This window comes from Haliotis asinina, chromosome 4 (assembly GCF_037392515.1).
Source record: "Haliotis asinina isolate JCU_RB_2024 chromosome 4, JCU_Hal_asi_v2, whole genome shotgun sequence".
In the NCBI taxonomy this organism is placed as follows: Eukaryota; Metazoa; Mollusca; class Gastropoda; order Lepetellida; family Haliotidae; genus Haliotis; species Haliotis asinina.
Window position 1 is genome coordinate 65,508,369 of NC_090283.1, and position 72,089 is coordinate 65,580,457.

The 72,089-nt window shown below is 39.2% G+C and overlaps 1 protein-coding gene across 1 annotated transcript; it reads right to left on the reverse strand.

Annotated features, from left to right (window-relative positions):
* Positions 1-34,768: 34,768 nt before the first annotated feature.
* LOC137281786 (transcription factor Sox-14-like) lies at positions 34,769-37,398 on the reverse strand. Its single transcript, XM_067813400.1, has one exon. It carries the CDS (start codon positions 37,263-37,265, stop codon positions 36,456-36,458), a length of 810 nt encoding a protein of 269 aa, XP_067669501.1. The 5' UTR covers positions 37,266-37,398; the 3' UTR covers positions 34,769-36,455.
* Positions 37,399-72,089: the final 34,691 nt, after the last annotated feature.

A 72,089-nucleotide genomic window follows, 5' to 3' on the forward strand; every position in this document is an offset into this window, starting at 1 on the left:
ACAAACGCAGGCGTTTTGTGGTGCTAACACAAGCGGTTTATATGGTGCTAGTAAAGGTGTTTCGTATGGTGCTAACACAGGCGTTTTGAATGGTGCTAACACAGTTAGTGTTGGCATATGTGTTTTGTGTGGTGTTAACTAAAGAAGATTTCATTTGGTAATTCCGTATAGTGCGCCAGGTGCGTCCTGATGTCACCAAGTTTATGTCATCTGATATCACAGGTTGTCTTATCTTGTCTGTTATAGAGTGCTTTGCCTGGTGTCACAAAAAGTACTTTATTCCCTGTAGTTATCTCGGGGAATTTTGTGTTGTGACAGCAAAGAGAGCTTTGCTTGTGTCACTTTAGGCAGCTAGTATTATTTGAAGCTACCACAGGCAGGTTTTTTCTGGAGCTACCACAGGCAGGTTTTTTCTGGAGCTACCACAGGCAGGTTTTTTCTGGAGCTACCACAGGCAGGTTTATCTGTCACAGTTAGTTCAGTCCGGTTCCACCTACTTTAGGTTCGTCTAAAGCTACAACAGACAGTATGTCTGGTGTTACCACAATGAGGTTCCTTTAGTGCCACAACAGGCAGTTGTGGTCTCGTGTCACCACAGGTGATTTTGTCTCCTCTCCTCACAGATAGTTTTAGCTGTCACAGGTATTGTTATGTGATGTCTCAATAGATAGTTTTATCGTTTGCTATCAAAGATAGTTTCAGTGTATTTTATCTTTCGCCATCAATGAAAGCTTCATAGTATGCAATCACATGTAGTTTTATCTTTCGTTATCATATATAGTTACATCTCATTCCTGAAAGATATCTCATCTCATATCATAGCAAACTATCAAATATAGTTTTCTTATGTCATCAAAGATAGTTTCATCTTATGTTAGTAGAGAGAGTAGTCACTTTTACTGCCACAAGATTTGTTCTTGTTTCGTCTTACCACAGAGAGCTTTGTTTTATCTTGTGCCATTTAAGATACGACCAGATAAGAGCGGTTATCAAGTCCAGACCTTTGTGAAAAAAACAACACTTTTTAAATTAAAATAGACATAAAAGCGTTTACATGGCGCTTCATGAATTTCGATACTAAACTACAAATTAAAATGGCGAACAGCTCGTTATAGCCAATGAATTAATAATCAGCAAGATATAATTACTGGTAGAACAATTTGATGAAATGATAAAATATTTTATTTGGCATTGTAGTATTTGAAGTTGAGCGTGATGTTCTATTATGCATGCAGAGCAAATTAGCGTCACACATCCATGGACAAGGTTTCATGTAATACATCATAGGTTTTCAGACGTAGAGACTGCAGCACTGTAGAGACCGTGAGGACCAAACTTCTAGTAACAGTTGGAAGTAAATCTGCCGTCCATATCTATGTTTGCCAGGACAGATGTTGCCGGTATTTACATTTAATAAGCGTGGAACTCCACGAGCAGGCGACCTAATGGTGTATTGTGTATATACAGGGGGTATTCAACGTCGTTAGTTGTCAATATAGCGGACGAACCAGAGCCTGGGAACAGCATTTAGTCATTAAAATGATTATTGTCAAACGACAATACAAGAAATATCGGTGTTGAATGCTACGAGTAACCAAGGCATATCATCTACTTGCACTGTTTTCTAAACAATGCATCGATAATGGCCTTCAGTTTAACTCAAAGTGGTGCATTGTCCCAAACAATATGTACCATAGTGCTTCTAGGATATTATGTCGATATATATTGTAAATAATGTTTAATTCATGATGAGAAGGCAGAGCGACAAAACCTGACTATGAAAGATTTCTATAGCTCCTTTTGCAACTTTTAACATAGTATTTGATCACAGATCGACTTTCTATTCGATATGAATGGCCCCACAATTAGGTTCACCCGGTGTATTCTTTATCCAGAGGAGCTTTGTAAGTCTCGTAAATAAAACAAAACTTGTCGGATTGAATTGCCCGTGGGAGATGCTCAACCTTATCTATAATCAATCGAGGCACAAGAAAGATTATTCTTGTTCTTTTAGATACTTAAGACTTTATGTAGTAAAGCCACTTAGCGCCATTTGCATAGCGTTCAAACGGCGGCATTGACAGGTTACGGAGTTGCGTCCCTTAGACAACCACGGATCTAAGGATAAGTGGTGCAAAATTCAAGATTCGTAAGCTTGGTTTACTGACAACATATCAATGTTAGAAACTTTCTCCAAAGTGGTAAATATACACACACTATCATCAAGTGCATTCCTCGATCAGTCACGACGTAAAATCCATTCACACTTTAAATAAACGAAGGCGGTGGAGTGGTTTAATTGTTAAAGTGATCGCTCGTAACGCCTGAAATCAGTGTTCGATTGCCTCTATGGGTACATCTGTGAATTCCATTTTCGGGGTCTCCAGTCGTGATATTGCTAGTAACTTGCTAAAAGCGGCGTGAAACTCATTCACTCACTAAACAAACATTAACGCTGTTACATCATGTTTTTGTTCAAATATAAAATATTACATATATTTTTATACGTTTTTGTTAAATATTTTTGTTGCAAAACACTTGCTAAAGAATAGGCAGTATATTCATTCTTGTTGACTTGACTTATTGTATGTTTAAAAACCTGTTGGGTCGTTACTCTCAATATCAACCACTAGTTGTTTTTCTCGTGGTCGCGATATAGCAGAAATATTGCTGTCAGCCTGCTTCAATCCATTGAATAAACACAAACACATAAATTGTATCAAGGATTGCACGTACCCTATTGATAAAATCCACAATTAGTTTCTATAGATATGTTTGTCACGTCTTAAATTCAGACTTCCCCATGAATGTAAAAACTTTCATTTGAAATGGTTCGCATCATCCCCCGAAACCTTTAACCCTTGCTGGCATTAACACATTGGTCAAAACAAAATTCACAATTGTATGTCGCCCAGGGGCGGAAACCTGATATTTAATTGTTGTTCAATACGGGAAAGGAACCGTGTCTTAAGAGCCAAAAAGCCCCCACTTTTGTCAGTTCAGATCATGTGTGGAATCTACATATGCACAAAAGACGTTAATAAAATACGAGAGAAGTGAAGATCCGGGTTCAAATTCATCTTCAGTGACCCGTAAGATGCGACTAACGGGATAAGGTGGTCAGACTCTGTGACTTGGTTGATATATATCATTGTACTCAGTTGCGTAGGTCGATGCTCATGCTAACTAACTGTCCACCATCATTCTATTCTCTTATCCTTCTAACTGCCCTTCATCTTTCTGTCTGTCTTCATCCTTCTTTTCTATCATCCTTCTGACTGTTCACATCCTTCATTTCTATTTTGCTTCTCCTTCTACCTCTATCATCCTGACTGTACACCATCCATCTACTCTAGCATCCTTCTGACTGTCATTGATACTTTTATTCTATCATCATTCGGACTATCCACCATCCTTCTATCCTACCATCCTTCTGACTGACCATCATTCTTCTACACTATCATCCTTCTGATTGTCCGCCGTCTTTCTATTCTATCGTCCTTCTGACTATCTATCAGCATTCTACTCTATCATCCTACTGACTGCCCACATCCTTCTTTTCTCTTCTGCCTCTCACTAGGTCTATCCTTAAATCACTCATCTGTGTCTGATTATAACCACTCCATCTCCCTCTATCTATAACCCGGTCATCTTTGTCTATCTCTACACCTCCATCTGTGTCTGCATGTAAAACATGCATCTTCCTTTATTTATAAGTCAGTCATCTGTGCCTACCCATATATCTCCATCTGAGTCTATATGTTAACTGTCCGCCTCACTCTATCTATAACCCGACCATCTTTGTCGTTGACTATCCACATACGACCTATCTTTCTATTTGTAGTCATCTGTATCGTCTCTCTCTACATATACCACCCTTCTGTGTCTGACTGTAAATCAACCCTCTCTGTCCTTTCTCTGTCATTCAACTTTGTCTTTGTATGAACCATGTATATTTGTCTATAAACCATCCCTCTTGTTCTAACCCTAAAGCTCTTTTTATCAATATACTATTGCTGTCCCCCTTTCAGCACCTGTCATTGCCCCTGCATCAATCATGTCTCTCTGTGAAACAACCCGCCTCTGCTCGTCCATTAACCACTGATCTAGGTCCTTCCCTATTGACTTTTTTGTTTCTTTCTATAGGCCATTAATCTCAGTTTGTCCAGAAACAGAGTATTTCTGTCTGCTAAAACAACATACATATCTTCATGCCAATAACTCACCCATCTCTGCCTATCATACTCAACCCATCTGTGTCTCCCCAAAAACCACACACATCTGTCTATCTATAAACCATCCATCTGTGTCTCCCCAGAAACCACACACATCTGTCTATGTATAAACCATCCATCTGTGTCTATTCAGAAACCACACACATCTGTCTGTCTATAAACCATCCATCTGTGTCTATCCAGAAACCACACACGTCTGTCTATCTATAAACCATCCATCTGTGACTATCCAGAAATCACACACGTCTGTCTGTCTATAAACCATCTATCTGTGTCTATCCAGAAACCACACACGTCTGTCTATCTATAAACCATCCATCTGTGTCTATCCAGAAACCACACACGTCTGTCCATCTATAAACCATCCATCTGTGTCCATCCATATCCTTCCATCTCTGCATCCATCAATCATTCACCTCTGTCTGTCCATAAACCACCCATCTCTGTCTATTCGCAAGCCACCAATCTCTGCCTGTCAATGAACCACCCACCTCTGTCTATCCACAACTCACCCAGATATCCATCCATAAACCATCCTTCTCTGTCTATTCGTTAACCACCCAAATATCTATCCACAAACTACCCTTCTTTGTCTATTCCCAAACCACACGTCTCTCTATATCCTTCCATTTATTTCTCTCTCTGTCCATTATTCACAATCCCACTCGCTGCACCGGAGTATGTCAGAGAGTACGACATTTGTATAGGCAAACAGAAGGCGTGTTCGCCTAATGCAATATATTCACGATAGCATAGTGCAGGAGATGATATAATCTTCTTTGTGATTAGAACTACACATTTGCATCAAGAGAAACAGTCACACATAGGACGCTCTATAATCCCATAAAAAATCTCTTCAATCATTGAAATGCTAGTTTCGACACAATTGCTGTTGCCGACACGAACTTGAAAGGGGCATTGATGGCGCGACTTTGAAGCTGACATCAATATTGTCGTGTATATAAAGGTACTTATTTGATATTTATGTCTCCAATCTATACACACATAATAGACAGACTAACCCCGAACTGCTGTGACGCATATTCTCAATAAATAATAATTTGTGCATCAGTGTAAAATATACAATGCCCGCCTTTATTTGCGGCAGAATAAAATTGAATGCACTCAACTTGAAGTCATAATCTTTACAATGTGTTTAATACACCAATCATTTTCCACGCGTATGAATACATCTTTCTGTCGTATCGGCTCTTCGAACAATGGAAAACTGGTCGATGTGACGTTTTCAAAATCAAGTCAAATATTTGTACAATACGGAGACAGAACGTCAATCAACTTGAACTGGGATGACATTGAGGATGAAATGAGTGGTGATAGGCGATTGTAGTCACTTCTTTAATTAATCTTTTGAGTCTATGTATCAATAATCCATGTTAAGTGCTTCATGGACGCGAAAAAACCCTCATCAATTCTTAGCTCAATGTCTTTGGAATAAAAGCGGCTTCATTCAATTTCCATCCTCATGCATAAAAGACAGTTTTCTTTCTTTTGAACACAATTACTATTCTTGAAATAATGCTCTCTATTGTGACGTACGCTCAGTCTAGCACCAAAGCATCTCCCACATTCTATCCGAAATCGTTCATTCGAAGAAAGGCGGAAAGCTACATGACGCAGCTGCTAAGAAACGGTGTCGATTTTGTTTAACAACATCATTTGTTAAACGCTGGTAGCGATTCGCCCACCTAGGACTTTTACAAGAACCATTAATTTTTATAGGGTCAACGGGTCTCCAAGTTTGTATACAAGGAGTTGAAGTTTTCGCCTTCTATTGGCGCGTATTATTTCTAAACAACGCGCAAAAGCGCAAATACACATTGTTGCCTTTTTGGGATGAAATGAATTTCGAAATGCTGCTGAATAGCGCTAATTCAGCATCTGGACGGAGATTCCGGTTCCATAATTCGCCCGGACAAGCGCCTCATAATACGGGGATAATAGGGCGCTGGCGGAGGGAAGCATCAATTCAACGTCTACAAAAGGGGCAAGTGTGGCTTGTCAATGGGGGAGAATGGAGGCTGAATGCCATTGCTTTGTTCATGACATAATGAAAGAAGCGGGACAAATACACGCCATTCAAGCGAAATCGACAGACATTCAACGGATATTGTTGAGAGAAGTAATGAAATCAACACAGGGCCTATTCATCCTGATTTCACAATTGTCCGCGAGAAAATTGAAAATCATTCAGCGGTATTCATACACAGCGGGGCTTTCAGGCTATTTCTAAAGCTTTGCACTAGGGTTTGGAAGCAAGCTTTTCATACATGAATGCCTTTAAAAGGACCATTGACTGACTGTACATATTTTCCTTGCGCTGAAGCCAGAACCGCTTTAACCCTGGCATTGTCCCACGAATATAAAATCATACTCAGTAGTCTTTGTGTCAGAGCTGTCGTTTAAAAATGTTCTAAACAGATAAATAGGGTACTTTTACTCATTATTGTGGGAACAAAAATGTTTTTACCAGTAATGGATATGTCGGATTACTGGTTGAGATTCAAAGCCAACTAAGAGGGTAGGGGTCGCTCACCCTCTCTCACCCCAGTCGGCAATCGAAGAGCTCGCAAGCACGGGCAGCTGCGGGGAGCTTTCATTAAGCGGAGAAACGGAGATTTGAACAGGGCGAAGAGGGATTTGAGATTAAATTAACAAAAGTATATTTCGTCACTTTTAGACAGGTCCATGCTGAGATATAAGAAATACTGCGTTCTCCGAGCTCGTTAAATGGGAGACTGATCAGCCACTATTGTACGCTTATTGAAACGTGAAACAGCTAACTTGGGAAATTTAGGACAAGTTTAGTTCCCCGAACAAACAGACACGTGCGAAAAACGTAGAATATCCCGCTACGATTTCTCTCCAAAATTACCCCTATAGACATTTTTTGAAAGCTAATCTATCGCCAATTGATCGGAAAAACGCCATGACATAAAGTGTTCTTTATAAACGCGCCTGGTATGGGGTTTAGGTTGGCGGTGCCAGAGTCTGGGGGAAAATGGTAAAGTCATTACCGTCTTCACAGCTCTATACGTTAGGCGGCCCTTCGTAATATTAGACTGCCCACTGTTGGTAAAGTCCTTTAAGCTGCGGTTTGAGACAGCGGCACTGGAACGAATATAAATCACAGCCCAAGCAGAGGTGATGAGAGAAGACTGGATTGGCACTCATCTATCAGCTCATTGTCAAATTATCCTATCCCAGGGTTCCGCGGTGACATGCCCACTCACCTCTCCAATCTATAACGTTAAACGCTCACCCGTCACCACTAAGATATACGTCTTCATTAAAAGGATGCCTAGTCGCTGCCATTAAACCATTTTATTCAATCACCACTTGGAGGTACAAAACAGTTGGAAAAAATGCCAAGCTACAACGATGTCTGCGTAGTAACATATCTATCATTACATAAGAAAGTGCAGTATTTGAACAGATAACCATAGTTCTTTATTCAGTGTTCAAAGGAACGTTTTGAGATGTAACTTGGACCTTTTATCCGCGACCAAAAGCTTAAGAATTTTCAGAATAGCGTTACTTTATGATGCTTTTATTTCCAGGAATGTGATCACTTATTCGCTGAATACTCTTAGGAAGTGCGAGCTGGATGGCAAAAGAGGTTGTTTATGAAGCACAAAAGGGGTTGTATAAAATGATTGTAAATTATGTGTTATTATCTATTCCATCACGGTTGTTGGAGGGTAGGATATTGAGATTTATGGTTATATGTACGACACAATGTTTTGACACTCTTGGACTCTGTCTGGCTTCCTCTGATCAAAAGTTCTGTTTTTTCTTTGTGACATCATTTCTGACGTCACCTCCTGAAACATCAGACCCGGGAGATGGTAAAACACATTTATTGGTGTTTTGGAGAAGGAAAGGAAGTGTTTGTGGGGTTTTACGTCGTGTGTCAGATTGATTTTGTGTGTGCGTGTGCGTGTGCGAGTGCGTGTGCGTGCCACTGACTATCACGTCGATCACGATAGCCCACACGACACCCATAACACTGCTATGACCAGACCTTTGATTTTCACATGAGTACAGAGCGCCAGCCAGGGTAACAACAAGTCCAATCAAAGTTTCGTGTGTGAGCGTGCGTGCGTGTGTTCGTGTGTGCGTGTGCGTGTGCGTGTGCGTGTGCGTGTGCCTGTGTGTGTGCGTGCGCGCGCGCGTGCTTACGCTCAACCGGTAACAACATATCCCATCTTTAATGTAGTCCTTGTATTCCTGCATTGAGAGGAAACACGACCTCCGCTCTTAGGGAAACTACCAATTAATAAGACCAAAGAGCATGAATGTCCCGATGATATTCCAATCTTTATTGACGATATAGCCAAAACGGATGCGATGAACCCTATCATAAGCGTCTGCTTTATCAAAATATAAAAACTAAATAATAAATAGAAACTAATATCTCTCTGACAATGTCTCTCCAATGTTTACTGCTATTTGTATTTTCAAGCTTAGTTTTAATGGTTTGGGGGTATACTCAGAGTGTATATGCGTTATGATGAGCAAATGAGCAATGAGTGAGTGAGTGAGTTTAGTTTTACGCCGCACCTAGCAATATTCCAGCTATATGGCGGCGGTCTGGTAATAATCGAGTCTGGACCAGACAATCCAGTGACCAACAACATGAGCATCGATCTGCGCAATTGGGAACCGATGACGTGTCAACAAAGTCAGCGAACCTGACCACCCGATCCCGTTAGTCGCCTTTTAAAATGAGCAATGAATAGTGCATAAAATATTACCTGTTCTTTGAACGTATTACTGTTCCACAGCAGGTCTTTACAATGCCTCACGCGGTGATAAAATGTCAAGTAGCATTAAGAAATAGTTGTTTTGTTGAAACATACAATGAATGTATGTTTGATCGCAGGTGTTGTCTAGCCAATGCCTCAGGATACGTGAAACAATATTTAAAGAGCTGTTAACTAAAGTTCAAGGAATAAGTCTCATGGATATTTTACAGCATGGCTCTGTCTGCTCACTTCTTCGCACGTTCTCTTCATCACGACCTCTCTCTTTATCACTTTCACTTCATCTCTCCGCATCTGTGAAGTAAGATACCAGTACAGAAAATATTAAGGCGAGTACAGCTGAATAATTTAGCATGCATTACAAGTGCTCTCTTATGTGAATGAATCACCACTCATAAGTACAGACTATTCATCCCACAGTAATGCACTAAATACATGTTCTTCCTATAAAATAATAAAATGTGAAAAACAGATAACATGTATTAATGGTAAACATAACTCGAGGAGTAAAAGATACTATATTTCGGAATACACTCCATTCCATAACTGTTTCCTCCATAGGGCGACGACAGAAACGTCCGTCTGTCCGTCACATACAGGAGCGGCCAGCATGTCAAAACACTCACAAGAACACGACACGTTTGTGAAACAGTTTAGCTAATAATGAGAAATAAAGACCACCAGTTGACCGAAATCACTTGTTAGATGGGGTGTTCTCCCACATGAGAATCTGGCATTGCCACATGTTGTCTGTGATTGTTTCGCCAGAGATTTTGCGTTACATTTGAATGGGAAGTATGTCAACAGAGACATTCCATTATATGTTTTGTGAAAAGCTATATTAATATTCTAGGTTCTTGACAACCCGGTTGTGATTAATCCCTATGTATAGTAACAGAAATATGCATTACAACAATTGTTTGTTTTGATAATTTTTTAGTGATATACTCAATTTATTTTCAAACCCTGGAAACGTGTGTCCTTACGTATTTCAAAACATTTCAACGGCGTTAATCTAGAATCCTGCGTTTTGATCTACAGCACTGACATGTTGTCACAGATTAACTATGTAGAGACTACAATAGTATGGTGCCAGAAATTGACTGCATAGAGACTGAAGTAGTGTGTAGTCACGGATTGACTGTATAGAGAATGCAATAGTATGGTGTCACAGATTGACTGTATAGAGAATACAATAGTGTGGTATCACAGATTAACTGTATAGAGACTAAAGCAGTGTGTTGTCACGGATTGACTGTATCGAGAATACAATAGTATGGTGTCATGGATTGACTGTATAGAGAACACGATAGTATGGTGTCAAAGATTGACTGTATAGAGAATACAAAAGTATGGTGTCACAAATTGACTGTATAGAGAATACAATAGTATGGTGTCAGAGATTGACTGTATAGAGACTAAAGTCGTGTGTTTTCACAGATTGACTGTATAGAGAATACAATAGTATGGTGTCAGAGATTTACTGTATAGAGACTGAAGTAGTGTGTTGTCACGGATTGACTGTATAGAGAATACAATAGTATGGTGTCAGTGACTGACTGTATAGAGAATACAATAGCATGGTGTCAGAGATTGACTGTACAGAGACTAAAGTAGTGTGTTTTCACAGATTGACTGTATAGAGAATAGAATTGTATGGTGTCACAGATTGACTGTATAGAGACTGAAGTAGTGTGTTGTCACGGATTGACCGTATAGAGAATACAATAGTATGGTGTCAGTGATTGACTGTATACAGAATACAATAGTATGGTGTCACAGATTGACTGTATAGAGACTAAAGTAGTGTGTTGTCAGTGATTGACTGTATAGAGAAAACAATAGTGTAGCGTCACAGATTGGCTGTATAGAGAATACAATATTATGGTGTCACAGATTGACTGTATAGAGAATACAATAGTATGGTGTCACGGATTCACTGTATAGAGAATACAATAGTATGGTGTCAGAGATTGACTGCGTAGAGAATACAATAGTGTGGTGTCACAAATTGACTGTATAGAGAATACAATAGTATGGTGTCACAGATTGACTGTATAGAGACTGAAGCAGTGTGTAGTCACGGATTGACTGTATAGAGAACACAATAGTATGGTGTCATGGATTGACTGTATAGAGAATACAATAGTATGGTGTCAGAGATTGACTGTATAGAGAATACAAAAGTATGGTGTCACAAATTGACTGTATAGAGAATACAATAGTATGGTGTCAGAGATTGACTGTATAGAGACTAAAGTCGTGTGTTTTCACAGATTGACTGTACAGAGAATACAATAGTATGGTGTCAGAGATTTACTGTATAGAGACTGAAGTAGTGTGTTGTCACGGATTGACTGTATAGAGAATACAATAGTATGGTGTCAGTGACTGACTGTATAGAGAATACAATAGTATGGTGTCAGAGATTGACTGTATAGAGACTAAAGTAGTGTGTTGTCAGTGATTGACTGTATAGAGAATACAATAGTATGGTGTCAGAGATTGACTGTATAGAGAACACAATAGTATGGTGTCACAGATTGACTGTATACAGGCTAAAGTAGTGTGTTGTCAGTGATTGACTGTATAGAGAAAACAATAGTGTGGCGTCACAGATTGGCTGTATAGAGAATACAATCGTATGGTGTCACGGATTGACTGTATAGAGAATACAATAGTATGGTGTCACGGATTGACTGTATAGAGAATACAATAGTATGGTGTCAGAGATTGACTGTGTAGAGAATACAATAGTGTGGTGTCACGGATTGACTGTATAGAAACTGAAGTAGTGTGCTGTCACGGATGGATTGTAAAGAGAATACAATAGTATGGTGTCAGAGATTGACTGTATAGAGAAAACAATAGCATGGTGTCACAGATTGACTGTAGAGAGTGAAGTAGTGTGTTGTCACAGATTGACTGTATCGAGAATACAATAGTATGGTGTCACAGATTGACTGTACAGAGAATACAATAGTATGGTGTCAGAGATTGACTGTATCGAGAATACAATAGTCTGGTGTCAGAGATTGACTGTATAGAGAATACAATAGTATGGTGTCAGAGATTGACTGTATTGAGAATGCAATAGTATGGTGTCAGAGATTGACTGTACAGAGAATACAATAGTATGGTGTCAAAGATTGACTGTACAGAGAATACAATAGTATGGTGTCAGAGATTTACTGTATAGAGACTGAAGTAGTGTGTTGTCACGGATTGACTGTATAGAGAATACAATAGTGTGGTGTCAGTGACTGACTGTGTAGAAAATACAATAGTATGGTGTCAGAGATTGACTGTACAGAGACTAAAGTAGTGTGTTGTCAGTGATTGACTGTATAGAGAATACAATAGTATGGTGTCACGGATTGACTGTATAGAGAATACAATAGTATGGTGTCACAAATTGACTGTATAGAGACTAAAGTAGTGTGTTTTCACAGATTGACTGTATAGAGAATACAATATTATGGTGTCAGAGATTGACTGTATAGAGACTAAAGTCGTGTGTTTTCACAGATTGACTGTATAGAGAATACAATAGTATGGTGTCAGAGATTTACTGTATAGAGACTGAAGTAGTGTGTTGTCACGGATTGACTGTATAGAGAATACAATAGTATGGTGTCAGTGATTGACTGTATAGAGAATACAATAGTATGGTGTCAGAGATTGACTGTATAGAGACTAAAGTAGTGTGTTGTCAGTGATTGACTGTATAGAGAAAACAATAGTGTAGTGTCACAGATTGGCTGTATAGAGAATACAATAGTATGGTGTCACGGATTGACTGTATAGAGAATACAACAGTATGGTGTCACAGATTGGCTGTATAGAGAATACAATAGTATGGTGTCAGAGATTGACTGTGTAGAGAATACAATAGTGTGGTGTCACGGATTGACTGTATAGAAACTAAAGTAGTGTGCTGTCACGGATGGATTGTATAGAGAATACAATAGTATGGTGTCAGAGATTGACTGTATAGAGAAAACAATAGTATGGTGTCACAGATTGATTGTAGAGAGTGAAGTAGTGTGTTGTCACAGATTGACTGTATCGAGAATACAATAGTATGGTGTCAGAGATTGACTGTACAGAGAATACAATAGTATGGTGTCAGAGATTGACTGTATCGAGAATACAATAGTATGGTGTCATGGATTGACTGTATAGAGAATACAATAGTATGGTGTCACGGATTGACTGTATCGAGAATACAATAGTATGGTGTCAGAGATTGACTGTACAGAGAATGCAATAGTATGGTGTCAGAGATTGACTGTACAGAGAATACAATAGTATGGTGTCACAGATTGACTGTATCGAGAATACAATAGTCTGGTGTCACAGATTGTCTGTACAGAGAATACAATAGTATGGTATCAGAGATTGACTGTATCGAGAATACAATAGTCTGGTGTCACAGATTGACTGTATAGAGAATACAATAGTATGGTGTCAGAGATTGACTGTGTAGAGAATACAATAGTATGGTGTCAGAGATTGACTGTATCGAGAATACAATAGTATGGTGTCAGAGATTGACTGTATAGAGATGACACTAGTATTTTGGCCACAGTTTGATTATACAGAGACTGTATACACTTGCGGTAAGTGACTCACATTATTGTATACCTATCGGTCATTTACTACCGTACAATAATGGCCTGAGAGGCCAAGAAAGCCATTTTCAGTAAATGCAATTTAATACTAAAGTACTTTTTGATACCAGCGGCTACAATCAATAGTCTCATACAACTTATCTTAAATTATGTAAATATAACCGTTTGGTTGGTTTGGTAGAACCGCACAAAGTTAGGCTAGCAATGCGTTGACTGATGAAATTCGGGGAGCAGTTAAGTACTCAAGACTGCCGTACACAGTTTGAAAGCATTATTAATACGCTCACGATCCATTCCAGAGGATTCAATTTACTTAGCTAATGTATTTTATAATACCGTGCATGTTTTTGCAAGTGGGGCAAATGTTTGGTGTTATTTTGACTTCAGTGATGATTGAATTCAACTGTAATCTCCAAATTGTTCCATTGTATTTGAATAAAACCACTAAAGACTTGTTAAAGTTCACAACATGGCAAAGCATGGATGTAGTGAAATATTCAGGAGAGGCCCTCAGTATATTTCAGGCCCCGAGCAAGGAACAATGCAATGCTCTAGCACATTAGTTTAGAAATATACCCCTTGGGAAATACGCTTTTAAAATACTTTGTGGAGAGGGACCGTTCGAATTTTAGCTCATTGACAACACGTACAATTGTTGTGCACTGAATGGCTTTTTTTAGTGGATGCGTATTGAATGTATAAAATATTCACACCGGGACACAAAGCTCCATGAAAATTACATGATGTTCGTTGTTTTATTGTTGTCAGGTGTCAATGAGAGTGTGAGTCGGGCACAAATGGTGACACGGGTAGAACGATCAGTCCTCGATGGACAAACAGAGATTCGTTTTGGCTGAAGACAGTGCTCAAACATTAAACGATGGAGTTAGCTTGTACACGCAAAGCCAGAGGCCCGGGTTAAAACAACAGCTGCGTCTATGTAGATTCGATGACTACCGAGGAAGGGGTAAAGAAGGTGTCGACTGTCGACCCAGGGATAAGTCTAACTTAGTCACCATCGTGGGTGAATATCATGCTGGCGTGAAAAGCAACATACCTATGTGAGGTGGTGACTTGAATGTGCTTCAGGTTTGATTGATGTTATAGTTCATCCAAGCACAGAGTTCAGATCTTCTTTTAGAAAGAGATGTCTCAATTTAAACTGCACATGATTACATACTTCTGCATTAGGCCTACTTTTGTTTAGAGATGCCGTAGTCACAGATCGTTTTGAGTAGTGATGTCGTAATGACAGATCGTTTTGAGTAGTGATGTCGTAATGACAGATCGTTTTGAGTACTGATGTCGTAATGACAGATCGTTTTGAGTACTGATGTCGTAATGACAGATCGTTTTGAGTAGTGATGTCGTAATGACAGATCGTTTTGAGTACTGATGTCGTAATGACAGATCGTTTTGAGCACTGATGTCGTAATGACAGATCGTTTTGAGTACTGATGTCGTAATGACAGATCGTTTTGAGTAGTGATGACGTAGTCACAGATCGTCTTGAGTAGTGATGTCGTAATGACAGATCGTTTTGAGTAGTGATGTCGTAATGACAGATCGTTTTGAGTAGTGATGTCGTAATGACAGATCGTTTTGAGTAGTGATGTCGTAATGACAGATCGTTTTGAGTACTGATGTCGTAATGACAGATCGTTTTGAGTAGTGATGTCGTAATGACAGATCTTTTTGAGTACTGATGTCGTAATGACAGATCGTTTTGAGTACTGATGTCGTAATGACAGATCGTTTTGAGTAGTGATGTCGTAATGACAGATCGTTTTGAGTAGTGATGACGTAATGACAGATTGTTTTGAGTACTGATGTCGTAATGACAGATCGTTTTGAGTACTGATGTCGTAATGACAGATCGTTTTGAGTAGTGATGACGTAGTCACAGATCGTTTTGAGTACTGATGTCGTAATGACAGATCTTCCTGATTAGGCATGTCTTGATCAGAGATCTTCATGATTGGATATGTCTAAATCAAAAGTCTCTTGGTAGGATAGGTATTTCCTCAGAGCTCTTCTTAGTTGGAGATGTCTTCGTTACTTAGGTATTCTTCAAAGCCCCCCACTGGTAAGGCATGTCGTGCTAAGAATGCCTCATGGTTGGAGATTGGTTACTAAAACTCTCTTGGTTAGATATATATTCTTCCAAGCTCCTCCTGGTTAGGCACATTTTGGTCAGAGCTCTTCATGGTTGGAAGTGTATAAGTGGAAACTTCACACAGTTAGGAACACCTTAGTTATAACATCTGATCGTTAGATTTGCCATGGGCAAAGCTCCACTGGTTTAGTGGTGTCTTAATCCAAACTCGTCTTGGTGGCTGACGATTTGATTAGAGTACCTGGTCAGTGATATTTAACTCAAAGATCATCTTGGTCAGTGACGGTTTAGTCAGAGATCCTCTGAGTCAGTGACTTCTTAGCCAGGGGTCCTCTTGGTCAGGGACGATTTAGTCAAAGACCATCTTGGTCAGTGACAGCTTAGTCAGAGCTCCACCTCGTTAGTGACAGTCAGACTTCATCTTTGTCGGTGACGTCTTATTTCGATCCTCTTGGCTAGGGCAGTTTAGTCAGAACTCCTCTTGATCAGTGACGTATTAGACATTTTGGTTAGTAACAGTTTAGTCATAGGTCCTCTTGATCAGTGAGAATGTAGTCAGGGCTCCTCTTCGTTCGGAACAGTTTAATCAGTGCTAATATTGCTTCGGACGGTTTAGTCAGAGATCCTCTTGATCAGTGACTGTTTAGTCAGAACTCTCTTGGTCAGGGACGGTTTAGTCAGAGCTCCTCTTGGTCAGTGACGGTTTAGTCAGAGTTCCTCTTGGTTAGGACGGTTTTGTCAGAGCTCCTCTTGGTTAGGACGGCTTTGTCAGAGCTCCTGCTGGTCAGTGACGTCTTAGTCAGAGCTCCTCTTCGGCAGTGACGGTTTTGGCAGAGCTCCTCTTGGTCAGTGACACCTCGTTCGTGACATTTTATTGACAGCTCCTCTTGGTCAATGGGAGTTAAGTCAGAGCTCCTCTTGGTCAATGACCTCTTATTCAGCGCTCCTCTTTGTCAGTGTCGTCTTATTTAGATCCTCTTGGTAGTTTAGTCCGAGCTCCTCTTTGCCAGTGAGGGTTTAGCCAGAGCTCTCTTGACGTCTCAGTCTGAGGCCCTCTTGGTCAGGGACATCTTATTTAGATCTTCTTGGCTGGGGCAGTTTCGCCAGAACTCCTCTTGATCAGTGACGGTTTAGTCCAGAGTTGATCTTGGTCAGTGAGAGTTTAGTCGGAGCTCCACCTCGTTAATGACAGTTTAGCCAGAGCTCTGTTGGTCAGTGAAGGTTTCTCAGAGGTCCTCGTAGTCCGTGACGTCCTAGTCAGAGGTCCCCTTGGTCAGTGACGGTTGAATCAGAGGTCACCCTGCTTAGCAACGTCTTAGTTAGCGCTCCTCTTGGTTAGGACAGTTTAGTCAAAGTTCCTCTTGGTGAGTGGGAGTTTAGCCAGAGTTCCTCTTGGTGAGTGGGAGTTTAACCAGAGTTCCTCTTGGTCTCTTGGTGAGTGGGAGTTTAACCAGAGTTCCTCTTGGTGAGTGGGAGTTGAGCCAGAGTTCCTCTTGGTGAGTGGGAGTTTAGCCAGAGTTCCTCTTCGTCGGCCACCCAAGTTTCACTTCGTTAGCGACATTTTGATCGTCAGGACGGATTAGCGTAGTGTCATAGCACTCTTCCCGTCATCAATGGAATCATCGTAGCAGCTTTATGAAAAACACACCCGCTCATAGAGACAAGGTGTTATTGTTGGTTTGAATGTTAAAGTGTAATCTGAATGCATATGAATTTTTTTAAAGTTTTTAAACTTATGCAAAGTTAATGAAACCTTTTGTACTAAAATATGGACGCCCACGCTGAAGATCGTGGTTCGATTCCCCACAGGGGTATAATTTCTGAAGCCCATTTCTGGTGTTCCCGGCGACAAACAACTCCTTCACTCACTCTTCTTGATGTGACGAGCGAACGCCTTAACCACAAGGCTACTCACTCTCTCGTAGTAAAGTGTGATATGAATGTGAAAGAATATACACTGCAAATCCAAAACCTTCGTGTTTCAACAGGAAAGTTTGATTAATGCGTTTGTAATAGCTCTTAGAGAAATCCTATTTTTTGACATCGCATTTGCTCTACATGTTCAGGTTAGACATCACAACAACATCAACGGTGAATACCTCACACGCCCGCTCCGATACTCCTAGCACTATCCCTATCCCACGCCTACAACTGTTACCCCTAGCCCCCAAATATCGCCGGACCCTGCTGCTACCCGTACAAAGCTCCTGGCAGCGTTGTTCCCCATCAGAACAGAGGCTGACACCTCCCTCCATGCCTTTTGTCCTCAGAATCATTCAGCCCAGTCACCTTTTCTTCTCATGCCCACCTTTTCTATTCAACATCTTTATTGAGGAGTTGTTTGGCGTATTTATCTGTTCCTCAAGTTACTCATACACCTCTTTTCTACCTGACTTAAAAGCGAATTGTCATGTAGATATACTCCGTGGCTCGCTTTGTCCGTATCCACCCAGGGTGTACAAGGATGCTGTTTGAGAAGCCCGATGTTTGATCGTAGGCAATTCCCCTTTCAAGCAACATGTCCGTTCTATTGTGCGTCCATTATGTGCCTGTACACAACACTGCTTCTATTCACATAATTAATACGGGCAACAGTGCTTCACAAAAGAGCTTGCTGTCTTGAAGAATGACTTGGCCCTTGTTGACAATGAGCGTTTTCCAATAGGCCTACCATGGATTGTGTGTGTGATGGGTTTGTAGACTTGCACACCTGAGAGTGTTGTGATGCAGTCATGGGAGACTGAGAACATCAGCTGATTGCTTGATACGTTTGACATTCACATTTCTTATAATACCACTGACGAGTACACACTGATATTATTAACATATACATGTTGAATGTGTCCAGATGCTCGGGTTAACTGGTATAAGATGTGTCATATCATTTGGGCCGTGATGAAAAAGTTATTATTGGCTCATACGATCTGTAAAATCTATGGAGGAACAGTATGGATAAAATGAATATTATTTTGTTTAATGTTTGAAAGCACTGTGAACAATATCCCTGTCTATACTAATGAGGAAAACAGAGTATACATGTTGAAAATCACTCATCACCGAGTTTATTATTGTATGGGAAATGAGAGGTAGCCAAGTGGTCCAAGTGTTATCTCGTTACGACCCAGGGTCGACTTTCAACTAGGTACAATGTATGGAGCCCATTTCTGGTGCCCTAACCGTGATATTGCTGACATGTTGCTAAAACTAACCTCACTCACTCCAGTGATTGATATTGTGGACCAAATGAAAGTTCACATGGTGCGCTGGGGTCGAGTGAGCGAGCGAATTTAGTTTTACACCGCGTTTAGCAATATTCCAGCAATATCATGGTGGTGGACATCAGAAATAGGCTTCACATGTTGTACCCATGTGGAGAATCGACCCCAAGTATTCCCAATGATAAGCGAACGCTTTAACCACTAGGCCACACCACTGCGCCGAAGATGTCCGGAATATTGAATTTCGGATGTAACCAGTAGAGGAATGGTGTATCAATGTCATTTTCTATATTTTTTCCGGAATATTGGTACAGTAAAACCATACTTGTTCACTCACTCGTGACTTTACAGTAAAATTGCGAACTCTATGCGCGTTAAGCCATCAAATACACATTAAATATAGTTAAACACCCAATGTGTGAAAAGGCGGTGTTGTAGCATAGTACTTCAAGCGTTCGCCCGTCACGCCGAAGACCCTGGTTCGATTCCCCACATGGGTACAATGTGTGAAGCCCATTTCTGATGTCCCCTGCTGTGATATTGCTGGAATATTGCCCAGAAATTTACCAGGTAATGAACCCCAAGTGGCCGATCCGTCACGTCGTCTCTTAAAACAAACGATCTTGATCGGGATCTGTTCTGACCTTGCCCCACAAAGCTTACCCCTCCCCCTCGGGTACCCTCCCCACGCCTAGAACCCCGGGAGATTTGTATGACAATGTAATTGAATATCAGGGTCACCTGGAAGGACTGATACAAAATCCCCCTCCCCATTTTGCGTCTCCCCTCCCCATTCATTCTCATTCTCCTATGTTCCAGAAACATAGCGCTGTTAAAGAGACTGCCGTACTTTCGTTGATTTGCGTTAGTCAATCGACAGTAATTTGATCCAAACATTTTACTCGTTTGAAAAACAAAACCGTGCGTCTATCAGAGCAACACAGGATCCTCCGGGCTAACCTGGCCATTTACAAAGGTCAGCATAAAACAACATCAGCAAATAATCATTAAAATGTCTCTGTTGTAATAAATCATCATTCCAACGTATTGTCATCGCCTACGGAGGATGGCATTTGTGTGTTCTGTTCTTTGGTGTTCTTGTATGTTCTTCACGAACACCTGTATGTGCACGAGCTCATCCTCCACTTTAGGTATGTGCCAGTCACATGTAAGCAATACGACTGGACGAGAAAATCCAGTGACTGATATAGAGACAGTAATCGGCGCCGTCGGAGCATGGTGGGAAAACTCTGTGGTACACGCTTTCACTCGTCACGAAGGAAACCCGACTTTGATTCCCCATGTGAAGCCCATTTCTGGTATCCCACGCCTTGATATTGCTGGAATATTGTTAAACCGACGTAAAACTATACCCACTCACTCACTCCAAGTCGCCACCCCTGATCCTCCAATCCGTATAAGCCTTGGGCACAGATGTCCGTATTCGTGACAACAATATACGTCTACATTTCTCCGTAATGCTAGGCACCCTTATCCAGACGTCGCCCTTTTTGCACACGTACAATGGGTGGGTAAATGAGAATAGTTTTACGCCGCTTTTAAAAAAAAATCCAGCAATATCACTCGGGGACTCGAAATATGGGCTTGACGGTTTTTTTATGTGGGGAATCGAACTCGGGCCCTCGGCGTGACGAGTGAAAGCTTTAAACCTTTGACAACCAGGGTTTCGTTGTACAAAAAGGCTTTAGCGTTAAGACCGTCGTACGTCTATGTTTAGATGCAGCTATGAGATTGCTTTGTACAACAGCACCAATCATAGATTGTGGAGAACCGATGTTGTCCTATCGACGCTGTACACAGGTCGATGACCTTGCACACGAAACAATGACGTTGAGCACAAATCGATGACGTTGTACACAAATCAATGACCTTACACACAAATCGACGACGTTGTATACAAAAACCATGACGCTTTACACTGATTATAAACTTGTTTTTTTCATCACCACAGCCTTGCTCATGAGTTTATATGAATCGTCCAATATCCAACTCGGCGTCTCAAGATGATAAAGGATGCCAAGGATTAAATGTACACACAAAAATTTAAATAAGCAGCAACAGACACTACGAATATTCTCCTTGCCTGGATGCCGTGGCCCAGACTGACGAAGCCCTGTTAGAGCTAGTCGTAAGTGTCATGCATTAGAATTAACTTACGACTATCATGGCGTTAAAAAAGCTTTGAAAATCTAGGCCCAGGTTTCTATGAACCAGTCGCAACTGATGACAACACGTACTTCCCCGTGACCGCTACATCACGATAATATACTAGTATTCAAAGCTTGGTTGATTCATGAATAACCACATTCAAGCATGCGTCTTTCGGTTATTGTTAAAATAACCAATGTATTGGCAATTTAAATGGATAGTCGTCATAATAAATCCAAAGCATCGTCAAACAATGGGCCATCACTGGACAACGTCCTGAGTTCAGCCAGCATGGCTTTGCATTAAGATGTTTGGGTCAGAGTCGAGTTTTACCCTTTTCTCAAACACCTGGTGTCATCACTGATCTTCATGGATCCATTCGGACAGTTTTTACCGCAAGTGTGTCTTTTTTACCCAATTGAATTCTGTTTTGGTGGTTATTCGATACTGGTTATTCTCTGTCTTTGAGCTCTGTATGATCTTTATCTATTCGAACAGTTTTAATATTGACAGTGTTGCCAAACGGGGTTCAATTTACGTATCATGTATGTAGTGATTAAATACCAGTGGCCGGACTATCGAATTCAGACTCCATGTATCTTGGCATCTTGGACCTTTGCTTTGATAATAGAAAAGCTTGTAAAACCTACGTTCTAACCACAGACAGTGACGCTCAACTTTGAAATTAGTAATAAAATTTGAACCGGAAACAAATTCGCAATACATCCAGCCATAATCTAGCGTCACAGGCCAATACACAAAGTATCGTTTTATGAATCTATACAGCCACAAACATTAGTATGAAAAGTACGAACCTTAGGTAACAGAAAAAGGAAAAGCTGTTTAGTTTAGTTTTGTGTCACTGTGTTGTGCTACCTTTTGTGGAGCCTTAATCGTCTGTATCAGGCATATATATTTTCTTTAGCGAGCTAAATGAGTAGTGTTTATTGGTAATATGGGATATCTGAAAATCCGAAAACACGTGCACATGATGACCTGTCTACCATATAACGTCGTTCTTAAACCATGTCGTTAAAAACCCGTTCTCATCACTCACACTAAGTCTAAGTAGAATGTATCTACATCATGCGGTTGCAGATCTGTCAGTAGTATCGTGATAACTGTCATACTGACTATAACAATTGCAAACACCTTTCTCCTTTCCTTTGGCGGCAGTCAATCGGTCTGTCCGCCAGAGTAACCGCCCTTTGTTAGGTGACGCCATCTTTGTAAACACAGAGAGTAGTACCTGCCCGACCTTCCATATTAACATCTTTATGTATATTTGACCCAGACAGAAACTGCTTTCGTCTGTTAGCCTTATCAAGTCGAGAAACCGACTCATTACATGATATTAACAATTATCCATGTAATTTGATCAAGTCAATGTGAATGTTCTGACGACAACCGGTGGTCATGGGCGATACTATATTTGTTTGCAAACACTGAAAGCAGTGCCTGCCTCACCTTTCATATTTGCATATTTACCCGTAAACGAACCCACACCGGACTCTGTTTTCATCCACTGGCACAGTGCCCATGTTCTTGGAGACAATCTGTCTGCTGAGGAGTTGCAGTTTGGGGTTCAATTTCAGTGACGTCCAATGTTGCTACTTGTTTTTATCATATCTGGTCCTTTTATCATGGTCAGTTTCCTGTACGAACCCAATACTGAGTATTATGTATGTTAAGTATATAATTGCTTGATCGTGAAACACGCATGTTCACTGAAACATATACATTTTTATCATATCTCCCGTTGCAGTTTTTCATTTAAATTTGCAACTGACAACGTCAGAATGAGTTGTTATCAAATGGTCAGACATGCGTTATGAAATATTACAGACTGTGAGCTCAAATGCAGTGTAGTGGTTCCAAATTCGAAACGGCTGACTGGTTATAAACTATACCGTCACCAAAACTGTTTACGACCAATTGCATTACGAAACAGTTCCAAGGATTAAATTAATATATCATGAGGTTAATCGTGGTGACCGTTTATCTTTATTGCATATTACACGACAGAATAGATGTTGATAGATGCATTTAACAGCTGAACGCCACGACTGACAAACATATGTGTCCTCAACTAGTAATTTGTACACATGCTTTAGGCGTTTCAAGTCTGATTGCTTATTGAGGGCCAACCACCTGTTGAAATATATAAAACATTGATATCGTAACATTTCATTTACAAGTCAAAATGATTAAGATCTCAACAAATGGTATTTTTTTGTATACATTTGTATTTATATTAGGGTAGATTTTATCTGGAATCAACAGAGTTTAAATTAGCAAACAGTTGCAAAGAAATGGAATATATAATTAAATTGAAGTTTGAGCTCTGCAGACTTTATGACAGGTTATTGATCTTTTTGAAAAAAGAGAAAGAAATGTCGTAATGTAGGTTGACTTTCAGTCAGTAAAATAATGTTCAGGGGTGGTGTAAAGGTAGCATGTGTGGGATAAGTTTTGTTTATTTGTTGTTTATTGCGTCATTTGTCGCATTCCAGTTATATGGCGGCGAACTGTAAATAATGAAACTCCAGTGATCAACATCATGAACACCGATTGAAGTAGATGGTATAGCTAGAATCATTTTCATTTCATTTGATGATGGAATAATTTGATCGAATAATTCCATGCAATACAGCTGAAGGAAGCTCGACGGTCGACCAACTGACCACAGTCGTCGTTTAATACGAACACTGTAACAGGAAGATTGCGGTGTTAGGGGGTAGGGGTGGGGGTGGGGTTTAAATGAGAGGGGGTTTGGGGGCTGCGACAAGCAAGTGCCTCATCGCTTAAGTACTATTTTCAAGAACACACATTGTCATCATTCATTTTATCTGATCCATTTAAATGACGTTAATCATTTTTGTGGTGGCGGTGGGATTGCCTAGTGATTAAAGCTCGTCAAGATGAAAATCCAGGTTCGATTCCTTGTATGAGTACAGTGTGAAGCCCATTCCCCATATCAGTACAATATGTGAAATAAACCATTGTCTGTCTCAGTGAACCAATGTCTGCTGTCCCCCCTCCGTGATATTGCTGGAATATTGCTAAACTCACTCACTGGTTAATTTTGTATCTGCCATGACCCCAGGAATCTGTTTCGCGGATAATCAAGACTTGATATTCTCTGGCATTGACGGTGTACATTCGTACGGGCCTAAGGGCTGTTGGTCCACTTACACGAACTGCTTTTAATGCTATGACTATCGTATCGGGATATTTATACATTTGCTTACAATAGTCATGGTGCAAAGTTCACTTCATCTACGTGGATCCTGCACACTACACAGACGAATGCATTGAAACGGACTAGTTTCGTTCGTTTAACGTTGGTGAGTATAGTTTTACGCCGCTCATAATGAACGGCAACATCACGATGGGGCACACCTAAAATGGGCTTCACACTGCACACATGTGGTGATAAAACCCGGGTCTTCGGCGTGACTGGAGAAACGAATGGTTAACGAATGCAGACAGGCATTGGCTTAACACCGTGGTCGTAAATTTCCTCTAGAGATGAAGTTGCATTCTGAATATACCAGGACCATGTGTTTGTGGAACGTTGTGACGCTGCAAACACACGCAAAGGCAGCTAAATGCTTGAGTAAGAAACAGGAACACGAGGTACAATAAACAGGGAATTAGGGAATTTAGATCAAGCAGCAAAGTGCAAAGGTTACGTCAAATATGAAAAATACCTCCTACAGTTACATAGCGATATGACTTGCCTATCCCAAACTGAATTGCTCGGTGGTTGCCTTATTAAATTGCACCATTACTAACTTACAGAAAAAAGCACGAAAGCAAAAATAAAAATGTATCATTCGAATAAAAAAATACATACACTCCATAACATTCTGTATGAGAGGAGTGCTACCCAACTATCCTTCTGACTTCATGAATGAAGACATATTCATGCCTGTTATCTGACACTGGGATGTCGGACCTTACTCCGTTATGAAACTCAGAAGTCTTACAACGCATGTATTTTGGTGCTCAGAGTGAGTAAGTGAGTTTAGTTTTACGCCGCACTCAGCAATATTCCATCTACATGGCGGCGGTCTGTAAATAATGCAGTCTGGACCAGACAATCCGGTGATCAACAACATGAGCATCGATCTGCGCAATTGGGAACCGATGACATATGTCATCCAAGTCAGCAAGCCTGACCACCCGATTCTGTTAGTCGCCTCTTACGGCAAGCCTAGTCGCCTTGTATGGCAAGCATGGGTTGCTGAATTCCTATTCTACCTCGGGACTTTCACGGGTCTTTGGCTCTCAGAGGACGTTATAAGCAACGACCACTAAACTTTATTACATATGTTGTGGATGTGTAGACAGCGAACGTAATGAAGACGTCAATAAAACAGTACTCTGATGCACCTCTCTCAGACTGAAGCAAGATAGAGTCTTGTTTATGCGTGTGAATACAAGATACTGATATACAACTTACAGCTATTGCACTGACGCTTATGTTAATGGGATATTTGGTTATCAGATTCACTACGAACAATGTTTATAACGAACACGATTGTAACGAACTATCAGATATTAGGAACCTTTTTATGGTCCATATGTTACAGTCAAAGCGTCTATAGCAAACTTCGGTTAAACAGAACCAATATATACAATGACTGATGTAACTGTAGTCAAATGTTGTCCTTCACACACTGCCCAGCTGAAACTTCTCGAAACATTCAGTTTCAGTATCTGTTTATTTCTATTGGTTCGAGATCAAATGTGTCTTTCCTTGCTGGTAACGGTCGTGGGTATTAGTATAATCATATGTGGATCAGACAGTCTGGTGATGGATGTCATCAGCATTGATCTAGAATGTAGAGCTATGCGTTAACCAAGTCAACCAAGGCGCCCATACGACAACATAATTTGTCTCTTAGGATAAACATAAACGTCTTGAATGACCAGCATAGTGGCGTCCTAGTACAGGCATAGTTGCCTCATAGGATACTTTTGTCATCTCTTAGGATAAACATAGCGGCTTCTTAGGACAAGCACAGTTTTTAGGATAAGCCTATAGACGCCTCTTAGCATAAGTTTAGTGTCTTCTGACGCCAGAGATCACGTTCCCACACAGTTATTCATGGGGTGAGATGCGTCAGCCAAGTCAGACACCAGCAAGCTCTTTTGGATAAGCATAATCGCCTCTTAGGATAAGCATAGTCGCCTCTTAGGATAAGCATAGTCACATCTTAGGATAAGCCTGGTCGCCTTTTAGTATAAGTATTGTCGCTTCATAGAGTAAGTATATTCGTCTGTGAGGATAAACTGGTGAAGGTCATCTTCCAAGCAGGATCTTCTAGGTTGAGATGAAATGCACCCTTGTAACTTCAACAGAGACTGTCAGTGACGTGTACGCCTCATACAATTACATGATGTCCGTATCAGTGGATGCATAACATATCTATTGTTCTATCTATTGTCTATTGTTCCCAAGGTAATACATGAAACTCCCCCCATAGACTATAAACTCTTCATAGTCTCAAGACAAAGACAAAATCATCTCCCAAAATGAGGCACAGCGGTAGACTCCATTTGGAACTACATTTGTGATTTCACATATATTTAAAAATTATGAATAAAAAAAGTTAGAAGAAAAATGAAGGGATGCAAGGGACAAGGTAAAGTCTCATTCTTACTCATTTTACCTTCTATATTATTGTATTATTAGCACAAGACTGAATATTCAAAGGGCCAACACTTTTAAACATTAGATCTGAATTCAATGAATCCAGCAAAATAGACTCTTGACGGTCAAGAACCTGGCTAGCTATTCTATTCGTGGCCCTAAGAACTTCATTAGTCCGTTCTTAATACATTGCTTAAGATCGAAGTTAAGGCTTCTTAGGGCTACGAACGTTTCGAAAATAATGGCCCTGTTAATTTAGGGTCCAAGTTTCAAAACAGAAATTGTAGATATGCTTCTCAAAGGAAGTTAAAACAACTAAATTTTGAAAAAGTGCCGCTAATTTTTTGTGTCTTGTGACAACCCAATGTATATCATTTTCCGATTTTGGTGTTCTTCAACTGTTCTTGAAATATAAGTAATCAGACACACTCTTATGGCCATGTTTCCGTATGGACGACTCTGTCGGAAACTAAAGCGTTCACATTGATGAGGTTTCCTGTTAGTTGCGAAAATTTCTAGTATCTGAAAATTTGAGTTGGATGGTCATTTCCTGGTTCCATCTCGAGTTCGTGAGGTCTCCTGTAATTCATAAACATATAAACATGCTGAACACGTTTAAAAAAAACCCAACGTTTCGGCAATTTTTTTGAAGTCGTGGTATGAACCGGAACATACTGGGGGTCATCGGAACTACCTGTGGCGCTTAATGTCTTCAACGGAGGCGGCGACATCATCACGGACGGCTAGATACCAGAGGGAATCAGAGCATTCACAACACATGTTTCCACGTTTTTGAAAGGTTTATTATTTCTAAATTAAAATTAATTGTGTTCAAATTGTGTGTTTTTGTAGACAATAAATACTAACATTTGCTTTCGTGTGTTTGAAAAACAGGTTTTGTAAATGCGTTTCAGAATATAATTAACATTCGGGGATTGGGTACGTTGTATTATTTGAATAAAGATCCCTGTACAAAAGCATGTGAAAATAAAGGTTTGTGACGAATAGCAATTCATGTTTAATTCGATTCAGTGAAGCAACAGGCTTCAAACAGATTGGTTTGGCAATAAAATTGTATCTCATAATGTTTCGAAACAATGACGTTTGTAGAACTGTTTATTGATAATAAGGGACAATGTTACAATGAAACATTAAAATATGTTTTATTAATCACAATTGTTATGAGATAAATGGGAACAACTGTTTAAAATGTTCAATTGCAAAATATGTCCAATGTAAAACTAACATGAAATATATTCAACTTCCAGATTCTATAATTCTCTCATCTATGTCAAAAAGATGCAAATTAACGAATGCCTGATGGTCGATATCTGTCATATTAGACAAATATCATGACATTGCGTTTACTAAAAAGAATACTTTTTCCTGTAAAAAACATCATCATGAAAATCCTTATTGAAACATGATCAATCATAAAATGGCGTGAAACATGTCAATTTACTAATCCGGAGTGGTCGACATGATAATTGCCTTGTTCCGTTAGGCGGAGTGGCTAGAAGCAGGACAGGCGACAAACTGGGAGCTGCACAGAGATGTGGTGATGTATTGATTGTCTGTAGGCCAGGGTTCCCGGCATTACTCGTTGCTCTTGACAGACCGTGTAAATAGCAGACCTCCATGTATCCTACCATTATTTGCACGAGACGCATTTGCTGTGATTCTATATTGATGTAGAAAGTGAAATGTGTGATAGTTATGGAGAATATTTAAAATATTTTATTCAGACTTACGACACGCTACCTAGTATGTTTTTGTGTGAAAGGTTTAACTTAACATATATATCGTACATATGTTACAGGGACAAATGAAAAAGTGATGATGAAATATTCAGGTATAAATCTGTCTCTCTCCCTCTCTTTCTATCTTCCTCCACCCCACCCCCTCCCTCCCTCCCCCACTCTCTCTCTCATTAACTGACTGTCTTTATAGATATGACTAAACTTGACCGCAACTAATCGAACACAAGGGTACCCGATATTTATTATATGACTGGGATTTAGCTGTATCACCTGTACCATGTGTGTATCATCTGATTTGTGTAACACAGCAACTTATTTACCTACATCCTACAAGTGATGATAGAACAGAAAACAGTTGTGCAAAATGACAGAAAATATCACCATATGTTTGGGAGATAAAATTTAAAAACATAATTGATCACCTCTATGTTATTCATACAACATCGACGCACATCCCAGACAGTGTCACATGTGACATATTTCAACAGATTTAGTGCAAAGAAACACTAATCGCGTTTGTATAATGTGTATCGGTACTTGACCAGGAATAGGTGCAAATGTGATGGTTTTGTCACGGTGCCACTCCGAAAAAATAAGAGTTCTTAGAACCAGCAATACAGTGGTTACAAAATCAGTGTGCGTTTCATGTGTACATGGATGGCTGTTTTCCTACCTATTCTTAAAAACCATAGCACAAAAGTGCCTAAAATTGTTATCCGATACAAGTCTCCTACGTTGATGCTGCAAATACATGTGTGTAAACTGAACCAAAATCATCCCATAATCCTAAACATTCTCTGCTAGTCCATTATACGATTCTGGATATATATCATGAACTTGTGCTCTAAAACACCGTTATATAGACTAGGTGATGACAGTAGGGGTGCCGTAAAACGTAAACGATTCATTAATTGGACCCGTTGGACACATGCAAGTGCAACTCAATTATTAAAATGGAAAATCGAGTAAAAGTTTTACACGATAGAACAGAGAATTACTTCATATTTCATTATAACAGTGACGCGTCATGCCCATTATAATGCTTTATCCTCATCAATCCAATTGTTTTATATCTGATTCCTCCAACAATACGGCTGTAACCTTGAAATACCAACACACAAACACTGAATTTATTTAAATAGAGTGTAACCACATGCACGAAGGTTACTATATGAAGATACATAATATACGATGCAATATTTATATTGGTGTGTTTAAGTATTTTCTATGCAGATACGAACTAGTTAAAGATTACGGTCACACAAATAAAAGATTTCACAAATCGTCGGTTACAGGAAACGAATAATTTTCATAATATGCAGTGATACGTATATAAATGCAATATATATCTTCTTGAGAATATGTGTTTTTGTGAATTATGAGAAGACGTGTCATTGTTAAATCAAATAAAGCATCAGCTGTTTATTGGTTGCCATGAGCGGTTTGGTAAGACATTTTTTTTTATTTTAAAGTAAAAATATCGTTATATTAAATACATTTTATATACAATAAAACATGGCCATATTTTAACACTGTGAACAGAAATGATTACCTCTTACGTCACACGTGCGCATCTACTTTATATCATTGTGTGTACTATGCCCCTGGAATTACATTACAGCCTTCCCACCGATAACACAGACAGGTGAGTGAGTGAATTTAGCTTTAAGCCGCTTTTAGCAATATTCCAGCAATATCATGGCGGGAGACACCAGAAAATGGAATTCACACATTGTACCCATGTGGGGAATCGAACCCGGGTCTTCGGCGTGACGAGCGAACGCTTTAACCACTAGGTTATCCCACCGCCCCACAGACAGGCTGGAAGGTGCATCCATGAAGCGCTTTTAAACAGTAATGTTAAGATTATATTCTCTTCATCTGTTAATTGAAAGCACTTGCTAACACAGCCTTGTACAACTCCTGTGAAAGGGGTATATACTTTCTTCATGAAATGTCCCATTATATGAATATCCAGCTTTTCATTCTCCCTTAAGTTATTTCGGGGTCATTGCGTAAAAGCCATGCAAAATACATGTGATAGCTTTCCTATTGCTTACATTGTGCAAGCGACAAGAGAACGCACATAAGAACACAGACACGAAGAGGCTTCAGCGGTTTAGTCTATTTACCATAGGGTTTCTCAGGAATACCTTCTACAAGCATAGCGTTTCAATCCTTTATTCGGCACAAAAATATATATTGTACCGTACAGGTGTGTATGTTTTGTGTAAACACCTGTTTTCTAAGGGACATATTTAGTCTGATTTACTCAGCGACCCACCCTGGAAGGGCCTATGTTCCTCCAGAATGGATGTATTCAAAACAGGCTTTTGGAAAATGATATGCGTATTCAGAAAACTGTTCACACGGACGACTGTGTGTCCTAAAAATAACTTTGATATGAAATAACGCATTGAACCGAGATGATCGTTCAATACAGCGTTGCCACTTTAAAAGCAACTGGTGTATTGTACAAATTGTATACATTTCGTCAAGTGGGCTTTGATGGGCAGTTAAGCGTCACCTGAACTTGATATAGCCATGTTCTCGTACTGAATACTCTTACGGAGATACATACTTACACATACACTAAACACATAAGACTCTCTTAGTGTTATTTAGATTTAGAAGCATGGCGACAAGTCTTGTGATTAATCCGCTTTATTGCTGAAACGACAGATGCTCTTATTCTATTATTGTTGATGTATGAAAAGAAAATTTGACGTGTAAGATGACGAAGGGAATTCTATTTTGAAACTTGGATTTTATATACTGTGAACAGTGAACATGACTCATATGTGTTGTGTGAGAGATTAGAATTGAATCAGATGCGATAACTTGTCTGGCAGAGTCATTGCCATCTATGACACATGTTACAGCGTCGCCTCATTATAAAGTATAAATATTATAAATTAATAAACAGACATCATACATAATCTAAGATGAAGTAATTCTTGTCTGTATATATATAAAATACATCCTCATGTTATGTCTTAAAGATGTTTTTATAAGAATTTTCCTACAGTTCGTAGTCTCATTTATTGGAATTACTGTAATATCTATAGTTATGTATTAAACATAATAATACCCGCTTTGTTTGACTAAGAATCTCAATCCCCAATTTCAACTTTAATACCGATGGTTTCAAACCTTGTTCTTGAACACTGAGCCATCACATACACCGGTCTCAAAGGTGTACATTTTACCTATGGTATCACAAGCTCTCGCATGGAGGAAAAATACCATGTTGTGTCATTAAAACGTATATATGATGCGTTATGAATTTCAAGAATCAACCGAATAAGTAAATATTTTTATTCTGTAAAGCAAGGGGTTAAACTAAACAAATATGTAACAGTAAACCTTCATTGTAATTCTTCACATGTCTGCTAAAGATTCACGAACACATAGCTATTATGGAGTCGGAATAATAAAATACAGTTTTTACCGGTTATTTAAAAGGTTTAGACGTTTTTATTGCAATAATTACATTTAATGCAAAACTTTTTTCAACTTCTTTCACTTTTATAACAACTGTTACCGCTCTTTATGACCATGTTTTTCTCTCTGCGAAGCTGGTTTCCATACCGTGAAAAAATACAAGTGGAGTGTCATATTTGTTTAAGTACCTGGAAGGTATGCAGTACAATACTCGATGATGACTTTGTTAAACACTTTCAATGTAATGTCCTTATATATAACACAAGACAGGGTTTCCAGCAAATAGGTACAGGTTGCTCTTGGATAGATCGGCCGTGTACATGTGTCGCAATTTAATACGATATTGACTCATATAACTTGTTGGCCTAAATCCCGTATAAATATACCCAATAATAAATGTCATACTTGTGGCTCAACACTTAGAACAGAACGATAGCCTGTTGATTGTTATCATCATATTTTGTGAGATTTATAACCAGTAGATATCTTCCACAGAATTCTCCCTCTCCCTCCTAATGATGGCCTTCAAGCTGTCGAGTGCTCCTTCAACATGTGATTCAGAGATCTATACGATTATCAGGCCATGGAAGATTTGCTATATTGAACAGAACTTTCAACGAAAGCCTGCAATATATAACGCAGCGAGACTGTTACACGTTAGTTGAACGACTTACCATTTACGAAGCATGGAACTAATGTGAACTTGAGTGCGTATACCTTGAACGCTCAACGATCTTTACAAGTTGAAAAATGTTATTTCAAGTGAGATCGATTAATTTCAGAAGAAAACGCTCGGTCAGAAATTGACAGAATCTTGTCATCAGAATCTCTCGCCTACCAATTGAGATTTGTTTTCTTAAAACATGTAATACAGCATTTAACACCGATAGCTGAAAAAAAATTAAATATTGTTCGGCTTTGCTCAGTGCCCGACTCAATTTACAGTGTTTTGTGCAGATGTTGTATTCTAGACGGTCCTGTAAAACTAAAAGCATTCCTGTTCAGGATCTCATGTCACAGGTCTACAAGCACCATGGTAATGAATGATTTCTACAATTGTGCTTCGATGATAATTAAAATGACTCCTGGGGTGGTATTTGTATCAACGCATGGTTGAACTGTATCCTTTTTATATATGAAACAATCACAAAGAAGCTCAGACCTTTCCCGTATCATTTATGGGTTGGATATCAGCCACCGTGCCAACAATTCGTTTCATTTCAGATGAACGCTACTGACTGCCACGCCTTGAAATAACACACAGCTGTTAATAAATACCAAATAGAGGCATATTGTGCTTCGTAATTTTATTAAAATTTATTCAAGCATTTTTTCATGTCCCTTGTTCCATTATTTTACAAACACAGCACATCGTATTCGAAGCAGGTGGAGTAACAGGATTATTTATGCCAACGAATACTTGAAATAATTTAATTGTTATGGTATACTTGGCAATATTTGCACATAGTAAATAAATATATAGACGCAATAGCTGACGCTTGAACTAGCAATGGTTCCAATGAATGAAGGGAAGAAATAATACGAAATTATGAACATTCTATATTATTATACTAAAGTTATTGCAATCATAAATGGAAATGTGTTTAAAGGAGTGATTATATATGCCAGTTCATCACATATCGTGTAAGATCTAAATGAAAAGTAAATGACAGTGTTAATGAATAATAAATTGGATGATCACTTCCCACAGTCGAACATGTTCTCACAGCGTTGAAACTTCACTGCTGTGATGCTAAATACCACCAGTATGACATGAGTCATTTGATACATTTAAGACAGAATACAACGCATTGACAACCTCATCTGACTTTAGACATCAATAATGCAGGAAAATACGGATCAAACTATGACACTTTTTGTCATCTACGATGTATTTTCTCACAATGAACAAACACATACGGAAAATTTATTTCAAAGATATCAAAGTTTACGAAAAGGTAATATATCGTCTTGCAATAACAATCTATATCCGCGCTGCATTGATGGATTTAATCATGAATTCAAGTCATTCTGTGAAGGAGACAGATTTACCGTTTTCCTTCAACGCGATGTAGCTGGTGCATGTGTTTAGCACTTGAGTATCTGGTGGCATCATTTTACTTAACATGCATCTGTCATTTGTGTGAGTTGTCAAACTGAAATATTTCAGAGGTATTGTAACAACCTTGTGTCTGTAGAAATCGTTTCGATAGTCTTCAGTGTGTTACATTTCATTTGATTGTAAAGACAATCGTTTTAATGATTGCAGCGTATTTGATATCACCCACGAGTTCACCTAAACGATTTGTGCGTAAGCATTCTCTCTCAATCACTTACAGCTTTATTGTACGGGCTAATGGCGCTTAAGTGTCCATAAATACTATCCGTCGTGGAAATCAGCACATTTTTATTGTGTAATGGCCTGATTAAGCTTTCTAAAATAATGAAGAAACTCATTCCGATAAAAACAATTACTTTGAAAATTGATTCGATTTCTTAGGCCTGGTCTTGCGTTCCATACACATTGAAGACATGGCCATGCAATGAAAGGCTGTCACACTCATAAAAGACATGCAGAATTCCACAGAAAACAGTACGAACCTGTGGCTGTATTTTGACATCGATCGACTGCATTCAAAAGAATGTGAATTAAAACGTGCCAAACCCGCATCGGAGCAGAACCCCATCAAATAAACTCAATCTAAAGACTCCGCGAAAACTAAACAGAAACCACAAACATAAAATATGGATTTATACATCATTTAATTCATGAGCATTTTGTACACAATAAAAAGAATAAAATTATGAATACTCAAAAAGAATGAAACAAATGTGTCAATATAATTTTTCAACAATATTCATCCATATTTCCTGTGAAGCTAACGTCTTCAAGTTGATAAGTTGAGTGCTCGGCACCCGATTCGGCAGTACTATATATAACATAGATAACAGTACATTCAAGACGCAGCTCTTCAGTATAGATTTCTGAAATCAAACTTTAACAATTGAGCTAGCTAGCACTAAACATATAAAAGACAACAAAATTATTATGCTGAATTTAACAACAATTGTTACACAGACATATTGACTGGCGAATTTCAACATAATATTTAACTGTCTTCAAAGTAAACGTCCCCGTGATTTTCTCGTGTCGATATGTAATGAAATTAATGTTGACCTATTTAAATATATGCTGTTGTCTTACAACTGATTTTATTGCTGACAATTTGCCCCGTTTACAGGCGTCTCAGAATGTTAGGCAATAGACACGCTATGGTGTGTCTGGTATGGTATTCTCGCTTTCGAACGGTGTATTTGATACTTAAACTGTCAAAAGAAAGGGTGTTTAAATATCATAATTTACATCATAAATCGATAAATCTTCAAAGATTACGCCACCTGGGAGTGATTTACAGGTAATACGGTGGTTGTTCGATGTTATAGACCCAGTAGACCTGTTTTACTTTCGCAGAGATGTTAAATCTACAGTAAGACCATCTTAAGCTGAACGGGGACTCAGGTGACTAACACAAGACCATTGGACGGTCTGGTTTTATTTCGAGAGCATGTTGACTTTAAAGCCTAGCACTATGTTTGTCCTTCTCGATATATTGTGTGTTACTCTAAATATATTGCACAAAACGGAGACCCCATCACGACTAAAACCACTGTCGTGGTCCAAACCTAATGCGACAATTAACACACGTCCACAGATTTTTTAATTTTTTTTCTATATTAAGAAAAGAATACAAAAGTACAATAACAATATTAGTTTTGTCAGCTTTTACACGTTCTGTTTCAAGCCCTGTTCCATGGTAATAGTTTTCATTGGTGATACTAAATGATTAAAATGGTACAAGGGTGATTCGGTGATAAAGTAATGATTCTTGGACGTGTATAACTAGAGGACATTGTCCGTCGCACGAGGTTGGACATTGCACTTGGTCTACGAACCTCATGACTGAGGCGATGAACCCGCTACAATAGTCATTGAAATCCATCGTCTCTGCTGCGATGAAATGTTACATTATGCATGGTGAGGAACTGCCGCTTGGATCATCCACATTGCACATTAGACAGCACATTAATCACATCAGTTCAAAACCAACTGTGTCCACCGCTAGCCAGCCGATCTAATGACGTTTATACAAGTTCAAAATCACAAAGTCTCATCCAACATTTTCTAGAAAAATGTTTTTGTTCTGGTTCGTTAAATACGTCTCTCTCCTCACCGTCCAAGTGGAAAATTCAGCAATTAATTTTCTCCGAGTAATGACACTATCCACATACACCGCACTAGAGTAACGAATGTCATGGCTGTATCAGGGTACAGACACTCGATCGAGTTGTGGCTGTTTGACACGGGTATACAGACCCAAGATATCACCACGGGTCGATTGAGATCATTCACATAGCTGTTCGTTAATCGTCACTTATATGACAGCTGGGTGTCGGAAATGGTCCTCTGGTTTTACTAACAGATATGCCACCGGTCTGTGAACATCCTGGGTTGGCATATACGACGGGGGACAGCATGGCACGAGGTATTGTCCCGGTAACCCGGAATGAGAACCACCATGAGCCGCCGGGGGTAATCCCATAGCCGAATTGTGGGTATGGAGGTAGGGGCTGTATAGAGGGTTCCCCAGGAGCTCTGGGTGCCGTAGTCCTAGAGGGTTACCGTTTTCCATCTTGCCCGTGGGGTCGAGATGGGGGTATAGTCCATGAGTGGAGGTAGGGGGTAGAAAAGCTCGAGCTTTTTCACTGAGGAGAGCAGCACTGGACAGAGATTCGTGGTGGTTTGATAGAGATGCGAAGTTGTGGGCCATACTGCTGAGGGCACTCGTGTTCATACCGGGGATCATTGGGATGGGGAAAGCATATTTGTCCTTCTTCAACAGTGATTTGGGTTTCCGTCTTGGTCGGTACTTATAATCCGGGTGCTCCTTCATATGTAGTGCTCGAAGTCTCTTAGCTTCATCAATGAACGGCCTCTTCTCCTCTTCATTAAGCAACTTCCATTCCGCGCCCAGACGCTTGCTGATCTCCGAATTGTGCATTTTCGGATTTTCCTGGGCCATCTTTCTTCTCTGTCCTCTAGACCAAACCATGAAGGCATTCATGGGCCGTTTCACGTGATCATTGTTTTTAGGTCCGGGAGAAAGCGACAGGCCTGGCATGCTTGATACTTCAGATGTAGGAGGAGGCGATGGCGAGTCCTCCGAACGAGATTGAGAGCTCATTTTGAAAGTGTCGTCTGCTCACTGTGTCGTCTGCTAGTGTCAAGTCTGGTGTTTACCACCCAGAGTCCACGTCTGACACCGAACCACAAGCGCAATGTAAACTAAGTCCACGTTCAGGGGTGTACCACAGACAACTAACTGCAATACACTTCAAAGATTACTTTTATCTAACCGGAACTATCCGCAGTCATGTCGATCACAAGCCAATCAAACGCTAATTTCTCATAATCCATTTCCCTTGTCAGTTCCCATTACTCAGGCCCGGCAACGAGCACTGACAATTGTTCAGCCCTTTCAAACATCCCGTCGTTCTGATTGGTCGACACATTCCGCCGTACTTTAAAGCAACGCCTTCTGTATACTCACTAAGCAGAAATCTCTCTGAAGAAGACACGTACATTTGTGAAGATAATTTAACTTTATTCGTATCTACATATAGTACCCACTTGCTTTCGTAAAACAGCAAGTCAGTGAGTAAATCATTGCAAAAATCGTCTTTCACGGGGCGTGGATATCCGTCAATCAAAATATTAGCCCCGCCCCGTTTAAAAGCCCAACAAGCGTGTTTGAGCCTACCACGTGCTCGCAAACAAGGCTGAAATCCCCAACACAACTTCCTAATCTGATACACCACAGCGGGTGACTTCTACAACAATGCGAGAACCATGGTCCTAACTCATAGTGTAAGTCTTTCACTTTATTGCTCGACAGAGTGAATGTGTTGATTAAATCTTGTAGGGAGCGAAAGTGATGACGAGAAGAGTTGCCGTGGCCCGCTGACAAGGTGCACATGCTCTCTGTTCCCAAGGGCCGGACTTCAGTGAATGCGAACGTTTTCACAGACAAGCGCACTGAAAGGACGACGGTCCTTTGCTCGAGCGTCGCCCGTCAACTCAAGTGATTTCGCACTATTAGCGCTTTTTAGACACGGGTTGTAGCGATAGGGGTGTTTGGGCTCACAAGTCTAACATATGGCGTGATTTTGACGTCTCAACGATAATGAGTTTCATTGATGATTTAATTCTATGTGAGCATTATAAATGCAATAAGGATATTTCACTATAGTTAGACGAGACAAAGTCAACACACCGACTGTTGTTAAAAAGACGATAGCTGTTACAATCGTCGGAAAATATGTTTTCTTTGGCGAAAAAAATCAATTTAAATTTATTGCTTTGGTTCTTAGTTTCGGAGAGAAGAGAATGACTTTTGATTTAATGTAACAGAATATATGTCGATCTATAGTTCATGTCTGTATGACCAAACCCTCAATGTTGATATCATTGATATAGCGACAGCAAATATAGTGGGAACTGATATTTTGTAAACAGGTATTAAAATTGAATATTTTTCTAGTGATAAATTCAATCAAAAGACATTTTTGACGTTATAAATGTAATTTTGATGCACACATTTTCCCAATTATTATATTTTACAGCGGTGCCACTCACATGCTTGGCCAGGCTATAAGATCTCTTAAATAGAAAAGCTAAAACTTCATGGGCACTGTGAAGACAACTGGTTTTGTTTTCAGATTGTAAATTGTGTCCGTTGTCTTACAGACATTAAACGCTGTCTGAATGAGCTGAAGACAGATCTTAACAGGTACTTAGAATTTGTTTCGGGGATACCATCGCGAGTTGATATTCTGTCACTGCTTTGCACAGACAGTATCTGTAAACAGGATCTGTCACATAAATTTATACCGCCTTTAAATAGTCATTAAATACAAAGAGTAAACCTAAAGATATGTATTTCTTTTTTTTTTACAAGAACTTAGAGTGGAGTGAAATTACAAAACGTGTCCAGTCAACGTAGATTATATCATCATCATCATCATCATCATCATCATCATCATCATCATCATCATCATCATCATCATCAACATTAACAATAGCCATAGAGGTTTCGGCTTCTGTTATACATGGCATCTATATTATTATTTATTAATTTCTATTATTTCATGCCTGGATATCGCGGTTCCCTTATCATATCAAACATAAACATGATTATCGGTCTGCGTATATTAATTCATTTGTTGTATCATCACTACAAACCTTTAAAATTAAACGCAACCTAAGAAATTTGTAAACATGCATCAGTTTATTAGATTAAGTCTAAGGAGAAGATTATTCCTTAAAAAGTAAAAGCACACAGGTTAATTATTATCAGAATAAGTTTTCTGTGACATTCTTTCTCGTGATATTTTCCATCAGCTATACTAATAACAATGCGTTCGTGACCGACACTGATATTGACATTTAAAGCCAGACCAATGTGATACATCCATATCTAGGCCATTTGAATTAAACCATAGACAAAAATACATTCATTTTGATAGATATAAATAGATATTATAGGTGTGCTTTTTATATTCCCAGTCTGTGAGTGTAGTGTATTATATATTCCTGACACGAAACTTGAACTACTGTTAGTGCACATAATGAAATCGTTATCTATGACGTTGGTGCCAGCGCGCTTTTATATATACCATCATAAAAACTCATGCAAAACTTCTAATCATATTTTTTTATGACTGGTAATCAAATAATACCGTATTAAGGTATGTACTTACATTTTTGCGGTATGCTCAATACTATAACGATATATTCTCTGTACAGGTATTATAACATTCTGTACTATAGGTTGTGATAGATGAAGTATTGATCATAAATTATAGAAAGGTATTTGAAAACTCGGTATCATTTTGAACAAATACATATTGTGAAGAACAACAGGGTATTATTACCAACTAAAATCGCATTTACTGCTACATGTCCTACCAATTTCGAGACATCGATCTCGTTGTAAACCATATTTTGAATGATCGATTTTTTTTTTATGCAGTGTTTCAGTGACATTGAAGTTTTCAATATCCATATTGATATGAAAAAAAATACGCAACGATATGGTTTCAGTTTAATAAGTGTATGACGATACGGAGGGCACATGGAGTGTTTCTATAGATTTGTGGCACATCTGTCGTAACCTCCCACCTCCACCAGCGGCGGACGACAGCGCGAGGACGCCCTACTGTTTTGTTACCTCCAGGCGTCGGGGGATCGATGTACTTTCAAGCGCGTTTGCAACACTCCTTATTAACACAAAGTCAATTAAACGTGTAATTGGCTTAAATCAGTTTCAATGGCACCTAGTGTGGCAGGATAGATAAGACTCCCCTGGTACTGAGTTACGGTTAGCATGATAACTCTCGTTTGGCCATTAAGGATTTAACACCAGTTTAGCGAACAACAAACAGGAGCATGTGTCGTTGAAGGTTTAATAACCGGCGTTCTTGTGTATTAACACTAATGTGTGTAAAACCATACCCCATATATCTTTATAACAGGACAACGCAGATGATACTAACTATATTGTACCATTCAATAAATTATTTCAAGCTGTACATTGATTATCAGTCTCAGATTTATGTAACGGCTAGGGTGGTAACTAATTCCAAACATACAAGTTCTGATATCCAAGTTTTCACCTAAAATAATTTTAAATACAGAAACATATGTCATTATACATACTTGCAAAAACACAGCAAAAACCCAGAAAACAAACACAAAAACATACACAAAAAACCGCATTCCCCCCTCCCCCCCCCACAAAAACCAAATCAAAACAAAACTAACAAACAAACAAACAAACAAACAAAAAAGCCCAAACAAACATAGATCGGTATAGTTTACATTAAGTTCACTTTTAAGAAATATACAGGTCGAATGGTTTATAGTATTTGGTGTAATGGATGAAACAATGAACACTATATATGGGACACACACTTTCATTTCAAATGAACATTGCTTTCAATGTAAATATAGTGTAGTGTTGATTGTCACGGCTGCTGTTTGTGAACTGTATACATGCTTCATAATGGCTAGAATACAAGCCAGACAAACAGTAAATGAGCTTTTTTTCAGCCGAACATAGAACAATATTCCAGTCGAATCTCTGTATTATTAAATTTAGATGTAAAAGCACCACGTTAAATGATTCCTTACCTAGATGTGACATTTACACGTGAAATGATTCCTTAGCTAAATGTGAAAGCAACACGGAAATGATTCCTAACCTAGATGTGAAAGGAATACGTAAAATTATGTCCTACCTAGACGTGAAAGGAATACGTAAAATTATGTCCTACCTAGATGTGAAAGGAATACGTAAAATTATGTCCTACCTAGACGTGAAAGGAATACGTAAAATTATGTCCTACCTAGACGTGAAAGGAATACGTAAAATTATGTCCTACCTAGACGTGAAAGGAATACGTAAAATTATGTCCTACCTAGATGTGAAAGGAATACGTAAAATTATGTCCTACCTAGACGTGAAAGGAATACGTAAAATTATGTCCTACCTAGACGTGAAAGGAATACGTAAAATTATGTCCTACCTAGATGTGAAAGGAATACGTAAAATTATGTCCTACCTAGATGTGAAAGGAATACGTAAAATTATGTCCTACCTAGACGTGAAAGGAATACGTAAAATTATGTCCTACCTAGACGTGAAAGGAATACGTAAAATTATGTCCTACCTAGATGTGAACTCATCACATGAAATATTAACTACATAGGTGCGAAAGCAACCGTGAAATGATCGCCTACCTAGATGTGAGAGCACCATGTGAAATGATTCCCACCCTAGACATTTACAACTTGATAAAATCCACGAACCCAGTTCAGCCAATGCATACCCTGTACGGAAATGGAATTTGAACTTAAGACCGACATCAATTTAAGACCAACATCACTTTCACATCAAAACATGTATACATAACCCTGCAAAGCCAATTTCGTCACATTGACGATGGACCCCCCAGACACTCTAGACACATAGAAGCACAACCGGATGTACAGTCACGACAATCGATAAATATTTGTAAAATATCCTATTATTGCATTTGTAATTTTAGTGGAATATTTCACTAAATTAAAACTCGAACACAAGAAAACAAACCCCACAAAGGCCGTAAGAATCAAAGAATTAAATTTGAAAATGTATTCAGACGTTTCCCCTCAAACAACACCATTGAAGTTAATAACAGGGCTGAAGTATTGCATGTCAATGGGTTCTCCAGTACCTGACAACAACCAATGAAAACCAGTTGCAGATAACTGATTTTACACAAAGGCTGGTAATACAACAAATTGTGTAGTTAATTATTTCTGACAAACGCTATTCATGTATTCGTAACCTCCAAACTACAACGATTTGCAAATGATAAATTTAATAAAAGCATCATTTGAATATAAACCGTTGCTATTAGGGCAGGGTAACATATGTTAGCATATTATTGACAAGACGAAATTATTCCCCATTCAACCCTTAAACACTACACTGACATGGACTGTTCTTTACAATAATATAACTATTAGTACAAAGGCTTATGAGGCCCGGTTTAGTATAGCCCAGTCGATTCCGTGCCTACCTTTCCAGAGAAACCTTACAACTGTTACCAATTCAATAGCCCTCTATTCTGCCAGGCATAAAATTAATCTGAAAGCATAGACATTCACATCCCAGCTTTTGATATATGTATTGTGTATGTGGAATCTAGTAGCAAAATAAATCTGCGAACAGTGTGGTTCAATCAGTCTAGTTATTGTTTTTATGTGGACATAATCACCGTGTTTATGTTCACTTTGGTTTTATGAATTATTTACGCCCTAATCGCTAGCTATTGTGTCGACAATATTAATTTTCCTCCTCTGTTATTTTCTGAATATACGTTAAACGAAAATGAAAATGTTTATTTGTAAATACCTTTAACTGGGATTCCACACCAGACCATATAATGCACTAATCTAGCGTGGTAGAATTATTAATTGGAAACCCTTTCATGAGATTAGATATGAATGCCTCATTTCAGACTGGAAAAGCAACAATCGAGCGATTGTGAAATCATCTGAATATATTGAATATATATTAAACATTTGATGATACATGATTTATCAAATCTTTTGAATGATGTTTACGCATGTTTCAGGTAACAAAAGTTGTGTTATTATTATTATTATTATTGTTATAATTATTGCACTAGATTAAAAAGTGGAACAATCAATATAGTTATCACGATGTGTATAGCATTACGATCAAACAGTGTGTCATTTTATTATGAACATATCAAATGAACTTTCTTTGCTTTACCGTTAAAAGTTTGAGTAGTAACGGGAGATGAATTATGGGGAAACCTAGACAAATCCCAAAGTTCGACACTGTTTCCGCAACGACCGGAAATTCTTGCACGGCCATGTTTATACGTCGTGTCAGAGCTAGCGTTGTGACGCTCGTGTTGTACCAACCACCAACATGTTATCTCAGCAGTGATCATCCGTGTATTTATTGAACCACAGTAAATATAGTTATTTATTCTATCTATTTCTACGTAAGAGAACAATTGTCATCTTCGCGAGCAACGTGACCCGTCACAGCGATATCTCGCACAGCTGTGCTGAAACAGCCAGCTCAAGGTAAACCCAATGTTCAAAGCATAAACACAAATTGCAAATTCATACGGACGATGAGATATTATTATTCCGTATAACAAAGGCAAACAATAGATCCGGCATCTGTATTGGACATAAAAGTCCACACACTTCTATACCACATGCTCTGTGCAACCCGCAGAACATTGTCAGGGTTACAATAGACACTGTCAGCCGTCATCATAAAAACAGATGTAAAGGGTCTATCACAATGCATGGAACAATAGCCCCACACAGCCTTCCGACTAATTGATGAACACGGATAGGCTTTCAAAACCAGCCTCTTTGATATACGCGTTATTGTATAAATTTAAGGTTCTTTAATATTCTACTGCCTATTGTGAACATGTTAGCAACTGATCTAGTCATTATTTGTGTGTGTCTTTGCTCGCTGGGGCTCGGCATTTTGTTGGGTTCCGTCTCTGCGATTCGATGACACTGGACGGGTAATGGGCAATGATGGCTTTGAAATTGACACCGCGTGGTTGATGATTTGGAACATAATAGAAATGAAATACCTTCGGATGAATACTTAGTAGCGAAATGCCTTCAAAGTTGACTAGTGCAGTCTGTACGCCACCATGGACCTCGCTGCGGTCAATTTGGCAGCATCTGGGAAAGGTAGCATTTCTAAGTTCTACAGAAGGATGGAATTATACCAAGAGCTACAGCTGTCTGATTAGATTTAGATAGTTGTAATGGTTTCGACACAGAAATACCATGGTTGAGTTAGCATGAACGGTTTTAATACGCTTTCAAAAATGCAGGTATCAGAGTATATGACGTCGAGATGTACTGTAGTCATTACACCAGAGTTTGGAGTCGAACCTGGTTTATGAACAAACACATACACCCATGGGCTACATCAAAACAGAACTAGACTAAGTGGGACTTGACCTGCGCAAGCTTAATTTATTTTCATTCATGTTACAGCAAATCAAGCTGGGAAGCAGTTTACTTTCCTTGGTCAAAATCAGAACGGAGATGGGGCTTACAATAAAGGTTTAGGATTGAGTGAGTGAGTGAGTTTAATGTATAGACCGAACAGTGTTGAAGAGCTTTAAGCGTGTATATATCAGCTTCCCAGCCCAGTGTGAGTGAGAGCATGAGTGAGTGAGCGTGTTTTCAGCCGGCTTCAGTAATATTCCAGGCATATTACGGAAGAGGTCCCAGAAATGGGTTTCACACATTGTACACGTGAGGGGAATCGAACTCCGGCCTTCGGCGAGACAAGCGAAAATTTTAGCCACTTGAAAATCCCGCAGGAAAGATCACAGGATGTAGATTGATGCTCGTGATGTTAAACACTGGATGTTCTGGTTCTTATTGTCGTCATTGTTGATGGGATTTTGCTGAAGCGGCATTAAACAGGAAACAAACACACAAGCAAATCATCTAAACACAAAGTGAGCCGGAAGCCATGAAGATGTTGTTAAGAAGAGCAAGGAAGTGATGTCGAGCTTATCATCGTCATTAGTATGTTGCATCACAATGTGACAGAATGACCCGAAGTGATGCAGAATATTGGTCAGTGGGTGAGCGAGTGAGTGAGTGAGTGAGAAATTACATTGGGCCACAACGCCACCTCACCGCCCCCACGTGAATGATGCTCGCAAGGCAAGGATAAGATCCAGAGGGAAGCAAGGACCCGAAGGTACACAGTGCGAGCTGCTGATCTTGGTAGCGACAAGTGGAATAACGTTAAATGCACAAGGATTCCGTCTTGAAATGGGAAACACGTTATACAAGTGAAATGGTTATTATTTAGGTGTTCCAAGTACAACAGTAACACCACAAGTATATACATATTGTACGTTGATATGGGCGATGAAGTCTTCATCATACGACCCATTTGGATTCCGGAAATGATTCCTTGCCGACCTCTGCTGGTAGGGTGTGCTTCACGCCTTTTAAGAAGCAAGACTCCAGCAGTGTCACTGCGGGGGACATTGGAAGTCAGCTCCACATTAAATCCAATCCGGGAATCGAACCCGGGTCTTCGACATGACGAGCGAACGCTTTAACCACAAGGCTACTCCCATATGTTGAGGGAAAGATGCGCCTGCAAAAATATTGTGGATCGTTTAACTGCATCTAATCGTACCTCAAACTCAGAGATTCATGATAACGGTCACCGGGTTGTCTTGTCCAATCTGTTAACAGATCGCCTGGTATGAAGTTGAAATAACGGTGAGTGTGGCGCCGAATAATAGACATACTAATATACATTACAAACGTCACCACACATGCTTAGTTGACATGTAATTTGAGGCAAATATAAGATACTGGTTACCATATTGATAACGCAGTAACGCAAAGGATTATGAAGATATCATGTACAGTTTTGAACCTCGTTTTTCGAAAGCCCAGACTTGAATATTTAAAAAGAAACGCTCCACGAGTTCCGTTGCACTCTGTCTGATGAGATAGCACTGTTCAAAAAATATGTTTTTAAAATCTTCATCCAGACGCTGGTTGATAATCTCCAACCATCCCTATTGTAGGGTAAGATCGATATTATAAAAACTGTAGCACGTTTTCCATGCCATGAAAGAACTGGTGTCAGAAATCCCAATATGTACTTGAAGTGATGTTGTGTAAATGTATTTGTGTGTTTTAAGACCAGTATGAGGAGAGACCTTTCGATTCCGCTAAAGAGCGCTGTACATAGGAGGTAAAAACTGCCAGGTTCTCCATTACACAACCATAAACTTAAATCTTGTCATCCGTATTTGCAGTTTCATACATAGCACAATCGTAACCGAACTTGTCATAATTATTGAAGTGGAGTGATCATAATTCATCGTCGATAAACATCGACAACAGTTACACAGACACTAGTGTAAACCACGCCTTAAAGATTTATGTTCGTAATTGTGAAACGAGGCTTTGAACTCATGTTCCCGTTATGTTCATATTTATAACACCTCAACCCCTATGCACCACCCCCATCCCCTAACCTCATACACCTCCCGGGGGGAACTGATAATTCACATTCACCTAAGGGTACCTAGGTCAAATTTGGTCTCGAACATGTTACTGCCTGTTCGTGTGTGGTTAGACTCGGCGATTCGGTTGCCTGGCGGGTGCGTGCTCATACTCTCAATCCCTGGCTTGTTTAGAATCGGTCTCGGAATTGTTATTATTCGACTGAGGTGACAGATTGGTTGGTTAGACTCGGTGAATCGGTTACGCGTTACTGCTCGTTTGTGAGAGGTGACAGACTGACTTAACCGGGTGGTTAGGCTCGATGATTTAGTTTAAATACATGTCATCCTATCGCTGTGATAAAAAAGTCAACCTCCAGCTTGTCTATAATTGGTCTCGAACATGTTACTGACTAAACCGGGTTGTTTGGCTCGATGATTTAGTTTAAATACATGTCATCCTATCGCTGTGATAAAAAAGTCAACCTCCAGCTTGTCTATAATTGGTCTCGAACATGTTACTGACTAAACCGGGTTGTTTGGCTCGGTGGTTAGGACTGAATGCATGTCATCCTACCCCAACGAGGTGGTGGGTGGGGGCTGGTGGTGTAGCCTAGTGGTTAAAGCGTTCGATCGTCACGCCGAAGACCGTGTTCAAATCCCCATGTGGGTCCAGTGTCTGAAGCCAGTTTCATGTATACCCCGCAGTGAAAGTATTGGAATATTGCTAAAGGCGGCATAAAAATCATGTTCACTCACTCACTCGTACTCATGTCAACAACTGGTTTGTGTTCCCCAGATTTGGATATATACAGACTGTCTTGTAATATAACATGCACATATAGATCCAGAAATAAAGTGTAAAGTGACTGATCCATAAATACAGAAATATTTCAGGGATGCGACCATCAAGCAATACCAAGTGAAAGCGTAGTTGGATGTTTTTTTTATTTTCATAAAAATCACCGTTATGGTGCTGACAAACACGAAAAGGTAATCTTATAGAGCCAGGATTCGAACCCACAATCATAGGTTTGTAGTGTGCCCAAGGGACGCAACTCGACACAGAACTCACAACAAACTACGGAGACTGATTTGCGCTGCTTTAGACGAATCCCAGTGCCTCTTCATTTCAGAAACCTGTGTATAGGTCGATAGAGCTTAAATGGGGGTGAAAATGGAATGGTGGAAGAAGGATTTGAGTCATTTGATTGTTGGTTTACGCCGCATTCAGCAATATTCCAGTTGTAGGCGGCGGTCTGTAAATAATCGCGTCGGGACCAGATAACCCAGTGATTAACATCACGAGCCAATCAAACCGATGTGACCGACCAATCAAAGTGAAGGATGTACGACTTCATAAACCAACCAGATGTCGACTTTCTGAGGCTATTCGGCTTCGTTTTCCTGCAATCTTGTCTCGGAACTTTCAGTCAAACCTCCATATAAGCATAACCTCGCGAGTCCACCCTTCTGTGTAATGCCATGCTGCACACAAACGGCATATTATGTAGAACCTTCATAAAAGTATAAAAGCACGGTTTTTCCTTTTTCGCAAACAGACGTCCTCGAATATGTTCGTTGTCGAGATACTGACATCACATATGCTTATCTGAATACAACGATCACTTAACCAAGCATTTAGAACCATCGATGCTGATTAGAAGCTTTAAGATTTTCCCCATCTCACACAGAGAGGTAGCGACCCGTTAAGGTCCAGGGGTAGAATTGGCCTTCAGCAACCCATGCTTGCCATAAAAAGCGACTAGGCCTGTCGTAACTAACTGGATCGGGTGGTCAGGCTCGCTGACTTGGCTGACACATGTCATGGGTTCCCAGTTGTGGTGATTATGCTGTTGATCACTGGATAGTCTGGTCCAGACTCGATTATTTACAGACCGCCGCCATATAGCTGTAATATTGCTGAGTGCGGCGTAAAACTAAACTCACTCACTCACTCAGCGGGGTAGCGTGCCTGTTTTCAAACAGATTGCGTAAATTAGAATGGCACAGAGTAACGTCTTTATCCCGGATCAGACAGAGCCTGAAGCATGAATGGACGGCTGCGTATGAGGCCCAAGGATCTCGTCCCTGTATCGCAGACTTGTCAGATCGCCAATCACACCTTATCTCCGACCATGATATGTTATGGCTCCCCATAACATAACGCATTTTCACCCACTGCCAACATTGAACAACGGGTTCATCTTTACATCCTTGCATTGCCATCTGAGCTGTCCAGATCATCAGGGAACACAAAACCATCCCAGTCTCCTGGATAACTATTCTCGAAATGTTCGTAGCCCTACGAAGTTCTTATGCCCACTCGTAACATACTTGCTCACCCGTGAAGGTCCCGGGGTAGAATTGGTCTTCAGCAACCCATGCTTGCAATAAATAGCGACTAGGCTTGGTGTAAGAGGTGACTAACGGGATCGGGTGGTCAGGCTAGATGACTTGGTTAACACATGTCATCGGTTCCCAATTGCGCAGATCGATGCTCATGTTGTTGATCACTGGATTGTCTGATCCAGACTCGATTATTTACAGAGCGCCACCACATAACTGGAATGTTGTTGAGTGCGGCGTAAAACTAAACTCACTCGCTAACATATTGGCTACGATCAAATTTAGGATTTCTTAGGGCTACGAACGGTTTGAGAATAGGAGCTCTGTATCGTAGATGATGTCTGCAACAGAAAAGACGTGCCTGTTGGTGACACTGGAACAGCACATCTGGACGTACTGCAGCTCGTCGGGGTCCGTAATGAGGTGACTTACCTGTGGACTGACTGAATGGTCCCAGCAGTCAAAATGGCTGTCAGAAATGGATTCCTAACGTCTTGTGGACGTTACGTCACGGGTGGATGGGAGGTCCGAAGCAAATCTGAAAACGTTGACAACGTCTCCATGCAGACGAGATTTTGTTTCGATGGACGACACCAAAATGTCTGGTCACTTAAATCCTATCTCCAGCATACCTAACGCTGATTATTTTGTACCTGGTAGCATGACGTATCTAAGGTTGAATGCGATACGTGACATGAAATTCCTGCAAATTGTTTTACTTCAAAAAGGGTTATATTTATAATTTTTCAAATGTAATTTTATAATTTTATGATACACTTATTTGATGGCGTCTGATGAAGAAACAGCATTTTTGCCGCATGTAATAACGGCATCGTAGGCAGTTGTAACCAATTGTAACTGTGACTAATCTTTTAAGCCGAACCATTGTTTTAAAGTTTTCCGACGACTGGCTTGTCTGACCCCCATTGCCCAAACACCACCAACTGCTCGATCCCTTAACCGACCCAACAAGACAACTGACTCCTGTAGTTCCAGACTAAAATAGATCATCCGCAACCCATGCGTGTCGATTGATAAGGACATAGAGACGACTAACGGGATCCCGTGGTCTGACTCGCTGATGTGGCTGAATCATGTCACTACGTATTCCTATGCTCAGCATATTAATCACGTCGTTAAACAACAGCGCAACAAATCAGACAATTAGAGTAGGGGCTTCTTAGCTTTTTCCCAGTTATACTGGCGTATGGCAACATGTATAAACTGTTTGTAAATTGTCAAAATCACAACACATTTCAAATAAATCTCCAAACCTTGTGTTGACCTTCTTTTGTCACCTCATTCCATTACCATTACTATAGAAGTCCTTCTTCGAGAACAGGTCACTCACTGGTTCAGACAATCCTGTGATCAACAGCATGTGTATATGTTATGAGTAGATGTTATCAACGGTGACATGTGCCACCACATCGGCGAGCCTGACCAACCTTTCATCCCTTCTTAAAGGTCCTATATACTCTAATAGGGTACAAATGCAAAATCACTTGCTGACATCGTTATAAATGAAACCCCGCCATTAAAACTGCTCATTGCGGTCTTTAATTACTTTAAATCGACCTTTTTGTCAACAGTGCACAATTCGCAGCCGCAAACGAAATTTGTACAAACCTGAAATCGCGAAAGCTGTTGAGAAAAACGAAAGCTATGTGTTCTCACAATTTACTATCATTTAGTTTTGTCTCCTGGTTTGCCTACTTTTCGAGTTACAACCCTTGTTTTCGTAGACGATTCTGTCAAAATCACTTGGTGTCGCTAGGTTGTAATCCGTGTTAGGTGTTATAAACCTACACTTAGATTACTCGACAAAGGCCCCCATTTGGCATTTCTTTTGTCTGGATCGCTCAAAGGATTAACCGATAACACGCTCATTGATTAATTAGTTTTATGGGGATTTAAATGGGGGATTTGTCAAATGGTAGTGTTTATGTATGTACATTTACTAATCTACACTGAATACACTCTGTCGTGTCTGTGTCTATGTAAAACAACACCCTTCTTTCAAAGGATTAACCACCAATACATTGATTGATTGCTCATTATTTGCTAAGTAAATAACCTTTTTAAAAGAATGACGCACATTATGCAATTAGTTGCCAGGTGTGCTATCTTGGGTAACCAATGAAACTGTACAGCAATGTGAAAAACCTGAAACGATACATCACATTTTCGTATATTGGACTGTGAAAAGACACATCTTGTGAAATCTGCAGATGAATTATATATCATTTGCTTTTGTGGATATTGATGGATACATTCCTCGATGAAGGTAATAGCATGACATGGCTCCTATAACTTTAATTTTAATATTTGCATTTTTGTTTTTAATAAGTTGGCATAGCTTTCAACAGAATCATTGTTTTCGTCGTGAAGTGTAATGATGCAGACGACATGCACTAGGGCGTGCATGCGAATTATGATTCATATAGGCAAACTATAAAATGTCTAGATATTACATTCCTGTTATACATTCGCAGATTGCTTCTTTTTATTAAGTTTCAAAATGCATACAAGTATGATTATAAAGTACTTAGGATCATGAGACCAAGTATAAAGACGTATATTGACAAGTGTCTACATACTGGTGAGTGAACGTTACAAACCAAGTAAATTTAGCAAGTGAAGAAATTATCGCGCAGTATTTTCACTTCGGCCCCGACCTCGCTTAGGTTATGTTACAGGTTGTGTCATGCTTTTGGTAATGATTCAAATACATATTTATGTAGTTTTGATTGTCTAATTTGATGAGAACAAACCAAAATCTCATTAATTCTAATGGATTTGACTTCACGATTTTAAAAAATGTCGGCGCCCTGTCTTGGGATGAATGCTATTAAAGTTTGTTTTCACCGACTTACAAAGTCAAAATTACTTTCTACTGGTAGTAAAATATGTATTTTATTGATGGACATGAGGATTTTACACGACATTGCTTATAACATAACAATTTCACTCATGAAACGGTCAATATAAGGGTTTCAATATAATATTGCTTACGATAATATTGTCACTTCGACCTCAACCTCGTTTCCGAAGAAGAAAGCGTTATATCCATGCAAAATCCTTTTGATCAGCAATGTGTAGTAAGCAGTCTTGATTTTATAAACTCGATGAAACGTGAACTCCATTTTCTATCCTGGAAGCGTGGTAGTTGGCGAACCATCCGATTTAGTATATACCACAGGCTTCCACAACGGTCACTTCGCACACACTAACAACCAATTTAAGCACAAACTACGGGGTCTGGTGGAAATCTGTGCATAGTGACACCATCACTCGACCCAAAGGAGCAATTGACGGCAGCACAACAATTCGGCATGTCTTTGGTGACGTCGAGAAATCAACAAAATGACGAGCTTCCTACACATTTTCTATACATTTAACTGGAAACCGTTCCTTCTATGACGTCACTGTAGGGCTCTGGCGACAGAGTTGCGTAACCTGTCTGCGGTTTCGTTTGCGGGCGAGAGAGAAGCAGACGGTTTTTTAGCAACTTTTAAGCGCTTGGTATTAATTAACTACAAGTTTTTGTTTTGTTTTTTTTAAAAAAAAGTTATTTCGTTTATGACTAATCAGAAGTCTTTCATATTCAGTGATAAAAAGAGTACCACAAAATTGAGTTTAGTGGTCCTTTAAGACCTGCCGTGACTGATGAGGACCACGATCTTCACGATTTCACGGATAATGGAATAATGAAGAGCATAGGGTGATTTTTCGCAGTGACAATCATCAAATCAAAGTTTCCTTCATATCAAACTGAGAAACTATACAACAAGTAGTTATGATGATGATGAGTGTTTATATCGAGGATGTCCTCGTGTTGAACATCCTAATTTTTCAGTGATTCACCCGTACTTGTTTTAATGATACTTAGAAGCACTATGAAAAACTTATATCAAAACTCAAACAGGTTTTCGTGGAGTTTCGTGAGAATGTTTTGTTAAGTGTTTCGAATATTGTTGTAATTAGAAGCTGTTTATAGTTTACAGCTTCCTTTGCGACAAACATTCTGTCTGGAATTTCGAGATATCTATCGTTGATTTGAGACTGATAAGAAGGAAAAACTGCTTGCAGTAATATTCCAGCTATATGAAGGTCTACCCGGGGTAGAATTGGCCTTCAGCAACCCATGCTTGCCATGAAAGGCGACTATGCTTGGCGTAAGAGGCGACTAACGGGATCGGGTGGTCAGGTTCTCTGACTTGGTTGACACGTCATCGGTTCCAAATTGCGCAGATCGATGCTCATGCTGTTGATGACTGAATTGTCTGATCCAGACTCGATTATTTACAGACCGCCGCAATATAGCTGGAATATTGCGGCGTAAAACTAAATCCACTCAATCCCTTCAGCTTATGGCACGGTCTGTAAGTAATTGAGTCTGGACCAGACAATCCAGTGATCAACAGCATGAGCATCAGTCTATGCAGCTGGGATACGTTGTCCTGTGTCGACCAAGTCAGCGAGCCTGACCACCGGATCCCATTAGTCGCCTCTTACGACAAGCTGAAGATAAATTACAACTTGGATCGCATCATCCTCGTTATCTAAGAAGATGTGATTAGTGGTCTAGAGGTCTTCACCCTGAGGGTTTAGATGAAAAACATATTATTCTTAATGTATAATATTATTGACTGTCCTATATACCAAACAGTTTTACGGTCCTTTACATTTTGAATTGCCCTGCTGTGACATGAGAAACCTGAAATGTAATCACATACAGTGAAAGCTGTCTAAACCGGCACTCCTTGGGACTGAATAAATAATCCTGTTTAGACAATGTGCCGGATCGTAGAGCTGATGATAAATGTACATGTCACGGATGGGATCGTTATTTCATGCTGGTAGTGACAACTTGCCGGTTTGGACAGATGCCGATTTTGACAGCTTCCACTGTATTATGTAAAAGGTTAATGAAGTGCATTATTAGTCACTAGTTTAGACAAAAGGTTAGTCTCATTCTCAGTCTCTGACACTGAACGCTTCCTCTGAGATTGATTGGATATTGTCTCTTCAAACTCCTCGTTCCCCTTAAGATATGTTGCTTGAATTTCAGACTAGTGTCCCTAAATTTATTTTCAATACAACTTTATTATAATTTTTAATAATTTTAAGAACTACGCATCAATAGGAAAAGGACGAGACAATGACATTATCAGTAATTGCTATAATCTCCAAGCACTCTCTACTGCAAAAGTTGTCAAATGACATTGTTTATTGCTTCTTAGACTACTGTACTATTTTCACGGAAGGAATCTTTATCAAACTGACCTCCAGGATAACGTCAGATGATAACGGTTTAACGAGTTCATAAGTGCCTAAGGCTAAAACTGTGTGATGTATGACGAATCTTCAATATGCATTATAAAACGTCAATTAAATTGGACCCTTGTTCTAATTCAAACTTTGCCCGTGATTTGATGTCGTAGAAAAAATTAAGAAAATCCTATTATTATAAATTGAAAGCCACTTTGAAATGTAAGGTGAATCTCGACTGCCCTTTGTAGCGCTTTCAAATATTCCGAAGGCGATAAGAATAGTATGAAATACATGGAGGAAAACCATTATGCCTTATCGCTGTCCATTTGTTCTCAACTTGCTTGTCTCCTTAAGCGGTACGCGAGTCTAATTGTTATTTTATTTCCATGGAATACAATCTCTTGCAACTGTAGGCGAATCAGAATAAATTTCTGACGATCATATTTCACGGAATTAATTTCCCTTCAAATGATAAGATGAGCTTGACTTTATTTCATATATGCGCTTTTGGAAAATTTGTGCACAGATAAACGTTTATCCACTTTGAAACGGGAGGAATGTACAGAGTAACTTAATTAGCATGGGGATGACTTGTCCAGGCTCAAAGACGAGACACAAGAAAGCTCCCTTGGCAATTTAAGATAGAATGTAACAAAGAAGACATTACCCAACCTATACCCCGGCACAACGTGACTTGCGCGTGTTATGGCACTGACAAAACTAAACATTTAAACCCACGGAGTAAATATATTAAAGTCGATAAGTTGTTAAATATATTAAACACATGACTTTAAAACTGATCTAAGCTAATATATCATGTTAATACAATGTCAAGACTGGGAACTAAAAAACTGCATGGAGGACCAGGAGATTACCTCACCACGTTTCTGTGTTTGAGGGTTTGGTAGCCTAGTGGTTAAGCCGTTGTCTCGTCTCGCCGAAGACCCTGGTTCGATTCCCCTCATGGGTACAACATGTGAAGCATATTTCCGGTGTCCCCCGACGTGATATTGCTGGAATGTTGCTGAAACCGATCTCTTTCACTCACTTCTGTATCTGAAAACTATACCATTAGATCACCCGGTCCTATACACTAAAGGCAACCCGTGAAGGTCTACCCGGGGTAGCATAGGCCTTCAGCAACCAATGCTTGCCATAAAAGGCGACTCAGCTTGTCGTAAGAGGCGACTAACGGGATCGGGTGGTCAGACACGCTGACTTGGTTGACACACGTCATCGGTTCCCAATTGGGCAGACCGATGCTCTTGTTGTTGATCACTGGATTGTGAGGTCCAGACTCGATTATTTACAGACCGCCGCCACATAGCTGGAATATTGCTGAGTGCGGCGTAAAACTAAACTCACTCACCAAAGGCCAACAGAAACCTTACTCCTTCCTTAATGAATTTCTTAAAATGTACGCAAGTAGGGATTGTCTGATGTGATTGTGATGCGTGTAGGTCCACTTCTCTGTCTACGGTGACCTCAGCCTGTCTGCAGCGATGTATAAGTCTTATAAGCGTGATACGGTGTCAACCGAGTGTATTCGCAATAGCACTACATGGCAACTCCGTCTGCACCAACGTCCAAATGTCTCTCTCTCTCTGTCTCTCTCTGTCGCTCTGTCTCTCTCTCCCTCTCGCTCCCTCTCCCTCTGTCTGTCTCTCCCTCCCTTTGTCTGTCTGTCTCTGTCCGTCTCTCGCTCCCTCTCTCCCTCTCCTCTCTCTGTCTGTCTGTCTCTGTCTGTCTCTCGCTCCCTCTCTCCCTCCCCTCTCTGTGGGATCCCAGTCACTCTCATTCTAGTCTCCCTTTATACACTGTGAATAATTCTACACATGAAATCGATGTAAATATACTATTTTGAACTGTTTTATTATTGCTACGCTTAGGCGATTGACATTGCTATGTGTAAGCAGAAAATACGAAAATGATACTGTGCAAGCAAACATGTTAACAAAGATAATTTAAGGTGTTTGAAAACATCAGTCACAATACCAAAGACATGTTATACTTGTTTTCACTAATGCAGTTCAGCAGAAAATGTTTTGACAGACTGAAATCATAGGAACGATTCTTACATGATTCCATTTTACACACTCTACAACAATTGTTTATTGTTTTAATAGTTGAAAATGGTGACTTTAAATGGTTCAAATTGTCTGAAAGCAGAATGTTATTTCTATCTTTCTGCTGGACATCTATATCAGCGTTGTTTGTGTATTTCGGCATGGATTCATTTCACCTAACTATGGAACTAATTTTGATTTGCATAAAGCTGCATTGTTAAGCTTTCGCGTAAGCTAATAACTTCTAAGATATCTCTGTTTTTAAGTTATTCATAAAGATAGGAGGGTAACTTTTATTTGGCGTTTAGTGTATGCATGCAGCGGACAACATGACACGTGCAATGACTTCAGGAACGTGTGTTGGGTTGACACAATGACTCACATGAAAGGATATAGTCATGAGAAAGGGGGTGGACTTGAACGACCAAGCAATAATATTATTTGGACTTGGGCAGATAATTTGACTCACGTCGTTAGTTACTGTAAACAGCGATGTTCTGTCTTCAGTTACTTAATGACGTCTTCAAAATGCGATATGTAAATTGTTTTTAAACCCGCAATACATTGGTTTGAGGTGCAATACACGTCGCTTAATCGTGTCATACGAAGAATGTACAAGTTGCTTTTAAATGAGTTATAATAATACAGCTTCGTGTGGGGTTTTCAGAATGTTAGTCTGTCATGTACATGCAGCCTGAAGGTTTCCTTGTTGTTTACCACCGCACCACGGAGTATTACAGGCTTTAGACTCACTGGAGAACCACAGATAAGGATACAGATTGGAGTAGGGTTCAACTATAGATGTGGAGACAGGTAGGGATACTGACTGGGATACAGTTCAGCTATACATACAGACACAGATATGGATATAGACTGCAGTACGGATCAGCCATGTAGATACGGGCAGTGGTGTGAATACCAACTGCAGTACGATTGAGCTATAGATACAGAAACAGGTATGGATACTGACTGAAGTACGGATCAGCTATGGAAACAGACACTGGTGTGGATACAGATTGCAGTGCCCCTGAGCTATAGATATAGACATTGGTGTTGATACAGACTGCAGTACGATTGAACTATAGATACAGTGACTGGTGTGGATACAGACTGTAGTACGATTGAGCTATAGATGCAGGCACGGGTATGTATACGGACTGTAGTACCCTTGAGCTGTAGATACAGGCACAGGTATGTATACGGACTGTAGTACCCGTGAGCTATAGATACAGGCACAGGTATGTATACAGACTGTAGTACGCTTGAGCTGTAGATACAGGCACAGGTACGTATACAGACTGTAGTACGCTTGAGCTGTAGATACAGGCACAGGTATGTATACAGACTGTAGTACGGTGTGGTTCAGCTCTGTGTCCGGGTGTAGGTATAGACACAGGCTAGGTTCTACACGTACAGAAGAGGCTACACATGGGTTACCTCCACCCGGTGTCAATATCATTACTATCCATTAGGTGTGAGTATTGCAGAGAATTTTCATGTTGCGATATATTGCCATGGAAGAGCATATGTTGCGATATGCATTGCAATATATTGCAAGAGCATTTTTTTCAAAACCAAGACCTACCTGTACTAGAGTTAATGCTTGATTATAAAGCAAAACACAATAAAATCACTAGGCTTGATTAGGCTTTAACAATAAAAGCCCTTTTAATCGCGTCAATATAAAACTGTAAACAGTAATTGGATCAAATAAAACAAAAAAGAACATTTTTAAAACAACACCATGGTTACTAGTTTGAACTGTATGGCTTCTCCACTCTCCAAAAAAAGCACCGAGACTTTAGACAGCACCTTGGCCTGGTGAGGACATATCAGAGATGACTCGACACTAATAGTCAGCATGTAAAACACTCAGATCCAAAGCATTGCAAAACTCTTGAACAAAAATTCAGAAGATAACTTCAAAGCGAACTTTTCAATTCAGTTAATTGTAATTTTCACCACTATCATTTCCACCTTCATTACCATTACCACAACTGCCACAAGCATCACCATCATCACCGTCACCATTAAATCATTGCCACAAGCATCACCACACCATTGCCACAAACATCAACATCTTCATCACCATCATTATCACACCATTGCCACAATCATCAACACACCATTACCACAATCATCAACATCTTCATCATTGTATCACCACCACACAATTACCACAATCATCACCATCTTCATCACTGTCATAACCATCACATCACTGCCACAAGCAGCACCACACAATTACCACAATCATCAACATCTTCATCACCATCATCACCACACCTTTGCCATGACCATTTATAACGACAATTATCACCATTATCTGTGAAAGACGGAAATATCCGAAGATTTACGAGTGTTACGAAGTTTTCCAAATGCATGGCAAAATACCGATTTCCGATCAGCGTATCGCAATATCGTATCGTTTTCAGGTGTCTGTAATACGTATCGTTTCCATTTCTGATAAATACCGGTAAACTGGTTATTTTGTGCAGCCCTGCTTTCCACTCCGTGCATTTCTACTACACTTGGTCGTTTTTTTCTGGATTTACTCTTCCATTGCATGTGGATACCAGTTATCATTCTGCAGTCTGAGATGGAACCATGGCTGTTGATATTGTAAACATAATTCCACAGATTCAAGAGTTATGACTGGGGTATCTATTTCTATAGAATATTACTCTAAGAATGCTTACTACAATAGAATAATATGTAATTATTAAGAAGAATAACCAATTTCTGCGTAAACATTACTCATGACAGTTTATCATTGCGTTGCGCAAACAAATGGCAGTTTTTCCCAGTTAACCCCAAGATCTTAGTTTCATTCTTATTATTCCAGAATGTTTATGATAATGGTACTAAAATAATATCAGTATTATGAAATTCCACCATGAAAATAAGATCTGTTATTATTTATCCAGGCCTCTCAATACATTATAATACGTTTTCTAGTTACCGTTATGAAACGCACTTTTATCTTTCCGATAGTGATCACGTGACGTAATAGAAACTTGGTGAGGGGCGGCGAGAGACGGATGGGATTCTATTGGTGAAACTTTCTATTCTAAAGACACAAAACAATACAAATATGGAAAGAAAACAGCTCGCCCCAAGCAGAAGTTCTTGATATTTTTGAAGATGTGTGTTGGTAAACATAGAATAGACGACTATATCCTGACATTGATAGCTTCGTCCTAAACCCAACGCCGATGCTGGATTCATCGTGCCGAGGCGCATTATGAAAACTCCGAAATGTGATAAAACATTCTATGATGTATGCGATATGATGACTTCGAAATCCTCGGGTTTGGGAACAATGGAGTGGGATAGTGTGGGGAAATGAATTTCATTTCCTTTGCGCAAATTTGGTTGTGAAGATGGCGAAATTGCACGACCACGGTAACCAGTCGCTATACAAGAGACGGCTCATCACATGGAAGATTTTCTCAGAAATTACAAAGGGGCCACATGAAAGGAGAGGATTGTGTTAATATTTGACTGCAGTCGACAGCCAAGCTTTCTCTGATAACACTGGGACAATGTCTCGACAAAATAGGCTTTAAATATCACATAGGCTTGAACAAGCGTGTAGCTGGGCTTTAGAGGACTTCTGTTTGTCTTATTAGATTATTGATCAACTCAAAGACACTTGAGTGCGGCGAGCGCAGCAAAACCGATGAAGAGCTTTATTTTCATAGAAGCCTTTAGACTCGCTGACTAAAGCACCGTGAAAGATGATATTAGCGAGTGTATCAATGAAAAGAAAGGGAAATTGCATTACATTGGCTAAGTTCATTAGTTGGGGACTGCTGTGGAAGAAAGGGGAATGGCTGGAGACTTGGAATCCTAATCAATTGGGCAAGAAACATGCACTTGGTGAGTTTCTTCACCAGACGAAGGTCTTGATATGTTTTCACTTGCTTCTAAGATAAACTCCTGTCCTTCATTATGCTAGGATTAGGGTATTGTTTGGAGGCTTCACCGCCTAGGATAAGACACCAGTATAGTGTTTATTTTTGAAATTCTGTTCTATAGGATATTGACAGTGCGTATTATTTCTCGGCCATTCTGCTCGAGCTCTCACGCAAATACTGTTTTCCAATAGTTACCAAAGTTTAATGGGCTGTGTTCTCGAAAGCATACTCGAACATTACGTCGATATAAAAGTTTCTTGGTGTGAATGCTGGTTACAATGCGAATTGATGAAAAGGGCGGTTAATATAAATAAGGTATTAAATGGAGAGGTATTAATATATTCATGCGTTGATAGCTCTCTATACAAACTCGTGTATCACTAAGGGCGAGGTTTTACGATGGTCGCGGGATGAAGACATATCGATGCCATGTAATCATTGGCCATCGATGGTTGTGTTTAAGGTGTTCAACAATGATGTAAATGTGTTTGTTAGTCAACAGAAGGGCGTTATAAATCAACTGATGTGTGTATTTACTTTAATGGAGGAGAAACTCCCTGCGTCTCATGCTTGATGTGAGGTATAGAGCGTGTTAGGATTATTGGACTTATATAACTCTGCTTGGAGGTGTGTGTGTGTACGTGCACGTGCACGTGCGGGCATGCTTGGTTGGTTGTTTTAGCCGAATGGATAGATTTGGGGATTAATAGCTCTGAAAACATATCAACTGACAAATCTCCCTCAATCGAAAATACGATTCAGTGTGCTGGGAGATTGAGACCGGAACCCAGGAAAATGGTGCAGTTGATTCATTTAGGTCTGTATCTTTGCTGGTAGGGTTGGACAGAAGGTACAGTAACAGGGGTACCTCACTATGGTACGAGTCGATCAGACTTTGTTGTATACCCGTAGAGTAATGTTGTACACGTTGTATAACGACAAGCTTGTAAAACTTGTTAACGAAAGACAGTGAAACCAACTAGAATATCACAGTATCTTGTGGTAAGAAGCGGACGGGAATCAAACCCGACCTACCACTCACATGGCAGACGGTCTACCCTCTACACCATGGAGGCGGTCTAGTCGTCAAAACCGACCGAAGAAAGAAGATCGGAAGATAGCGACAGTGGTTGGTCATGCGTCTTATTACTGGCTTGTGTGGTCCAGGTTCGATCATCTATTGGCCCCCGACACATTCTCGAAATACCATGGCGGTAAACAGTATTTACTTAATAATCAAACCCTGTGAAATCTGATTTGTTGTTGTACGCCTCCATGAGAAATATTTCAAACACTGTCTAATGCTGTTGGTTCCGTAAGAACATGGCGTCTAATTTGTTTGGTTGTTGCTGACATACCAGTAAATAAATGGGTTTTGACCAGACAATCCAGTGACTAACGTCATGAGCATCGATCTACACAGTTTGATACGATAACATGTGTTAAACAAGTCAGCCTGTCAGCCAAACCTTAACAGCGACATCTTCATCGCCCCTGATGACCAGTGGTAAGGGCATCGTCACATTGTCGATCATGGTTTGTATCCTCCAGGTTCGAACTTGTAATTACCGTAATACCGATGCCGTTGATGGTATCACGTTGTAACACAATCAAGCAGGACGACACATGCATAGTTTCATAATATTTACATTTAAAACTTTTGACTTGTGTCTCTAATTACAATAATTAATCCGGATCTTCACTGGTAGTATGGTACCTGTACATTCAAGGTTTGTTTATTTCCCACCCAAACTAGATATATACTTTCAATTTTCCGGCAGTTGATCGATCCTCACGATATTGTCTGATCAGGACGCAGTTATTTTGACGACTTTAATATAGCTGGAATTAACATTGATGGACGCCGAATGTAATGAAACCACATAAATAACAAAATGTTTGAGTATGTGAATGAATGTTGTTTTGTAAAACATTAATACATTATGAAACATCAATCATGCAGGAAAAGGGCAATCTATTACATCCACAATTTCCCACTTGCCATAGCCTTATTTGATTTCCATCAGCACACGACGATGTCGCAATGTTACACAGACGTTGATTCAACGTCCCCGTTATGACAAGCCGTCGTCTTCACAGAATCGCGTGCTTCACACATTATAAACATTGATGGCTACAGCGAGGCGTGGGGGGAACCTTTAAGGGGGAAAAACAATATACCGCTTGGACGTTGTGTTTCACTCTTCTATTTACAAAGTCATTCAAAACTAGAGTCAGAAATAGAAATCTAAATGTTCTTCCGATAAATCTATCAGAACAGAGGGGGATTTGACACGAGGGGTGGCGCAGTGAGGGGTAAATATTTGTTGCTGAAATCCCGAGAAAATAAAGAGTAATGGCGAGGTAATTTGCAGAGCATTTGCAGGTTTACAGCGAACAGCGTTGTAAATTACGGTCGTAGACAATGACTTTCAATCGAATCATTTTTTACGACGGCATGTCGGCGTTGTGAGCGAGGACAGCGGCGCCTACGAGGACGGAGTTGTCACACCTCCAGACATCAACAAATCAAGCAATCATAAAGTCGTAAACACGGCGCACTGACAAAAATAAGAGGCACAGCACACAACAATTTGCACTCTAAATCCTTATTGGGATATTCTTTGCGATATGAAGTCTCGACAAGGCTACAGTGCTATAAATATTCTTGTCATATATCCTCGTGCTTGTGGGACCCGGTTCAGAAGGACCTTTATCTTCTGTACAGCTAACACTATAAGGACACAATTGCGTTTGCTCACAACATTCTAAACTAACGATGGCGTGTTTTACATACTGGATCGGCTTATTGAAGGAGTATTTCGCCACACAATACCCGCATATCCTCTCTAAGCCAACCCTCTTGAGATAAGCTGTTGAAGTGGTCCTGAGATTTATACACGTTGTGACCCCACAGATTGTATATTAAGGGACAGTCTACTAACAGCCCTTACAAAGCAATCAGAAATCTGAAATGTTTAAATGGCTCTTGTGGCGGGCCATGTGCTGCTATTGTTTTTTGCAATATAAATCCTATACAAGAGCAGTCGTTGGGACCAGATCGACTAGTTCACGAACTGTGGTAGTTTGGGCATTACAACTTTTTATGGGCCGTACCGTCTTGTTCAGCCTTGAAATCGTTGAGCTTAACTTTTATAGGGTTCATGATTTATCTTAAAGGCTCGGCGTGTCATGGTTGTGGATTTGATGTCAGTTTCGTGATAAGTGTCGTCAGTAACGATAAATATGTGATATGCATAAGGTAAGGTCGAGTGAGTGAGCGAACGATCTAGTGAGAGCAGGGTAGGCTGGGTTTTTGGTGTGTGAGTGAGAAAGTGTGTTCTCTATGTCACAGGAAATATCATAAATATTGGCCTTTGGGGTTTGGAATAATTGGAAAAAAACAGAGTTCAAATGCGTTATGGTTGTTGGTTTGGAGCAGAGTCTCGTCTCTGTCATTATCGGGGATTATCAGCCCCAATCGTGATTTCATCCCGTAGTTCGGCACCTTGCCTGGATATTTGATATACATCCGCTGACTTTCCATTCTTCTGTGTCAAAATGACTTCTATTTGATGACTGTGTGACTATAGTTTCATTGATACGGACTAGCATTTGGTAGGATCTTCCTGGATAAGCTTCAAACAGATCAAGATCATCATGAAATTTGTTGTGTTTGGTGCCTTGTGTATACAACGTCATAGCCTTTGGAATCCTATGAAGCCAATCAGGTGATGCTTCATCACAAATGCCAAGGTATCTGTGCTCTTTTTTGAAATTTTTGAAATGCCAAAAGAACTAGCAATAGGACTTCACATCCCCAAACACACTAGAATTTTTACTCCCCCAAGAAAGTGTAGTCCCAAATAGGACACATGTAGCATAACATTAGTAGTACTATTGTGTGTGTGTTGGGGGGTGGGGGGGTGGGGGGCTTCCCCTCGCTCTTGACGTTTCTCCGTCAGTAATTACCAGATCACAGCCACGATATCAACATAAAAATGACGTTGATCTGGACGGACGTCACCTAGCTCACAAGAACGACTGTTTTACGAGGTCACCGTCTATGTAACATATATTTGGGATTTCACTTTCTTAGTAAAGTACATATTCTTGTAATTTGGGGGGTTGAGTCCCATCCGGGATGCGAACCCACACCCTCATGGGTCAGGCACCGAATCTCCTGCACACAAACCAGATCAGCCACCGGGACGTCTAAATGGCATTGTGTAATCATAACCACGGTCTACTCTTAACGAATTTGACGCTGCCCTGTTTGAGAAAGGAATGGAAACACTGACTTTCACACTGAACGTTTGACTTGGAGCCTGTCTTAGCACCTGTCTATAGGTGGTTTCACGCCGTATTTATAAGTTCGACTGTTATCGTTAAATGACGTACAGCAAGGTACTACGACCAATCATCCAGCAAGAGTCACCTGTCTTCACCTGTCCTTCAACGATCATAGAAAGGCTCAGTCATATGTCTTTGCAATACTGTCAAACTACTTGTTTCATTAAAGATATAACGTACCGATAGTTGTGACTCCTTCTCGAACATCACCTTATGTTTTACAGCTTTTCAGTTAAAGTGTTTATTTTATAAGGAAGATATAATATATCGGAAGCTGTGACTCCTTCTTGAACATCACCTATATATATTGTTTTACTGTTGCACTGTTAAACTGTTTTATTGCAAGAATGATATAGCATATCAGTCGTTGTGACACCTTCTTGAAAATCATCTAATATTTTACAGCTACAGTGTTAACTATTTATTTCAGGAATGATATAACATGTCAATAGTTGTGACTCCTTCTTGAACATCATCTAATGTTTTACAGCTACAGTGTTAAACCATTTATTTCAAGAATGACATGACATATCAATAGTTGTGACTCCTTCTTGAACATCATGTAATATTTTACAGCTACAGTGTTAACTATTTATTTCAAGAATGACATAACATATCAATAACTGTGACTCCTTCTTGAACTTCATGTAATGTTTTACAGCTACAGTGTTAAACGATTTATTTCAAGAATGACATGACATATCAATAGTTGTGACTCCTTCTTGAACATCATGTAATATTTTACAGCTACAGTGTTAACTATTTATTTCAAGATTGATACAACATATCAATAACTGTTACTCCTTCTTGAACATCATCTAATGTTTTACAGCTACAGTGTTAAACGATTTATTTCAAGAATGACATGACATATCAATAGTTGTGACTCCTTCTTGAACATCATCTAATGTTTTACAGCTACAGTGTTAAACGATTTATTTCAAGATTGATGCAACATATCAATAGTTGTGACTCCTTCTTGAACATCATCTAATATTTTACAGCTACAGTGTTAACTATTTATTTCAAGAATGACATAACATATCAATAACTGTGACTCCTTCTTGAACATCATCTAATGTTTTACAGCTACAGTGTTAAACCATTTATTTCAAGAATGACATGACATATCAATAGTTGTGACTCCTTCTTGAACATCATGTAATATTTTACAGCTACAGTGTTAACTATTTATTTCAAGAATGACATAACATATCAATAACTGTGACTCCTTCTTGAACATCATCTAATGTTTTACAGCTACAGTGTTAAACCATTTATTTCAAGAATGATATGACATATCAATAACTGTGACTCCTTCTTGAACATCATCTAGTGTTTTACAGCTACAGTGTTAAACGATTTATTTCAAGATTGATACAACATATCAATAACTGTTACTCCTTCTTGAACATCATGTAATGTTTTACAGCTACAGTGTTAAACCATTTATTTCATGAATGACATGACATATCAATAGTTGTGACTCCTTCTTGAACATCATCTAATATTTTACAGCTACAGTGTTAACTATTTATTTCAGGAATGATATAACATATCAATAACTGTGACTCCTTCTTGAACATCATCTAATATTTTACAGCTACAGTGTTAACTATTTATTTCAAGAACGATATAACATATCAATAACTGTGACTCCTTCTTGAACATCATGTAATGTTTTACAGCTACAGTGTTAAACCATTTATTTCAAGAATGATATGACACACCAATAACTGTGACTCCTTCTTGAACATCATCTAATGTTTTACAGCTACAGTGTTAAACGATTTATTTCAAGATTGATGCAACATATCAATAGTTGTGACTCCTTCTTGAACATCATCTAATATTTTACAGCTACAGTGTTAACTATTTATTTCAAGAATGACATAACATATCAATAACTGTGACTCCTTCTTGAACATCATCTAATGTTTTACAGCTACAGTGTTAAACCATTTATTTCAAGAATGACATGACATATCAATAGTTGTGACTCCTTCTTGAACATCATGTAATATTTTACAGCTACAGTGTTAACTATTTATTTCAAGAATGACATAACATATCAATAACTGTGACTCCTTCTTGAACATCATCTAATGTTTTACAGCTACAGTGTTAAACCATTTATTTCAAGAATGATATGACATATCAATAACTGTGACTCCTTCTTGAACATCATCTAATGTTTTACAGCTACAGTGTTAAACGATTTATTTCAAGATTGATACAACATATCAATAACTGTGACTCCTTCTTGAACATCATGTAATGTTTTACAGCTACAGTGTTAAACCATTTATTTCATGAATGACATGACATATCAATAGTTGTGACTCCTTCTTGAACATCATCTAATATTTTACAGCTACAGTGTTAACTATTTATTTCAGGAATGATATAACATATCAATAACTGTGACTCCTTCTTGAACATCATGTAATGTGTTACAGCTGTAGTGTTAAACTATTTATTTCAAGAATGACATGACATATCAATAGTTGTGACTCCTTCTTGAACATCATCTAATATTTTACAGCTACAGTGTTAACTATTTATTTCAAGAACGATATAACATATCAATAACTGTGACTCCTTCTTGAACATCATGTAATGTTTTACAGCTACAGTGTTAAACCATTTATTTCAAGAATGATATGACACACCAATAACTGTGACTCCTTCTTGAACATCATCTAATGTTTTACAGCTACAGTGTTAAACGATTTATTTCAAGATGGATACAACATATCAATAACTGTTACTCCTTCTTGAACATCATGTAATGTTTTGCAGCTACAGTGTTAAACCATTTATTTCATGAATGACATAACATATCAATAGTTGTGACTCCTTCTTGAACATCATCTAATATTTTACAGCTACAGTGTTAACTATTTATTTCAGGAATGATATAACATATCAATAACTGTGACTCCTTCTTGAACATCATGTAATGTTTTACAGCTACAGTGTTAAACGATTTATTTCAAGAATGATATAACATATCAATAACTGTGACTCCTTCTTGAACATCACCTAATGTTTTACAGCTACAGTGTTAAACGATTTATTTCAGGAATGATATAACATATCAATAACTGTGACTCCTTCTTGAACATCATCTAATATTTTACAGCTACAGTGTTCACTATTTATTTCAGGAATGAAATAACATGTCAATAGTTGTGACTCCTTCTTGAACATCATCTAATGTTTTGCAGCTACAGTGTTAAACAGTTTATTTCAAGAATGATATAACATATCAATAACTGTGACTCCTTCTTGAACATCATGTAATGTTTTACAGCTACAGTGTTAAACGATTTATTTCAAGAATGACATGACATATCAATAGTTGTGACTCCTTCTTGAACATCATCTAATATTTTACAGCTACAGTGTTCACTATTTATTTCAGGAATGATATAACATGTCAATAGTTGTGACTCCTTCTTGAACATCATGTAATGTTTTACAGCTACAGTGTTCACTATTTATTTCAGGAATGATATAACATATCAATAGTTGTGACTCCTTCTTGAACATCATGTAATGTTTTACAGCTACAGTGTTAAACGATTTATTTCAAGAATGACATGACATATCAATAGTTGTGACTCCTTCTTGAACATCATGTAATATTTTGAGCTGCAGTGTTAAACTATTTATTTCAAGAATGACATGACATATCAATAGTTGTTCCTGAACATCACCTAATGTTTTACTGGTGCACTGTTAAACTATTTATTTCAATACGTTATACAACATATTAAAAGTTGTGATTCCTTGTTGAACATCACCAACTCTTGTACGCATTTTGTTCCACAGTTTTATCTTTACGTAGGTGGCGCGTTCCTTTTTTCGTAGATGACACGTATATTTAGGTATACAATCTGCTAAGAAGCTGGTACCGTACGGTCGAGTAATGGATTTTAGTTCCCAGTGTTTTGTGTAACCTCAGGCTTACTGAAATTATACTTTCAGTCTTGATCGAAGTAAAAATTACACTGGGTTTACAATACATCCCGGCAATCATTTTAGTAGACATTATTAGATCAGTGATCTCTGCAGGCGCATAAGAATTACATATATAGAACATGAGCCCAGAAATGTCCTCTTGACAAAACTCCTGTATGTAATACCCATGTGTGAAATGCACTGTGATGTAACAATGCCCATGGGTGAGATGCACTGTGACGTTATAATGTCCATGAGTGAGATGCAATGTGACGTAACAATATCCATGAGTGAGATGCACTGTGATATAACAATATCCATGAGTGAGATGCGCTGTGATGTAACAATATCCATGAGTGAGATGCACACTGATGTAACAATATCCATGAGTGAGATGCACACTGATGTAACAATATCCATGAGTGAGGTGCACTGTAATGTAATAGTGTCCAAGTGTGATATGCAGTGTAATGTAGCAATACCCATGTGTAAGATGGACTGCAATGTAACAATATCATGTGTATGATGCATTGCAATATAGCAATGCCTGTGTTCAATATGGCTTTCGTAACCTGACCCCAACTGCTTATAGGGATCACTGGTTTGACTAAGCTCAGTTGTATAACCAATGTATATAGCCTTTTCCTGTTTGTCTAGACTAAATGTTATAACCAATGTGTGTAGTCTTTTCTTGTTTGTCTAGAATTAATTTTATAACCATTATGTATGGCCATTTCCTGTCTGTCTGGACTTAATTATATAACCAATGTGTGTATTGCCGTTTCCGGTTTGTCTAGACTCAATTTTGTAACCAGTGTGTATATAGCAATTTCCTGTTCGTCAAGACTCAATTTGTATGACCAATATGTGTACAGCTTTTTCAGATTCGTCTATACACAATTTTAGAACCAGCGTGTGTTGCCTTTTCCTGTTTGTCTAGCCTCAAGTTTATAGCCAATGTGTATAACCATCTCCTGTTTGTCTAGACAGTTTTATAACCAGTGTGTATAGCCGTTTCCATTTGACCACGTGTAAAAGAACATGATTTTCGGTTCATGACGAACACCTCACACAGAGACCACGATCAGATCATTCCGACCCTACCTTCAACTTTAGTGTTAGACCAATATAGCAATAAACGTTCTTTAATTATAGTTCCATAAGAGTAGCTATAAAATACATCTAATTCGCTCTCTCTCTCTAATTTTATTGAAAAGCAGTCATAATAATGTCATATTTTTATGGGGTGAATGGATGGTAAACATCGCCAGTTCTACTTCCTCGTCGTCAATCGCCTCTTAAAGCAATTAATCTTTAAAACACCCCATGCCTAATTTTCCATGCTCACAAATGCATAATTTTTATCCCGTTCACATTTATGGATTACCAAAACAACATTAAGCCATAAATTACTACATTACATATTAGTGAAGGATATAAAAGTGCATTCTCGACACGGACTGGGGACTTGGATTAATACGATACATAAACATCTGTTCAGTAAGTAATAAATAACGTTTGAAGTGATAATAAAGTTATCATCCGCAGATAATATAATAATAAATTCAGTCGCGTTAAATGATCCAACCGTGTCCTGAAGATAATACCTTAAATATATTCAACAAGTGTGCACACAATATACTTTACAGCGTATATACCATAGCAGGATGTTATATTTCATTACATAACGCATTGGACCTAATCAGGTTTTATTGTCAGAGTCAAGCCTGAAAACACAAGCATATCTTTCACGATCGTGAAATATTTTCCTGGTCAGAATATATTAGCATAAAGTCACCACTGAATACAGATGGTGTCCTGTGCCGTGCGATCATCCATCGATGTTGTGTAGTGGGTTGTGTAGGTGTGAGAAGTGTTTTGACGTAGTAGTGGATTGTGTAAGGGTTCTGTAGGGTTCTTTTGTACCTTGTGTTTTGTTTAGGGTTATACAGTGTGTTCTGTAGATTTATATAATGTGTTATGTAAAGTAATATAGTGTGTAATGTAGGGTTATATAGTGTGTTATAGAGTGCTGTATAGTGTGTTATATTATTTCCATATGTCTGTATACATGGTTATGTAGGATTATGCATTGTGTTATGTAGTTGTACATAGTGTGTTAGTAGTGTTACGTAGTTTTCTGCAGGGTTATATAGTGTGCTGTGTAGGGTTGTATAATGTGTTATGAAGGGTTGTATCATGTGTTATGAATAGGCTACATAGTGTGCTATGTAAGTTGACACAGTGTGTTATATAGTATGCTATGTTGGGTCATACAGCATATATGTACATTTAGGTATTGTATGAAATGTTATATAGTGTGCTATCGGGGTTATGCAGTGTGTTATGTAGCGTTATATAGTGTGTTAAGAAGGGTTAGTGTGCTGTAGTGTTACATAGTGATAAGTAGGGTTAATTAGTGTCTCCTGTGGGGTTATATTGTGTACTATGCAGAATTATAAATTGTGTTATAAAGGGTTGCGTAGGGTTATAGAGTGTGTTATGTGGCGTTTTATGGAAGGCTGCATATTGTGATTGCGTGAGGTTACATAGTGTGTCATGTTGCTGTTATATAGTGTGTGCTGTTATATAGTCCTATGTATGAGATATAGTGTAGTATGTAGGATTGGTTAGTATGTTATGCGGGCATATACACTGTGCTATGTCGGATTGTATGGTATGTACGGTTATATATCGTGTTATGTGAGTTTATATAGTGCGCTGTGTGGGTTTTTTCGTGTGCTTTGTAGGATTGCATAGTATGTTACGTGGAGTTACATAGTGTCTCATGTTGGGTTACATAGTGTGTATACAGAGTTATGTGGTGACATAGAGTGTGTGTGTGTACAGTACTTGGTTGTTGTGGTGATGTGTTCCTGTGTTCACAGATATGTGTTTATGAGTTTAGGTGCGTCTGTGTGTATACCGTACTGCATGGTAGCAGTAATTTGCGTGAGAGCTTGAGTGTGTGTGTGTGCACTGACCGTCAATGAAGATGTGGCCTTTGTGTCCGTAGAGTACGGTGGGAGTAATGTGCGTTTGTGTTTGTGCAGTACTATACTGTGGAAGCAATTCGCGTTTGTGTTTGCCTATGCAGTACAGTCTGTACGTCAATGTGCGTCTACGTTGGTCCAGTACTATATTGAGAAAGCAATGCGAGCATGTATTAATATACTGTTGAGACCTTGTGAATCTGTGTTTGCCCAATACTTCACTGTGAAAGTAATGTGAATCTGCGTTTGTACTCTACTGTGGAGGCAATGTTTCTCAACGTTTGTCCAGTTCTATACTTTGGAAGCAAGATACGTCGACGTTTTCCTACTACTACAATGTGGAGGCAATTGGCTTCTGGTTTGCTCATACTGTACAGCGGAAGCAATGTGAGTCAGTGTTTGTCCAGCACTGTATTGTGGAAGCAATATGATTCAGTGTTTGTCCAGTACTGTACTGTGGAAGTAATGTGAGTTAG

Excerpts from the sequence above, each read along its gene's own strand:
- LOC137281786 (XM_067813400.1), bottom strand. The coding sequence starts at position 37,265 with ATGAGCTCTCAATCTCGTTCGGAGGACTCGCCATCGCCTCCTCCTACA.